General features: G+C 42.3%; 4 protein-coding genes and 1 non-coding gene across 6 annotated transcripts; 2 read left to right on the forward strand and 3 right to left on the reverse strand.

The window, feature by feature from the left end:
• Positions 1-2,801: 2,801 nt before the first annotated feature.
• On the reverse strand, positions 2,802-2,873 carry trnag-ucc. Its single transcript has one exon. It is a non-coding gene; the product is annotated as a tRNA-Gly (tRNA).
• A 65-nt stretch (positions 2,874-2,938) lies between these two features.
• Positions 2,939-15,418, forward strand: LOC108410435 (integrin-linked kinase-associated serine/threonine phosphatase). Its single transcript, XM_017681513.2, has 10 exons — positions 2,939-3,605; positions 5,061-5,186; positions 5,297-5,414; positions 6,203-6,303; positions 7,549-7,642; positions 8,725-8,812; positions 11,301-11,431; positions 12,293-12,412; positions 13,597-13,678; positions 15,094-15,418. The coding sequence occupies exons 1-10, from the start codon at positions 3,566-3,568 to the stop codon at positions 15,214-15,216; spliced, it is 1,023 nt and encodes a 340-aa protein (XP_017537002.1). The 5' UTR covers positions 2,939-3,565; the 3' UTR covers positions 15,217-15,418.
• Positions 15,419-17,133: 1,715 nt separating this feature from the next.
• On the forward strand, positions 17,134-38,729 carry zgc:162872 (BAR_ACAPs and ArfGap_ACAP domain-containing protein). The gene is made up of 22 exons (XM_017681506.2): positions 17,134-17,385; positions 17,491-17,548; positions 17,994-18,110; positions 19,308-19,361; positions 19,860-19,918; positions 20,074-20,257; positions 24,380-24,424; positions 24,521-24,616; positions 25,978-26,052; positions 26,672-26,775; positions 26,863-26,914; positions 27,863-27,963; positions 28,192-28,300; positions 28,586-28,761; positions 29,779-29,848; positions 30,237-30,328; positions 31,236-31,315; positions 31,466-31,620; positions 31,787-31,896; positions 33,247-33,357; positions 33,459-33,520; positions 34,498-38,729. The coding sequence occupies exons 1-22, from the start codon at positions 17,333-17,335 to the stop codon at positions 34,659-34,661; spliced, it is 2,127 nt and encodes a 708-aa protein (XP_017536995.1). The 5' UTR covers positions 17,134-17,332; the 3' UTR covers positions 34,662-38,729.
• Positions 38,730-41,353: 2,624 nt separating this feature from the next.
• On the reverse strand, positions 41,354-51,175 carry LOC108410436 (coagulation factor IX). The gene is made up of 9 exons (XM_017681514.2): positions 51,037-51,175; positions 49,455-49,539; positions 48,951-49,117; positions 47,637-47,661; positions 45,811-45,924; positions 44,553-44,690; positions 44,174-44,382; positions 43,005-43,119; positions 41,354-42,086 (listed from the first exon to the last, which is right to left on the reverse strand). Exons 2-9 carry the CDS (start codon positions 49,522-49,524, stop codon positions 41,488-41,490), a joined length of 1,437 nt encoding a protein of 478 aa, XP_017537003.2. The 5' UTR covers positions 49,525-49,539; positions 51,037-51,175; the 3' UTR covers positions 41,354-41,487.
• A 1,222-nt stretch (positions 51,176-52,397) lies between these two features.
• On the reverse strand, positions 52,398-60,283 carry LOC108410419 (E3 SUMO-protein ligase CBX4-like). 2 transcript variants are annotated; one of them, XM_017681482.2, is made up of 5 exons: positions 60,178-60,283; positions 58,077-58,120; positions 56,601-56,666; positions 55,803-55,869; positions 52,398-53,737 (listed from the first exon to the last, which is right to left on the reverse strand). In XM_017681482.2, the coding sequence occupies exons 1-5, from the start codon at positions 60,244-60,246 to the stop codon at positions 52,532-52,534; spliced, it is 1,452 nt and encodes a 483-aa protein (XP_017536971.2). In that variant the 5' UTR covers positions 60,247-60,283; the 3' UTR covers positions 52,398-52,531. The 2 variants fall into 2 exon arrangements, with proteins under 2 accessions (XP_017536971.2, XP_017536972.2); XM_017681483.2 differs by lacking the exons at positions 55,803-55,869; positions 56,601-56,666; positions 58,077-58,120; positions 60,178-60,283 and adding an exon at positions 54,859-55,016.
• Positions 60,284-70,774: the final 10,491 nt, after the last annotated feature.

Here is a 70,774-nt window from a genome sequence, read left to right on the forward strand (position 1 = left end):
TGTATCTACCATATGGTGTGTTGAAAGTACAGTACTTGGTGCTATCCTCATCTAATTTCACTTGCCAGAAACCTTGTGAGGCATCAGGTTTTGTGAAGTATTTTGCACCTGACATTTCACTTGTGATATCTTCACGTTTAGGAATCTGGTAGTGCTCGCGCTTTATGTTTTCATTGAGATCTTTTGGATCTATGCATACTCTTAAATCTCAGTTTTTCTTTCTGACACAAACCATGGAGTTCACCCAGTCTGTGGGTGGGTTCTTCAGTTTTCTTAATCACTCCAAGCATGGTCATTCTATCCAGTTACTTTTTTAGCCTTGTTCGCAGTGGTGCGGGAACTCTTTGTGCAGGATGCACTACTGGCTGTGCATTTTCTTTCAGCTGAATTTTGTACGTTTGTGGCAGTACACCAAATCCTTTGAAGACATCTGAAAACCCTTGCACAATACCATTTACTTGATCATTGGTTGTGCTCATAACTGGACTATCACTGTTAATGTGGTAGACCCTTTTGACAAGGTTCAGGTCTTCACATGCTTTGTCACCTAATAGTGAATCCAGCCCTTCAGCAACCACAGAGAACAGTACATGATGCACCTTGTATTTCACTGTGCCTAGACAATCAATTTCTTGTCCATTGTAGTTCTTTAGCAGCACTGATTTTTTTTAATTTTTGGTTTTATTTTCATCGCCTTGATGTCAGACGAGGTTTGCTTTCGCTCCTGTGTCCAACTTCAGTGCAACTACTGTTCCATTCACTTCTAATGGCACTACCCATTTGTCTCTGACAACTTGTCTTTTCTTTTCCACATGTTTAGTCTCTGATTTCCGCACGCTATTTGTAGTTTCCGTTTCAGGTGAATTTTCACATGTCAACATGCCGACAAAGAACGTTTCACTCAGATCTGTGTTTTCAATTACATTCACAGATTGTGCTTTCTTTCCATCTTTCCCTCGTGAAAAGCATTGTTTTGCAAAATGGTTCCTGCCATTGCATTTAGAACACTGCTTACCAAATGCTGGACATCGTCTGGGAAGATGTTGAGACCCACAGCGCTTGCAATTGAACAACATTTCTTTTTGTTTTACCCCTTTGGGAAGTGGATGTCCACGCTTTTTCTTGTCCGAAAAGACTGCACCGACGGCAGCGCCATCATTTGCACCAGAAAGTAAGCCAGGTTCATTGAATGTCTTTACATGCTGAACGGCTAGCTCGCTTGCTTGACATATATTAATAGCTCCCTCTAGGGTCAGCTCTGCTTCTCTCAACAGACGTTCTCTCATCTTTTTGTCACTGACACCAAAGACAATTTGGTCGTGAATCATTGGATCCCTTAGCGTATCAAAATTGCATGTCTGTGCTTTGAGCTTGAGGTCAGTCAAGAAGTTGTCAAATGGCTCATGTTGTTGCTGTGTTCGAGAGCGGAAAACATATCTTTCATAGGTTTCATTCTTCTTAGGAGAACAGTGAGCATCAAAGCACATCTTCAAATTTGTCTTTATCCTCACCTTCTCTAAACAGGAATGTGTTGTACACTTCGATGGCTTGTGGGCCTGCAACAGTGAGCAGTACTGCAATCTTTCTTGTGTCTGGCTTCGTGTCCAGTCCATTGGCCGCAACATACAGCAGAAACTGTTGCTTGAAAGTGCGCCAGTTGCTGTCGACATTACCAGTGAATTTTAGGTGCTCCGGAGGCTTTAAAGTATCCATATTGTCCTTCACAGTGTGTAGACTTTAGTAGCTTTTTTACTCCTGGTACCATGTTTTGTTCATTTTCCTTTATTCACAGGATATACATGAACAATATTGCTTAAGAGCAAATTTCTGAACCAGCTCACTTCTCCTGCATCACCATCTTACTTGCTTGTTGTTGTCCATCTTTTTTAATTGGTTTTTGCCTAGCGACCCATAGTGGTTGTTACTAACATTTTCCATATGATAGAATATCATTACAGGGAGGGACGCATCTGTGGTTAATGGAGCACTGACTTTGTTCTTGTGGTCCGCAATTGCTTGGATCCCTTGCCACATCCATCAGGGGTCCGAGTTACTGTTGAAGTGGGCTGCAATTTGTGTGCTGTACTTGTGCTTTGCAGCCCAACATTGTACAATAAATGTGTTGTACTTAATTTTATATAGCACCAAAATATAATATAGATTTCTGTTGTTATGATGTTAAGATTGAAACAATAGAAGAACCATTTTTGGTGCTATGTAGACCCATTTTCAAAGTAGGTTCTATGTAGAACAATATGCGACATATTCTCTGTCAATCTGAAGAACGACTTTACCATGCAAAGAACCATTTAAGCATGACATGGTTCTATATAGGACTCTATATATGGATCCTATAAGAACCGTTCTCTGTAATGAAGAACCCTGGAAGAACCATCTTTTCTAAGTGTGTGAAGCTAGTCTGTGTCCAGGAAACTGATCCTGGACGTTTACCTAATAAGGAGTTGGGCTATTTGGGTGACTACTGATCTCCAGTGTTTGTTAGCAATGTTAGCATCACCAACTAATTTCTAAATGATAGTGTTAAATCACCATTGGCATCACAGTTTAACCCTATTCTAGACCTAATCTGTGTCCAGAAAACTGGCCCTGAGTGTTTACCTAAGTGTTATATTTCTGGCAGTGAATTTTCAGTCAGTCAGCAAGAGTTTATCTGAATATTTATAGTTTACTGAGTGCGTTTGTGTGTATTAAAGCAGTAAATAAGGCTAGATTTGCTTACTTAAGTTTAAACATTTAACACATTGAAACGTGTATAAAGTTTAAAAACGAAGAAAAACAGCTGCGTTGGCCGGGAATCGAACCCGGGTCAACTGCTTGGAAGGCAGCTATGCTAACCACTATACCACCAACGCTTGGCGGGAAAATCTGTGACCGAGAGCCCATAAAACTGAGCACTGTCAAGGCGGTTCACTGCCGTCTTTATTGAATGTTTTTCTGACATTATTCTCACTGTTTTTTTCCACCGTTTTCTCACTAGACACGTTAAAAGGACTCACGAAGCTGGCCAGCGTCTTATATGGCAGCTCCTTGTTCGACGTTTCCCGTTCCACCTTAAATGGTGTTACTGACCTGCTGCACCATTTAAGGTGGAACGGGACAATTCGAATCAGACGCCGTTGGGTCGGATGGGAATTCCGCTTCAGCCTCGTCGCTTTCTCTGCGTTTACTGTCTGTTTCTGGCGTTCTTTGTGCTGGAATCGAGCCTGAATCACTTCGCCGGGCGTCCTTAGTTCCCGCTCGCCGGCTCGTTTGGACATGACCCGCTTTGAGACGTTAGCATTGAACATCTGTAGCGTTACCTCAGTGAAGCTAGCAGCGCTCCGGATGGCGCTGAACTAAACTAAGCCAACTTAACCCATTTGTGGAAGATATATTTGCCGTCGTTGGACGAATTCGCAGAGCTCTTCTGTCAGTTGGTGTGACTTCTGAGTTTGGGTAGCGTTAGTTTAACTAGGTTACCCAAAATCCGCTCCGCTAGCTTAGCTTAAAGTGTAGCATTAGCGCTAACGCTCAGACGAGCTAACGGCTAATTCAGGCGAATAAAATGGATTTATTCGGAGACCTGCCCGCGCCAACTAACACAGGTTAGTGGCTCGTAAATCTCATGTTTTATGAAATAACAGCAACATTAAACCATTTCGGTGAATTACTCCGATAAACTCTCTTTATGAGCTCCACCGTTAGCCTCGATAGCGGTTCTAGCTAAGCTAGCCTCCCACCGTTAGGCTGACAGTGACCGTGTTGGCGCTTAAAAATCAAATATTTAATTTCTATAAAAGCTTTGCCGTTTAAACTGGTTTAACAATTTAAGAGAGCAGGTTTTTTTGCCTATATTGGAATAAAATGCAAGACTGTCTTCACACTGTAAAAGAATAATACACATTTAGCTTAGCTAGCTAAAAGAGATGGTTTCCAAAGGAACCCGGGGTTCTAGCTATGTAGAACCATTTCATGTCTGGTGAATTGGTTCTCTAAGTTAGATTGGTGGAGAATGTGTTCTTTAGCACTAAAAAAGGGTCAAACTTGTAATAAAAGGAGAACCCTTTTTGGTGCTGTAACGTTTAAGGGCCGTTTTCAAGAAGGCTCTGTAAACGGTTCAGAATAGAACCATTATCTTTACTAAAGAACCCTTGAAGCACCATTTTGAGTGTTGTAGCAACAGAATAAACTTGTTTGCTGTTATATAGAACCCCTTTTACTATGCAAAGAACCATTTCTAATGCAAATGGTTCTGTATAAAACTTAGTTGTAAATAGGACCACAGCCTTTACTAAGAGAAATCCTTGAAGAACCATTGAAGTATGTGGAGTTAGGCCCAGTCTGAGTCCAGGAAACTGACCCTGAGAGTTTTAAGGATTGGAGCTATTTGGGTGACTATTGAGTTGTAGTGTTTGTTAGCAATGTTAGCATCACCCCCCCAGTTCAGTATCTTTTTAAAGAGTGTCCTCCTCTTTGTCTAAGAAACTACAGGAAAGCATACAGGTCACTGTGATGGCCAATTCCACTGATTTTCCAACCTTTCCTCCATAACTGAGTGTGTGAGGTGTAAACAGGGTGATTCAGAGATGGTTCGTTGTGAACTGGATAGGAACCAGTGGTCGCCATGACAACACCACAGATATAGAAATTTTATTTACCATCCAGAACCACCAGAGAACCTACACTAGTCTTCTGAGTTTATATGGAATGTTGATGATGGAAAACAGTGGAAAATCTGGAATAATCAGTTTTCTTTGGGGACTATTTTGCCTCACAGCACCCTTCATGTCACGTATCCCTCCACCATGAATGGAGTTTAAGTTCTCCAAACTATCATAAAACAGCGTCTCAGTTATCAGGCAGTGAATTCAGAACCATTTACTGTAGGAAATTTCTGTGAAGGAGCTTCTAGAGGTGGACATCTGTCTCCTATCACCACCACTGTGAACTATTCTGACTAGTTTCTCTGGAACGGAGCGTTTCACACCTAAACACTCTTTAATCCTGAAGTAAAACTGGTCTTAATTCTGCTCTAATTCTGTTATTTGCTGTGTGAGCAGGCGCAGAAGTTAAAAATGAAGCTCCCCAACAAGAGGAGGACCGCGGGGAGAAGAGGAAATGGGACGGTGGCCTGGAGAACAAGCAAGTGGACGAGAAGAATAAGGCGGAAAAGAAAGTTTGTAAAGGTTTTCAGCACGTCCACACCAACTCTGTCTGCAGAGAGAGCGCGGTTGGGTGCATGTTTGACACCAGGTTGATTGATTGTGTTTGTGTTGTTGTTTCTTTGCCATGTCAGGACTGGTTAAGCTGAAGGGCTTTGTGGCGGCGCGGCGCGGAGAACGTGAGGAAATGCAGGATGCTCACGTTCTCTTACCGGACCTCAGCGTGAGCGTGCAGACGCTACCGGAACACGTGTGAGTAAAATTGACAAAATAGGTCCTTTATTGAGAGGTTACGTCCACAATACACGCTTAGTTTCTGCCTTGTACTCCCGTGATGTATTCAGCTGTTTTTAGGGATGATAGGACAAACTTTTCTAAGCAGCTCTGTTTCACCACGGATTCTGAATTAACAGCATCTCTGGCTTTTGCATGCAGATTTACTGATTACAGAATTTGTTTCTGTAGTTTTCATTAAAGGGCTCATATAATTTTTTTCTTCTTCAGGTATTTTATCAGAGAAATTGTAGAGAGGAGAATTGCCGCTCCGCAATGTCTTCCGGTTTTCTCAAACACTAGAGGGTGCTCCTGAGGGAGTCCAGAATGAATGGGTTGATATGAAGCCTTTGAGCAAAATCATAGTTTATAAATGCTTAAACGTTTTTAATGTAAGAGAATGCACGAATTTCCTGAACAGTGAGTATCATAAAACATTTTAACACCGCTTTTATATTTTTAAGAGCTTTTAAACTTGAGAAAAAAAGTTAATATATGGGTGAATGTTTTTGTTTTTTTAGTGAAATACATCCTTCTACTTTTTTAAAATTAAAGAAACATTCTGGGCCAGTGATTAGAAACTATTTTAACTCGTTATTAGCCGTTCAACTCCATTCACTCCCATTCATTTAAGACTCCCTCGCCAGCGCCCTCTGCTAAATAGCAGTCTTGTTTTTGTTATAACGGGGGGTTGATTCATTCTGCTTAAATGGTTCAGGCGATTGTCGGTGAGCATTGTGAGCTTTTGTGTGCGTGTGCGGGTCCAGGTTGGCGTACTTTGCTGTGTTTGATGGCCACGGCGGAGCTCGAGCGTCTCAGTTTGCTGCCGAAAATCTGCATGAGACTCTGATCAGCAAATTCCCTAAAGGTAAAATCAGTAAAGCACTAAAAGCCTCCATAAGCCTACGCTTCTCCAGCTTAACCTCTTAAGCCTGTAGATGTTTTTTTTTTGTATTGTGTCAGCCTTAATATTATAACTGTGCTGTGCTGTGTGACTGATACTGGCTGCTGAATTTCCTTTGGGATCATTAAAATATCTGTCTAAATATTCAGTGGTGGACAGTAACTGAGTAAATGTAATTAGTTTCTGTACTTAAGTATTTTTTTTTGGTGTATCTGGACTGAAGTTTCTCCGTTCTGGGTGACTTTTTCCTTTCACTCCACTACATTTCAGAGTCTAATATCCGACTTTTTCCTCCTACATTTTGAGAAATCTGTGGTTCCTTTTGGTTTCTGTGTGTATAAAAACGTAACATGTCAAAACAAAAGAAGCGCAAAGCCAGAGCACCAATCAGGGCCCAGCGGTCACTTTGTTTAGAGCTGGTTTTGACCTGTTGGTCATACCGACCCAGTGCAGCACGCTGTTCAACGTCAGCGCAGTAGCGTAAAACTTTGGGAGAGTCTGTTCAACATAAACGATGAACTAACCTAACTTTGTGTAAATAGAGCTCAATATAGAAATATGTCCACATATGCAGTCGAGACTGACGCGGCTTTTTTCTGAATTTCTACAAACACCATTTCATTTTATAGTAAATTAGTTTGGGCTGGTTTATGTTTATGAACAGACGCCTACAGATCAACATAGTAAAGGAGCTCATCTGTGATCCTGAGTTTAAAGCCAGTTTTTATTCAACTTAAACTTGGAACTAAGTTGTAAATAAATCTGAAACTGAAACTTTGCTTGTGTGTAAAAAGTGATTTCAGAGCCACTCGGTTCTCCCTGATGGAAACTGTTTACCTTCAGTGTTTTGTGCTTCTGATCATTTTAATAGACGTCAGCGTCACTAATTAATGACGTTCTATTAAAAGACTGGTTTACCAAGAGAGACGCTGGAGGACTTTCACCTGAAATGAGTTCATGAAGCCAGTCTGGTTATAAAAATGATAACAGGACATCAGAGCCAGAATTACTCTTTTAGTACTTTTACTTTATACTTAAGTACATTTGAAGGCAAATACTTTAGTACTTTTACTCAAGTGGAGGTCTAAAAGGAGGAACTTCTACTTTTACTGGAGTAATATTTTACTTTAATTCAAGTAAATGGTTTGTGTACTTCGTTCACTACTGTATCTAACACATGCTGTCGTCTACACTCCACACTCTGTCCAGGTGAAGTGGAGAATCTGGATAAGCTGGTGAAGAAATGTCTGCTAGACTCTTTCCGCCAGACTGACGAGGACTTCCTAAAGAAAGCCTCCAGCCAGTGAGTGCATGTGCTCAAGTGCTGTGTTTTGGTGTTTGCATGTGCTGCACTGTGATTTTTTTATTTTTATTTTTTTAAATGTATCTCTCCGTCCACAGAGACACGGCTTGAAAATGCTCACATGAGCAGGCCAGCCCAGCAGGGGGTGATGAAACATTTTAACACCGCTGTTATATTTTTAAGAGCTTTTAAACTCGAGTTATAGGAGTTTAAAACAGCACCTCGTGCATGTCTGTGACGTCAGTCAATGCATTTTGCAGACATAAGCAGTGTCACAGAGCTAAAGATGCAGTGGAGGTAGGAGAGACTTTGCTAGCACTGGTCTGCTGATGTAAGTAAAGTGACGCATGTAAAAACGTTAAAGTTTGCACCTCATTACATTTCCTTAAGTTTTTCATAGTGTTTTGATCTGCGAAGAAGGATTTTGTGGAACACTGAAGGTCTCAGGATACACCAGCTGCGCCATTTCTCCAAATTTCTTGGCTGTATTTGAAGGAACAGCCTTCAGTGACTTTACTGCCAAGAAGAGCTTAAAACTGAAACAGAGACTTTGTAATAAAGCGATGGCGTCTGATTTAACATGCAGGCCGTCAGTCTGCATCATTCAACATGTCTGATATCTGCCAGAATATAGTTTAATGAATTTAATAAAAAGTTTAATGAAAGCCTGGCACTTCCTGTCATGAGTTTGTTTACAGCACTGCGGCTGTGCCGCTATTTCTAAAACGTCCGCAAAGTCCTGATCAGAGGTTATTTTTTCTCAATTTGAATTTTCAGGTTTTTTTTTTCTTTTTCATTTTTCAAATCTGACTTTGGTTGGCAATCAAGTCGTATATCTCTAGAATCACTGAGGCATTTACATTAGCAGTCGAGGTGATGTCCCATTTAAAGGTTCTCCCAAATCTCCCCCAGACGACTCTCAAATCTCTGAGCACAAAGAAGCAGCCCAGTCCTCGGTCGTGTTTCAGACAGAGTTATACAGTTAATGCTCAGTAAACGAAAATAGCTGAAGATGCGCAAGTTGACGTCAGCGTGTTGAAACAGCTGTCTGAGTGGACTATGACGGACTGTCTGTGTTACAGGAAGCCAGCGTGGAAGGATGGTTCTACAGCTACGTGTCTGCTGGCTGTGGACGATGTTCTATATGTAGCCAACCTAGGAGACAGCAGAGTGAGTACAGAACCTTCAGCCATGATCCCGTCCTTTGTCAGTGGCACTTTGTAGTTCTACAGTTACAGACTGTAGTCCATCTGTTTCTCTGATACTTTATTACCCTGTTCTTCCGTGGTCAGGACCCCCATGGACCCCCACAGAGCAGATACTATTTGGGTGGTGGGTCATTCTCAGCACTGCAGTAACACTGATGTGGTGGTGGTGTGTTAGTGTGTGTTGTACTGGTCTGAGTGGATCAGACACAGCAGTGCTGCTGGAGTTTTTAAACACTGTGTCCACTCACTGTCCACTCTTAGACACTCCTACCTCGTCAGTCCACCTTGTAGATGTAAAGTCAGAGACGACAGCTGTATAGTTTGTGTTGGTCATCTTCTAGTCCTTCATCAGTGCCCACAGGACGCTGCCCACAGGACGCTGCCCACAGGACGCTGCCGGCTGGATATTTTTGGTTCTCAGTCACACACAGTGTTTAAAAACTCCAGCAGCACTGCTGTGTCTGATCCACTCAGACCAGCGCAGCACACACTAACACACCACCACCACGCCAGTGTTACTGCGGTGCTGAGAATGATCCACCACCCAAATAGTACCTGCTCTGTAGGTGTCCTATGGGGGTCCTGACCAAGAACAGGGTAACAGAGTATCAGAGAAACAGATGGACTACAGTCTGAAACTGTAGAACTACAAAGTGCAGCTATACAGTAAGTGGAGCTGATAAGGTGGACAATGAGCGTAGAAACAATGTGGTCATAATGTTATGTCTGACCGGTGTATTATGCATCATTATATGAAACCATCATGAACTTAATGAAGAGCGAGAGACGATGTCATTGCCTCTCTACTCTCTGAGAGTGTAGTTTGTCACTCGTGACCTGATTGGCTAAATGCAAAGCAATTTGAATAGAGGCAGATTTCCCACCCTTCAACACTGAAATGAAAAGGAAGGCGTCAAGTCCGAACTTTACCCGATGCCAACCTCCCACCAAATGACTTTTCAAGCGAAACATGCACTCTTATCTGATCATAATCAGGTTCCTGCAGTTATCTGATAATTCAAATGGTCGTGTAAATTGTAGACTCTGATCTAACAAGTCTGACAAAGAGGCTGGATTTTAGCCCAGTAATCAGATAAACTCTTAGTCTGATTTCTTTTGGATTTCTCAGTATGCACGTGTTTAATACAGACGGCGGTGGCAGAAATAAGCAAGCTGCGTCGCCGCGAGACACAGCAGAACACTTTTGGAGCAACATAGAAACCAAATACACTCTCGACGAAATAAAGGATTTAAATATTCTTCTAGATGATGCATGTTAATATATTCAGGGCCAATGTTTTAAAAAACAGCCGCAGCATGAAGTTTGAGTTTACGTTATATTTACATCACCTCTGATTACTGTCTGACTCATGTAGACCTGGAGTTTCCCCATTCAGTGTAAGACTCATTCTACCGAAATGCACCACAGAGCGCCACAGGAGGTCATTTTTACCTGTAAGCCATCAAACTCTATAACTCAGTCCCTCAGTGTGTGGTGGTTCATCTGTGCAAAACCTCACTACCCAACTGTACTGTTCATATGTGTAATAACAATGTAATTAATTTTTTTAATTATGTGTGCAATAACTCAGAGGTGCAATACTTTGAACTGCTTTATACAGTATGTTTCATATTATCACAGCCACTGCCACTTACTGTACTCGTAAGAATCTAAACGTGTACATATTGAAAATCTCTCTCTTTTGTTTTAAATTATTAAAGTGTTTACTCTTACATAAATGGTTGCAGCTGTAATAACTGCAATTTCCCTCTGGGATCAATGAAGTATTCTGAATCTGAATCTGAATTATTTCATTACCCAAGAGCCTGTAAACGCGTTGATCGGATTACTGACAAAATCGGATTTTCTCCAGTTATCAGATTATTAAGCCCAGACAAATTTACAGTGTTGGAATAAAATCATCGTTTGGTGTGAGGTTGGCAGGACGGCCGTATAATTTCAGTCTTTTCCTCATCTTGATGCTGCGATAAAATCAAACATTTAATATTATCATAAGTTTTAATCTCAGCTCATGCAAATAGTGACATGCTGGGAACGAGAGGGAATGAGAGAGCTAGGGAGAAAGTTCAGCACGAGAGCCTGAAATCTCTTAAAAAAAGGCAGATTTGCTCCACTTCAGAACAACAATCATAGAGAAACTGGCTGTTTCAGTATTTCAGGAATTTTAGAATGACATTATTGAAGAAGCATCTCGGTTCTTTCCATTGTTTTACTGGTGCGTGATGGGAATTCAGAAAAATCTAGTTGCAAAGTGACCCTGCAGGATCCCCAGTCTCTGACATCGTCTTTAGATGTGAGAGAGTGTCGGACTCTTCTAAGGTACAATGAGCATTAAACTCCAGGCTTCCACTGTAACCCTGAACCTGAACCTGGCACTGCCTGTTCATCTTTCACACTGTTACTCTCCTGTGTGCCTGTCTGTGTTCAGGCTGTACTGTGTCGAATGGAGCGGATGGACAGTGGAGAGGAGAACTGTGTAACTCTGGCTCTCAGTAAAGAACACAACCCCACCATCTACGAGGAGCGCATGAGGATACAGCGCGCCGGAGGAACCGTCAGGTCTGTCTGTGTGTGAACGCTGGCGCCAGTGACCTTCCAGATCAGGGGTCACACACAACATACAAAACCTGGAAATGTATAGGTTTTACTGTCATTTGATTTATCAAAATCTGGAAAAAAATTGGGTCACTGAGATACTGAGGTTAAATATTTATCCTATTTTTCAATTACGTTAAATTACCCTTTATGTGTCCCACAACGGGGAAATCCACCTCTGCGTTTTAACCCACCCGTGCATTGAAACACCACATGCACACTTGGGGGCAGTGAGCACACTTGCCCAGAGTGGTGGGCAGCCCTATCCACAGCACCCAGGGAGCAGTTGGGTGTCAGGTGTCTTACTCAAGGGCACTTCAGTCGCGTACTGTCATCTCAGGGGCTCAAACCGGTGACCTTATGTTCACGCTACCACGCTATCCAGACGCCCAGTTTGAGTGCCTTTATATTTTAAGAAGTGAAACAAGACCTGAACTCGTCCTTTAGCTTTCAGTTAACTTTTTTCCCCATATACTGTACGGGGTGAGTCAAAAGTCACAGGACAGGTTTTATTTTATTTTATTTTTTATTTTATTATTGATTTTTTATCTCTGGGGCCATCTACAACAAATTGAGTATGCTGAGAAAATCTGCAACAAACACCACCACCGCAACACACAGCACCGCATCGTTGGGGGCTTGTGACAGCATAAAAAATAAAATAAAACAAAAGTGTCCTGTGACTTTTGACTTACCCTGTAGTTTCCCTCAATAGTACAGAAGCATTACCACGATAAAAGAATAATTGTTATATAAATATGTAGTTGTGGGGAAACTGACCAGTCTTCTCTGTGTGTGTGTGTGTGTGTGTGTGTGTGTGTGTAGAGATGGGCGTGTGCTGGGTGTGTTAGAAGTGTCCCGCTCTATAGGTGATGGCCAGTATAAACGCTGTGGAGTGATATCTACACCCGACGTGCGCCGCTGCCAGCTCAGCCCGAAAGACAGGTGAGTCTCACCTACGTACAGCCTTATGTGAGTGTTTGAACGCCTCCATCATCAGCAGCTTACATGTTGATTGTCTAAAGCCGAGTTTGCGCATGATTTTAGCCCTGATTTTACGCTCACCGACAGTTTTTGGAGATCATAGAGAAAAGGTCCAGATCAGAGGCACGTCAGCATTCGCTGTCGGGTCTCAAATCAGCTCTCGGTTGCTGTGTGTGAACTGTTCAATCATGCCGCCCAAGAGACTCACAGATGCCCGACAGATATCTGATGGCTAAATATCTGGGCCTCTCAGGGAATCCACATCATGTAGTGTGAGCAGTGTTGTGACCTGGTTGTGAGAGCAGCGACGAGCTACAGCCAGTGAGAGGTTGCAAGGGGTGCAGGGAAACCAAGAGAAGGGCTATATGTCAACAGTTGTCCTCTCTTCCACATTCTTTTCCTCTTCCTCCTCGTTTTTCACTGCAGATCAGCTCACAAACAACTTGGATAGTTTACTTCTTGCTCTCTCATGATTGTTATCGAGCCATTCCCCGTGTCACTTCTTGCATGTCTTTTCATGACAAAACGTTTGGAGATCGGTTCCTCCAGTTGTTGATCGGTCAAGTAGTGTGAAAACCACGACCACGTCAAGATTTTCCTAGCCTAATAGTTTAAATTCAGCAAACAATAAGTAATTCTGCATTAAAATTTTCCAGATTTTACTTCACTATAACACCGTTAGCTGCTAGAATTACTGTATCAACCAAATACTGTACACTATGTGTTGCTGCTCTGGTTGCCACCTCACCTCAGTGACTGCTGTGCTCCTATAAGCTAGGCTATCTGTTAAGTCAAGTCTGTTATGTTATCCACACAACTTCACATACACTCAGTACCGTGTGCTGCCTGTGTTCTGTTTTTTATTTATTGTAAGTCTTTCATGTTTATTTATTGTACTGTATTGTCTGAACTGTGTTTATTGTGTTGTCTAGTACTCTTGTTCCTGTGTTCTGCCTGCGCAGAAGCATGTTCTCTGTAGAGTTAACATATTTGCATTTCAGAATCAACAGCAACGTGAAATTTGACCGGCAGTGCCTAAACATTTGCATATGACTGTGTATATACACCCACCCCATTGAACTCATTCCCTAATTATTTTGTTCAGTGTTTAGACTTGTGGTAAAAGTTTGTCATCCCATGTTTAGGTTTGTGATCCTGGCCTGTGACGGACTCTTCAAAGTGTTCTCGGCAGACGAAGCTGTTAAATTTGTCCACAAAATCCTACAGGTGGGTGTTTGTGCACGTTTGAGTGTGTATGCATGAATATATGAATGTGCTATTCATGATTACTTGAATAAACTCAATCAGTTAAAGAAATATATGTAATCATTGATAAGCTGGTGGTCTGAATGATAAGCAGAGTGTCCTCACGCCATTACAAAGCTGCATTTGTCAGACTGAAGGTTCTCTACAAGGGGGAGCTGCTAGAACTCAGGTAGGTCCTCATTGAAAGAGAGGAAACCCACACCAGCAGGATCTTACAGATGTGCGTGTGTTTGCAGTCACAGGTTGCGTTGAAGTGAAAGCAAAAGTAGAGTAAACACACCCGCCTCCCTAGAAACGCAGCTCTGTTTTATAGCCAATTATAAAACAGAGCTCTGAAACACCTCAGTGTTGCTGCTGGACTGAAAACCAAAAATATCCAGCCAACAGCGTCCTGTGGGCAGCGTCCTGTGGGCAGCGTCCTGTGGGCAGCGTCCTGTGGGCAGCGTCCTGTGACCACTGATGAAGGACTAGAAGATGACCAACACAAACTGTGCAGCAGCAGATGAGCTGTCGTCTCTGACTTTACATCTACAAGCTGGACTGACAAGGTCGGAGTGTCTAATAGAGTGGACAGTGAGTGGACACAGTGTTTAAAAACTCCAGCAGCACTGCTGTGTCTGATCCACTCAGACCAGCACAACACACTAACACACCACCCCACCACCACATCAGTGTCACTGCAGTGCTGAGAATGATCCACAACCCAAATAGTACCTGCTCTGTGAGGGTCCATGGGGGTCCTGACCACTGAAGAACAGGGTAACAGAGTATCAGAGAAACAGATGGACTACAGTCTGAAACTGTAGAGCTACAAAGTGCACCTATACAGTAAGTGGAGAAGATAAAGTGGACAATGAGCGTAGAAACAAGGTGGTCATAATGTTATGTCTGACCAGTGTATTATGCATCATTATATGAAACCATCATGAACTTAATGAAGAGCGAGAGACGATGTCATTGCCTCTCTACTCTCTGAGAGCGTAGTTTGTCACTCGTGACCTGATTGGCTAAATGCAAAGCAATTTGAATAGAGGCAGATTTCCCACCCTTCACCACTGAAATGAAAAGGAAGGCGTCAAGTCCAACAAAGTATAAAGGGAAACAAAGTATCAGAGAAACAGATGGACTACAGTCTGTAACTGTAGAACTACAAAGTGCAGCTATACAGTAAGATGTGGACCGCTGTGAGGGAATGATGGGTGGGGTAGAATCAGGGGTGGGTTGTTTCCGTGTATTCTGTATTTTATTGTATCTGAATATGTGGTTTTTCACCAAGTCAGCAGGTTGCTTTAAAAGATAGCCCCCCAGTGTTCGTCACTGAGGACTGAATGAATCTGTTGGCTGATTTTCTCCTGTTTCTCTGTTTCTCCCTGCAGGACGGGAGCGTGGAGGGAAAGGAGGGGTGCTATGAGGCAGCCTGTCAGCGATTGGCCAGTGAGGCAGTGAGGCGGGGCTGTGCAGACAACGTCACTGTTATCCTCATTTCTATTACATTCTGACCAGCTTTACTACATCGACACACCAAGACAGGAGCAGATCTCTGGGCCGGAGTGATGATCAAGCAAATGCAGTCACATCGTCACCTTTTTTATACGTGGGGATTTCTACAGATGTTTTTCAGCGTTTGCATGTGGACAGATTGTGGCTGCTAACACTGAAATAAAAAACACGACATACTGTGCGTGTTTGTGTTGGTATAAATTTGGCCCTCATTTATTAACGTGTGAGGAAAAACGCTTAACTGAAGCAGCACCATGTGGATCATTTCACATCGAAGACGAGCAGCAGCAAAAAGGCACATATTTCAGTACATCACATTTAGTGAGTCATTATAAGGTAAGCGGTGCTGAAGAGCACAGCGACTGCTTTGTTGCTCTGAAATCATTTCATTGCGAAGTTATCCGGCCGTTTATTCAAGTATTTAAAAAGGAGCATGGTATGAATATCAGGATTCATAGGCACCTTGACCTCAAGTAGGCAGGTCAGATCAGGTGTTGGAATCTGGAGGAAAAGTAGCCTCCCTACAGTAAACAGTGAAAATAAGTCTGTATGCGTATCGTTGCTGTCGGAACAAAACCTCGTATCTGCAAAATGGTAACTTTAGAGGAGAGGGACAAAACCTAGTTTACTTTTAATGGAAGTCAATGGAACCAGAATTTTTTCCAGGTCATTTTAAGCCATTTCTTTGGTCCATTCATCATGAAATTTACACACAATGTAAAGGACAATAGATACTTTTAAATCAGGTTAGAAACTGAGAAACGACAATGTTTTGTTCCTACAACAGCGATATGTAAAGCTCTAGGGTCAATATGTCTCTCATTTATTCACATTTTACCTCATCATACACACTTTTTCAGTGTATTGTGGGCATCGTGAGTCAACAACACTGATCAATTGTGTGTTTGATTAAGAAGAGCGTATTTAGTCTGGTTTAATTCGGTTTTTCTGATGATTACTTTTACTTTTGCTCAAGTATATTAGTGAGTACAGTTAGATTTTTCCCTTGGCTCAATTTCAAGCCTGACTATTTAGTTCCTAATCCTCTTCTTTGGGTGTAATTCCACCCTCAGCTCCTGGGCTGCTTTACTGTTGCTCACACTTCTCACTCTGAATATTCAGCAATTTCATTTTAGACCAAAAATTGAGTCTAACAAGCCTAAGCTGATAAATGCTGGATGGACTAAGAAGGTCCACACCAGTTCTGTGACGTAGCACTTTTTTATACAGCACTTTTGTACTCGCTGTACACTTTCACTACTTCTTCGCGTCAACTGCAGACCGTGTTTTGAACTGCAAACCCAGTATGAGTTAGATCTGCTCTACTTGTGGATTTTGGTGAGACTTTTATTTTGTAAAGCGCCACTAACGGTCCATCTAAACCACTTTTCACATCGCTATAAATCTGATCAATAAATGTGTGTCTAGTCATGCTTTTTGTCGGTATTTTATAGCATTTATGAAGTATGTTTATCGCGGTGGGTCTTTTTCCCCTTTTTTTTATTTTTTTATTTTATTTTATTTTGTAGCCGGCCTTTTTTTCGGTACGTCCCGCCCCCTGTATTGAGGAATTGGCTGAAAGCTCTTGCGCTACGATTGGCTGGCAGTTGATACCAACAGCTCTCCGATTGGCTAGTTGAAAAGCGGACGTCACCATAGCAACAGCGGAGCTCATCGGTTAGAAACGTAAACAAGTTTGTGCAAATTCTTCTTTTATATTGAACTAAACTGACACTGCGAGTGTTTTGCGCCTGAATGAGCTCATTATAATAATCAAACGACGCTAAAATAACTCATAAACAAGCCCTCTAATAGGCGGGCTGCAGGCGAGGGCGAACCAACAGCCAATCACAGCGCAGGAGACGGGACGCGACCAGCCAATGACAGCGCCGGAGGGGCGGGTCTTGTGATGCGTTTCCCGCTTTGATGCGTTTCCCGTTTCCCGTTATGCGAGTGGAGTCGGTAAGCAGAGCGATAATTACCGCGGGAATAAACAACCAACGGAAAACAACGACAGCGGGTCAGCGACAGCGGCGGAGAGCGGCCTCGGTCATTACCGCAGGGGGGATGCGGGGCTGTCGCTTCTAGAGCCGAATCCGGGTTTTCAGCCGCAGCATGGACGGGTTCCTGCGGTTTGAGGAGTGTGTGCGGGACTCGCCCTCGTTCAGGTGCTCAGCGACCTGCACAGCCAGTAAACGAACCCGGGCTGCCGATTGTTTATCTGTTTATGCGTCTATTTATTCATTTATTGTTTTTTCCTGACGTCACTGCAGGCAGTCGCTGGAACAGCACGAGAGTGACGTAGAAGAGCTGGAAGGTCGCATAGAAAAGGTAACGTTACTGTATTTAATCGCAAACCCTTACCTCCTCGCGCTGACTGGCCACTTTATTAGAAACGCCCGCCTTGTGCTTCCACTGACTGGCCACTTTATTAGAAACACCCACCCTTTACATCCACTGACTGGCCACTTTATTAGAAACACCCACCCTTTACATCCATTAACTGTCCACTTTATTAGAAACGCCCACCTTGTGTTTCCACTAACTGGCCACTTTATTAGAAACACCCACCCTTTACGTCCAGTAACTGGCCACTTTATTAGAAACGCTCGCCTTGTGCTTCCACTGACTGGCCACTTTATTAGAAACACCCACCCTTTACATCCACTAACTGGCCACTTTATTAGAAACGCCCACCTTGTGCTTCTACTGACTGGCCACTTTATTAGAAACACCTACATTGTGCTCACTGTCTGTCTGTCTGTGTGTCTCTCAGGTGGTGAAGCTGTGCAGTAGGATGGTGGAGGCCGGTCAGGCGTATGCGGAGTGTAATCAGCTCTTCCTGTCTGCGCTGGCCGAGTTCACTCACTACAACAAACACACCGTCATAGCGGTGAGTGAGTGTGATTTGACGAACTTCAAGAAACTGTGAGCTTCGTTCTGCATCGTGTAGTTTTGTGGCCACCATAACTAACTGATTGCCTTAAATAAAATCCTCGGACGAGTCATAGATGGATGGACGGGGGGGATTGGGCCCTGCCTCCCCAACCCCCCCTCCCCCCGAGGTCCCCAGCACATATTTACACCGATCAGCCATAACATCATGACCACCTCCTTGTTTCTACGCTCATCCATCTTATCAGCTCCACTTACTGTATAGCTGCACTCTGTAGTTCTACAGTTTCAGACTGTAGTCCATCTGTTTCTCTGATACTCTGTTACACTGTTCTTCAGTGGTCAGGACCCCCACGGACCCTCACAGAGCAGGTACTATTTGGGTGGTGGATCATTCTCAGCACTGCAGTAACATTGACGTGGTGGTGGTGTGTTAGTGTGTGTTGTGCTGGTCTGAGTGGATCAGACACAGCAGTGCTGCTGGACTGAGAACTAAAAATATCCAGCCAACAGCGTCCTGTGGGCAGCGTCCTGTGGGCAGCGTCCTGTGGGCACTGATGAAGGACTAGAGGATGACCAGCACAAACTGAGCAGCAGCAGATGAGCTGTCGTCTCTGACTTTACATCTACAAGGTGGACTGACGAGGTAGGAGTGTGTAATAGAGTGGACAGTGAGTGGACACAGTGTTTAAAAACTCCAGCAGCACTGCTGTGTCTGATCCACTCAGACCAGCACAACACACACTAACACACCACCACCATGTCAGTGTTACTGCAGTGCTGAGAATGACCCACCACCCAAACAGTACTTGCTCTGTGAGGGTCCATGGGGGTCCTGACCACTGAAGAACAGGGTAACAGCGTATCAGAGAAACAGATGGACTACAGTCTGTAACTGTAGAACTACAAAGACCAGCTATACAGTAAGTGGAGCTGATAAGATGGACAGTGAGAGTAGAAACGAGGCGGTGGACAGACGAGACAGACGTGAGGTGATATTAGTGACTTGCGGCCTCCTGATGTGAACAGTGACTCTGTTGTCTGTAGATCTGTCTTCCGTGTGGATTTCCAGTATGTAGTTCTGCTGAATACCTCTGTGTATGACCGGCCGTTGTGTGTGAGCTGTAGAGTCGCTGCCTCATCACTCGAGTCCAGAACCCGCTGACTCTGTCCCTTAATCTGTGTTTCTGTTCAGAACTGCCTGCGTCAGTTTAACCACGGCCTGCAGGAGATGATCCACTTCCACACAGTGAGTCACTCACGCTAATTACGTTTGGGTTCTAGATGATTTTATCACACTAAAGTCTCATCTTTGGCTCTTTTGTTTTTTTGTTAGGGCTGTTTGAGAACAGAAGTGTTCAGGATTGGTTTTTAATATTCTTACAGTCTTAGATTAATAGATGACTCTAATATTGCTACTTGCTTTTTGTCTGTGTGGTTGCTGTGAACAGTTGAGAGCAGGGTTCAGTTCACTGCTCAGGCAGGAATCAGAGAGTCTGTTATAAAACAGGCTAATAAGACAAGATTCATAACTATGTTCACTAGTTATAATACATTAGTTAAACATTTATAGATAGAATCTGTTCTAAGTGTTTTTACTTCACAAGTAAAAGCATGTGCTAATGTGTGTACGTAACAGTTTATAAGATCTACAGCAGTGTGTTTTATATGTAATATTATTATTATTATTATTATTATTATTATTATTATTATTATGAACACTAATATCTTGTATGCTCCTGTTCAGATGCTGCTGGATCAGAGTCAGAGAGCGATCACCCAGCAGCTCACTCACCTCCTGTCACAGTGCGTCACCACACACACACTAAATCACCGCCTTTTGGCTGAGTGTGTGATGCAGTCTGCAGTGTAACGTGTGTCTGTGTGTGTGTGTGTGTGTGTGTGTGTCTGTGTCTGTGTGTGTGTGTGTGTCTGTGTCTGTGTGTGTGTTTCTGGTGCAGGTTCCTGCCACAGATGCGCGAGGCGCAGCGTGAGTTTGTGAGGATAGGGGGCGATGTGGAGTTGGCTGCAGTGAAAAACGCTCAGATTACCCCGAACAAACCTGCAGAGGCAGAAAGAGCCAGTCACCTGCTGATCGCCACGCGCAAGTGCTTCCAGCACTTCGCCCTGGACTACTGCCTGCAGGTATACAACTACACAACACACCACTACACACCGCTACACAACACAACACACCACTACACAACACACCACTACACACCACAACACACCGCTACACAACACACCACTACACAACACACCGCAACACACGGCTACACACCGCTACACACCACTACACAACACACCACTACACACCACACCACTACACACAACTACACAACACAACACACCGCTACACAACACACCGCAACACACGGCTACACACCACAGCACACCGCTACACAACACACCGCTACACAACACAACACACCACTACACAACACACCACTACACACCGCTACACACCACACCACTACACACAACTACACAACACAACTATACTACACACTGCTGCGCAACACGCTACTGCACAACACACCGCTACATACCACACCACTACACCTCTGCACAACTACGCACCACTACACACCACACCACACAACTGCTAAACACACAAAACACAACTATATAAGACATAACACACCACTACTCAACACCACTGCACAACACACCACTGCACACAGTTTCGCCCCAGCTCAGATTAACGTTAACCCAGGTTTCGCCCAGCTCAGATTAATAGTAACCCAGATTTAGCCCCAGCTCAGATTAACATTAACCCAGATTTAGCCCCAGCTCAGATTAACGTTAACCCAGATTTAGCCCCAGCTCAGATTAACGTTAACCCAGGTTTAGCCCCAGCTCAGATTAACATTAACCCAGATTTAGCCCCAGCTCAGATTAACGTTAACCCAGATTTAGCCCCAGCTCAGATTAACGTTAACCCAGGTTTAGCCCCAGCTCAGATTAACATTAACCCAGATTTAGCCCCAGCTCAGATTAACGTTAACCCAGGTTTAGCCCTAGCTCAGATTAATAGTAACCCAGATTTAGCCCCAGCTCAGATTAACATTAACCCAGATTTAACCCCAGCTCAGATTAACGTTAACCCAGATTTAGCCCCAGCTCAGATTAACGTTAACCCAGGTTTAGCCCCAGCTCAGATTAACATTAACCCAGATTTAGCCCCAGCTCAGATTAACATTAACCCAGATTTAGCCCCAGCTCAGATTAACTTTAACCCAGGTTTAGCCCTAGCTCAGATTAACGTTAACCCAGATTTAGCCCCAGCTCAGATTAACGTTAACCCAGATTTAGCCCCAGCTCAGATTAACGTTAACCCAGATTTAGCCCCAGCTCAGATTAACGTTAACCCAGATTTAGCCCCAGCTCAGATTAACGTTAACCCAGATTTAGCCCCAGCTCAGATTAACGTTAACCCAGGTTTAGCCCTAGCTCAGATTAACGTTAACCCAGATTTAGCCCCAGCTCAGATTAACGTTAACCCAGATTTAGCCCCAGCTCAGATTAACGTTAACCCAGGTTTAGCCCCAGCTCAGATTATCTGTATGTTATGAATGATCTGAATGGTCTTTGTTGTCAGTGAGGGCTTCTGGGTCTCTGCTGCAGTGCTGTTGTAAATGAAGGGCACATTATTTAAAGCCGTTCCAGAATATCCTGATAACGCGGTGTTGAGGCTGACGGTGTTGGCTGGGTGGTCTTCTGTCTCTGCACTGTGAGACACATTATCAGTGAAAGCGTGAGGTGTTTGTGTGAGGTGGGGAACCTGTATTGGGGGTGGCTGAACGCTGTAATCTCATTGGCTGTGTGTGTTTGCTGCGGACGCGTCAGTCCCGGATTTGCCTCGGCGTGTGTTTACTCTGCACAGTGTTTACTCTGGATTACCTCAGAACTCCGCCTGGAACCGTGCCCTGCTGTATTATCAGTGAAGGTTAGAACACTGTACAGTTCCCGTGATGTGAACACATTTAAGCGAGAGACACCTTTCAGGATTTCACTGCTCGGTGCTTCGTTTGGTCAGACGCACAAATTATACAGTCACATCTGGGCTGATCAGTACGACAGTGTTCATCATTATCATGAATGTGTCACTGAATGCTTTTCCGGGCGTGTGATGCTTCCCGACTGCATGTTTGAAAACAGGTGCCGTAATTAGTCCTGTTTGTTGGATTTGGTGCAGGACAGGGTGTGAAATGTGGAGTGTGAATCACTATATTCATAAATTTTAGTGTTCTCTTTTTAAACGTGGCATTTCTTTGCCTGTTCCAGCGTATCACCGGTCAGAAAAACCAAAATTTCTCGAATATTGTGTATCAGGAAACTGCTCAATGAATCGTGATGTTACATGTTTATTATATATTATACGGTTAGGTTAGATTAAGTGAGCCTTATTAGTCCCACAACGGGGAAATTTCACCTCCACATTTGACCCATCCGTGCAGTGAAACACCACATACACGCTAGTGAACACACACACACACACACACACACACACACACACACACACACACACACACACACACACACACACACTAGCGGCCAGTGAGCAGCCCTATCCACGACACCCAGGGATCAGTAGGGGGTCAGGTGTCTTGCTCAAGGGCGCTTCAGTCACATACTGTCGGCTCAGGGGATCAAACCAGTGACCTTCCAGTCAGAGGGCCGGTTCCCTAACCTCCAGCCCACGACTGTATAAAATATATATTTCTGTCATACTGACCAGCTCTGGGTACAAGGCTTTAATGTCCTTTATACAGGGCATTAATCTCTGAACCCAAGTGGTTTTACAACTAAGAAGTTTGTAAGAATGTTCTCAGAAGTTCTCAGATATTCTCTTAAGATAATCTTAAGAGACCCTTATTAGTCCCACAACGGGGAAATTTCACCTCCACATCTGACTCATCCGTACAGTGAAGCACCACATACACACTAGTGAGCACACACACACTAGGGGGCAGTGAGCACACTTGCCCGGAGCGGTGGGCAGCCCTATCCACAGCGCCTGGGGAGCAGTTGGGGGTTGGGTGTCTTGCTCAAGGGCACCTCAGTCGCATACTGTCGGCTGTGGGGATCGAACCGGCGACCTTCCGGTGACAGGGTCAGTTCCCTAACCTCCAGCTCATAACGTAAGACTTTGTTGAGGAATGGTTTATGTACCGTAAAGCATTATTTAATCAGATAATAAGAGAATATAAATAAGACATAAGAAAATTCTTAAGAAGTTTGAAATGTAACAATTTCTTGTAATTTTTTTTTCTGAAGAATGAAGTTAAGAAAAAAGACTCATTTAAGAAGATTTTCTTTCTTGAGACACTTTCGTGAATCAGGCCCCTGGCTGGAGGTTAGGTTGCCGGTTTGATCCCCTGAGCTGACTGTATGTGACTGAAGAGCCCTTGAATAAGACACCTGACCCCCAACTGCTCCCCGGGTGTTGTGGCTAGGGCTGCCGACCACTCCGGGCGAGTGTGCTCACTGCCCCCTAGTGTGTGTCTTCACTAGTGTGTATGTGGTGTTTCACTGCACAGATTAGTCCCTGTTGTAGGACCAAGAAGGGTCACTTAATCTTAATATTGACAGCACTCAGGTCACTGAGCGCCTTCTTGTTTCATTGTTTAATTATTAATGATTTATTGCTGTGCAGCTTGTAAAACATTGAATAAAAACACTATTATTATTATTATTATTACTATTTCTACAGTATTTTATGTGGCTGTACAGGTTTTGCCCGTTTCAGAAAATCTGATTGTGATGCATGTAGTGTACAGTGAAAATAATAATAATAATAATGATAATAATGATAATAATAATATTGTATTTTTAATTATATATATATATATATATATATATATATATATATATATATATATATATATATATATATATATATACATTTACAAGCACCTATTAAGATACTCAAGAACACTGTAAACAGAAGATATAAATGAGATAAAAATAAAAACTAATAAAATAATACCAAAAATAGTACAAAGATAATAAACTATTGGGTGCAGCTTAAAGAAATTTCCGTCTGTGTCATGAGAGACTAAATATGATCGAAGGCAGACGTTTTGAAGTATCGTGATTGTCATATTTTCACCATATCGCCCACCCCTGATTTTCTCTATAGTACAGATTTGAATACGGGACAGTAAAGACCCTGAATGGTTGATTTTATCCTGAATTCTTAGGGAGAAAATGAACAGAACTGGGATGGACGCTTATCCTGTTTCCCTTGTCTTTCTTTTCCAGCTGAATAATTTCAAGGTTCAGCAGAAGCTGGACATCCTGAACTCAGTAAGTGTCCTGAGAAAAGGGGCTTTAATGTAAACCAGTAGAGACAGTGAGGTGTTGCGTCTGTCTTACGTGAGATTCTTTGTGTTTGTTTTTTAGGTATTCTCTTACTTCCACGCACAGTATACGTTTTTCCATCAGGGGTTCGACCTGCTGAGAGACCTGGAGCCCACCATGAAGACCATGGCATCTGAGGTATGATTCTAACCCCAGTATAGCCGTAATTATTAAACCGTTAGTTCTGGTCCTAAAATCTGATCCCTTGAATGGATTGAACCATTTGTCACTGTGTCTGCACACTGTGAAATTAGACCCCTGCATTTAACCCATCCGTGCAGTGAAACATCCACATACATGCGCACTAGTGAACACACACACTAGGGGGCAGTGAGCACACTTGCCCAGCGCAGTGGGCAGCCCTATCCACGGCGCCCAGGAAGCAGTTGGGGGTTAGGTGTCTTGCTCAAGGGAGCTTCAGTTATGGACTGTCGGCCGAGGAGATCGAACCGGCGACCTTCCGGTCACAGGGCTGGTTCCCTAACCTCCAGGCCACGACTTCCTCACCTGCTTTATAAGGCGAAAGCTTTTCCATTAAACTGTGCTGCGTTATTATATCGCTGTTGTCTTAAGAAAACCTCGTATCTTCAAAGACCTCGTATCTCCAAAATGGTAACTTTACAGGAGAAGGAAAAAACCTACTTTACTCTTAATGAAGGTCAATGGAACCAGACGTCTTTCCAACTCATTTTCGGCCGTTTCTTTTGGTCCATTTTTCATGAAATTTACACACAATATAAAGGGCAACAGGCATTTTTTGAACTTATGATGAAAACTGAAAAATGACAAAAATGGAGATATGAGGTTCCAACTACAATATGCTCCTTGTTCTACAAGAAAAAGTTGAAAAACATTAATGAAATGACCTCAATTAACAGCGATGGGCGACCAGGCGTTCTCCTCATTCGGTGGTCCATGGTCGCTTGGCAACGATAATGAACTCTAAAGGAACTGCATTTCTTGGCGGAGCACTTGTTTATGTTGATTATTATTAACAACTTAAAGTATTTTCTGAAAATGTTTGTATTTTATCAGATTTTATGTTGGCCACTGTTTTATAAAAGCAGTTGAGGCCGTACGTTACAGTGATTTTATCATAGGGAAGGAAGTTTTTCTCCGCTTTGTGTCGTGCCTAATAACACCCTTCTCCGTGGTCAAATCACAGCAACACACAGCCTCTCATTGCCTATTGCTTTAAAGTAACCTTCACTGTGGTCTCAGACGTACATCACAGGACCATCATTGATCATTTCAGGTCATGTAAGGCAAAACCAGTCATTGCCATTCAACATAATAGTGGTGGTGTTCTTATGACACTCGCTTAGAGTTTCTGTTCACCACTGCAGTCCCTGACATGAGTCCCTGACTGGTGTCTCAGTGTTGGTGGCACTAGAATTAAAGCTGTAGTAGATGTTGCTCCACCGAGCTGCTTCTTTCTCAGCTGTGGTTGTATTTAGTGAAATTTTAAACATGGACTGGACTGTATTTTTTTCCTACAGCTGGCCCAGCTGTCCACTGAGTGTACGGCTAAGAGGAAAGATCTGGAAAACCAGCACCTGGTCGTCCAGCAGAGGGTGAGTACCAGGAATGACCAGAAAAAGCCACTTTGCGTTTTAGTGTGTTAGTGTGGTGGTGGTGTGTTAGTGTATGTTGTGCTGGTACGAGTGGATCAGACACAGCAGTGCTGCTGGAGTTTTTAATCACTATGTCCACTCACTGTCCACTCTATTAGACACTCCTACCTTGTTGGTCCACCTTGTAGATATAAAGTCAGAGACGACAGCTCATCTGCTGCTGCACAGTTTGTGCTGGTCATTTTCTAGTCCTTCATCAGTGGTCACCATCAGTGGTCACACAGGACGCTGCTGGCTGGATATTTGTGGTTGGTGGACTATTCTCAGTCCAGCAGTGACACTGAGGTGTTTAAGAACTCCAGCAGCACTGCTGTGTCTGATCCGCTCATGTTCAGTATTTGTTTTTCTTGCAGTATTTGAAGCGTTGTTGTTTTGCAGTAGTGGGTGTTTGTTTGTTTGTTTGTTTGCAGGATGCCTGTGGTGTGTTTTGAAGTGTTTGTTGTTTTTAAAGTATTTGGTCTTTGTTGTTTTGTTTGTCTTGCAGTATTTGGAGATTTGTTGTTCTGCGCTCTTTGGTGTTGGTTGTTTCTGTGGTGATTGGTGTTTGTTGATTTCGCAGGATGCCTGTGGTGAGTCTGTGGTGGTGTTGAGTCCATCCACTGCAGGCGTTATTCAGGGCTACCTCTTCAAACGCTCTCGCAGGAAGAATAAGACGTGGAAGAGGTGAGAGAGAGAGAGAGAGAGACAGATAGATTCCACTTTCTGGTTCTCTGTTTATCACTGCTGATCATTCTTTTTTTTCTAATTCAGGTGCTGGTTTTCCACCAATAATAACCAGCTGCTGTACACAAAAACACACAAGGTAATCATACACTGATTATAAAGAGTTTATCACGTGTGTGTTAGATGTAGGAGATACAGCAGGTCTATAGAATGGTGGAGAGAACAGGTATGTGGAGTGGAGGATAAAACAAGTCTATGGAGTGGAGGAGAGAGCAAGTCTATGGGTTGGAGGAGAGGAGAGAGCAGGTCTATGGAGGGGAGGGGAGACCAGGTTTATGAAGTGGAGGAGAAAGCAGGTCTATGGAGTGGAGGAGAGAGCAGGTCTATGAAGTGGAGGAGAGAGCAGGTCTATGGAGTGGAGGAGAGAGCTGGTCTATGGAGTGGAGGAGAGAGCAGGTCTATGAAGTGGAGGAGAGAGCAGGTCTATGGAGTGGAGGAGAGAGCAGGTCTATGGAGTGGAGGAGAGAGCAGGTCTATGAAGTGGAGGAGAGAGCAGGTCTATGGAGTGGAGGAGAGAGCAGGTCTATGAAGTGGAGGAGAAAGCAGGTCTATGAAGTGGAGGAGAGAGCAGGTCTATGGAGTGGAGGAGAGAGCAGGTCTATGAAGTGGAGGAGAGAGCAGGTCTATGGAGTGGAGGAGAGAGCAGGTCTATGAAGTGGAGGAGAAAGCAGGTCTATGAAGTGGAGGAGAGAGCAGGTCTATGGAATGGAGGAGAGAGCAGGTCTATGGAGTGGAGGAGAGAGCAGGTCTATGGAGTGAAGGAGAGAGCAGGTGTATGGAGTGGAGGAGAGAGCAGGTCTATGAAGTGAAGGAGAGAGCAGGTCTATGAAGTGAAGGAGAGAGCAGGTCTATGGAGTGGAGAATAAAGCAGGTCTGTGGGAGCGAGGTCAATGCATGTGTACAGATGAAGCATAGAGGAGGTCTGTAGAGAGGATAACCTATTGAAAGTTTTGTTTTCTAGATAAAATGTCATACTGTTCAGATCTAATCTGCGCTGGTGTTTGATTGTATATGTTTTTGTGTGCAGGAGCAGCCGGTGGTGCTGTTCGATGACTTGCGGCTGTGTGCGGTGAAGTCTCTGGATTCGATTGATCGGCGTTTTTGTTTCGAGCTCCTGAGTGTACAGAAGTAAGTGGAGCGCACGCTGTGGACACTCTGAATGAACGTTCTTCTGCCTTCAGAGCTTTAAATTTGCCGCTTATGATCAACACTAGCCTGCTCTCGCCTGATTGGCTGAACTCCGTGTGACCGCTGTATTCTTTTACATAAAGTAGAAAGCAGCTGATGTTGCAGGTGGACCTGTAGAATTCTGAATGTGTTAATGTTAGTTGTGTGTGTGTGTGTGTGTGTGTGTAGGTGTTGTGTGTTACAGGCGGACTCGGAGGAGTTAAAGATGGCCTGGATTAATGCAGTGCAGAGCTGTATTGACATCGCTTACCGAGAGAAAGAGTCTGAACACACTCAGGTACCGACAGCATACATGCAGTGTTCGTGGTCGGTCTAACAAAACCACCTCAAACCACGTCCATAAATGTTTAACTGTCAGTCATCATGCAGATGTTCAAATGACAATTTGTTCTCATTAAAAGTCCAGTTTAAAAGGATTAAATAGTTCAGGTTTGTGTTACGTAATTAACCCTGGCTGCATTGTTTGTAAATCCAACGTTGTGTTAATATTATAATAATAATAGTTAATAATATTAACAGCCCTCTTGGTGTCCAGTGTGTTTTAATTGTTGTCTGTGATCAGGTGAAACCGTCACCCCCCGTCCCGGTCCCTGACCCCCCCTCCTTGCCGGCTGCACTGGGCGTGGCTGTCCGTGGCCATGGTAACCATCGCTGCTGTGACTGTGGGGAGGCGGAGCCTCGCTGGGCAAGTGTGAACCTTGGCATCACCGTCTGCATCGAGTGCTCCGGGATACACAGGTTCATTAATAACTCATATTCATGTTGTCCTGAGTGACAGACTGACAGAGCCAAAAACATGATAACATTTATGTATTATATAATACACTCACTGGCCACTTTATTAGGTACAATTGTTTGTATAGCTAATCAGCCAATCACACGGCCGCAACTCAACGCATTTAGGCATGTAGAGGTGGTCAAGACAACTTGCTGAAGTGCAGACCGAGCATCAGAACGGGGAAGAAAGGGGATTTAAGGAACTTTGAACGTGGCGTGGTTGTTGGTGCCAGACGGGCTGGTCTGAGTATTTCAGAAACTGCTGATCTACTGGGATTTTCATGCACAACCATCTCTAGGGTTTACAGAGAACGGTCCGAAAAAGAGGAAATATCCAGTGAGCGGTCAGTTGTGTGGACGAAAATGCCTTGTTGATGTGAGAGGTCAGAGGAGAATGGGCAGACTGGTTCCAGATGATAGAAAGGCAACAGGAACTCAAATAACCAACCAAAATCTCTGAGGAACGTTTCCAACACCTTGTTGAAAGTATGACGAGAAGAATTAAGGCAGTTCTGAAGGCAAAAGGGGGTCCGACCTTTTACTAGCAAGGTGTTCCTACTAAAGTGCCCGCTGAGTGTATATACTGTAGTTATATCTTAACCTTTTTTATATTTGATCTCTGAAGTATGGTGAATTCTGGATAGTTACTATTTTTAAAATGATTTTATCTGCCATTTCAGAATCTTCTACAACTATAGTCATCATTCTGGACACTGATATATTCATAATTTAAAATATAAATTCATATGTAGTCAGTAGTTTTGTTTGGAACACCCAGTGTAGATGTTAAAGACCGACTCTGATAACTGTCCCACTGGTTTGTGGTGTTGTGAGTGAATGGCTAGACTTCTTCACCTTCTCTGTGTAGACAGTAAAAGGCACACGGCGCCACCTACTGAACAGAACATCATAAACATGGTATCAAATACACATCAAATGATGACATTAGTGTGAAAACCTTGTTGTGATGTGGTTTAGGAGTCTGGGTGTTCACCTGTCTAAGGTGCGTTCGCTCACTCTGGATTCCTGGGACCCAGAACAGCTGAAGGTAAACGAGCCGCCTCCTCAGACCCACGAATGGTGGCCCATATTTATCTCACAGTAAGGATACTGATCTGAGGTCAGCTTACAGCTTTTAAGTAATACTGAATAGAGTTCCGTGAACTGATAGAACCTGACCTCGGGTCAGTGTTCTTACTTTGAAATGCTTGATAAATAAGGGGCATCAAATCAAAGTCATTACTGAGTTTTATTAGCTGGACGTTTTTCTGTCCTGCTGGCTGAAGGGACAGTTTTACTGTCTGTAGCATTTAGTATGTTCTAACATAGATAATAGCTCCGTTTATAAAAGATTTATGGAAATGTGTTCTATTCTGTTGTTGTGATTGAGGTCAGTAACAGAGTTTCTCTGATTTCTTTAATTCTGCTCCCTGTAGCTGCTGTGCGTTCTGGGTAATGATGTCATTAACAGCATTTATGAATGTAGTCCATCTGACGGACTGACAAAGCCTGATCCTCAGAGCTCTCGGTAAGGACGCAACAGTACAAACACAATAAATCTTTATATAAAATAATGAACAGCTTAATCTAGACTTGGATCACTTGTCGCATGACGGTGCATCACATTATACCAGAAACTTATTCCGCACTCCCAACTTGCTCCAAGGCAACCATTTTTCAAAATTTCTGCATAATTAAGTGGTTTAGATGTAAACAGAGCTGCTCAGAGCGATTTGGTGTGAAACTCTCTGTCCTAGATAAACTTAAAGTCAGAACTGTTCACAGTGGTGATGATAGGAACCAGACGTCCACCTCTAAAAGCTCCTCACAGAAAGTTCCTACAGTAAATGGTTCTGAATTCACTGCCTGATGACTGAGACGCTGTTTTATGATAGTTTAGAGTTAAACTCCATTCATGGTGGAGGGAGACATGCAGGGAGCTGTGAGGCAAAATAGTCCCCAAAGAAAACTGATTATTCCAGATTTTCCACTATTTTCCATCATCAACATTCCATATAAACTCAGAAGACTCGTGTAGGTTGTCTGGTGGGTCTGGATGGTAAATAAAATGTCTATATTTTTGTTGTTGTCATGGCGACCCCTGGTTCCTCTCACCACCACCAAGGAGTTCCTCTTACAGATTATAACAGTTGACCAGATTATATATTATTTGGAAGTCATGGAGCCTCACTGGTAACATTATGTGCAAATTACTGTATAACATAGGAAGAACAAATAAAGTGTTGCATAGATGTTGTTAGGGACCCTGACGGAGAAGCAGCTTGGAAAATGGATGGATGGTTGGATCTACTGCTGTATGAAGCTGAAGGATCCCAGACTTAGTTAAATGCGCTTCGCTCCAGCTCTAACACCTCTGTATCTCTCTCTCTCTCTCTCTCTCTCTCTCTCTCACTTTCTCTCTCTCTCTCTGTCAGTCAGGTGAAGGAGGTGTGGATTAGGAGGAAGTATGTGGAGCGGAGTTTTGTGAAGAAGGACTGTGAATCTGCTGATGCTGGTCAGCTCATTTTTATTGATATTTGACATGGACATTCATATTTATTGATATTCTTGTTGATTGACATTAATATTGTTCCTTTTACTACATTTCAGAAATACCTATGGACACATTGTGATGTTTGTGTGTCCATCCACTCTTTTTCCATAGAGAACCTGAAGATGCGGGTAGGACAGAAGCTGTACCAGGCGGTGCTGGACGGGGAACTGGTCACCATGGCGACAGCTCTGGCCCAGGGAGCGGATGTGAACTGGAGCAACCCAGAGGAGGCGGGCCGGACTGCCCTGATTGGTGCTGCTATTGGGGTAAGCTCCACCTCTTTTTCATCATTTTTTGTCCTGAGAGTGAGTGTGATTATAGTTGGTCACTGTGTGTGTGTGTGTGTGTGTGTGTGTGTGTGTGTGTGTGTGTGTGTGTGTGTGTTTGTGTGTGTGTGTGTGTGTGTGTGCGTGTGCGTGCGTGTGCGTGCAGGGTTCTTTACTGGCATGTGAGTTTTTGCTGCAGAATGGAGCCAATGTGAACTACAGAGACCAGCATGGACAAGCTGCACTACATGCTGCAGCCACACGGGGGCACACCGGGTAACACAGCATGCACATTATACTGTATATGGCTACTTTTAGTTCCACCTACTTTTGTTTCTACGCTGTTTGTCCAGTTTATCAGGTCCACTTACCACATACACCATATTGCCAAAAGTATTCACTCGTCTTGCTTCACACACATATGAACTTGAGTGACATCCCGTTCTTAATCCATAGGGTTTAATATGATGTCGGCCCACCCTTTGCAGCTATAACAGCTTGAACTCTTCTGGGAAGGCTTTCCACAAGGGTTAGGAGTGTGTTTCTTGGTGCTGAAGCATTAAGAGTTCCTTTCACTGGAACTAAGGGTCCGAGCCCAACTCCTGAAAAACAACCCCACACCATAATCCCCCCTCCACCAAACTTTACACTTGGCACAATGCAGTCAGACAAGTACCGTTCTGACAACCACCCAACCCAGACTCGTCGATCGGATTGCCGGCTGGAGAAACATGATTCGTCACTCCAGAGAACACGTCTCCACTTCTCTAGAGTCCAGTGGCGTTCCATTCCATGCTTTGCATTGCGCTTGGTGATGTAAGGCTTGGATGCAGCTGCTCGGCCATGGAAACCCATTCCATGAAGCTCTCTACGCTGTTCTTGAGCTGATCTGAAGGCCACATGAAGTTCGGAGGTCTGTAGTGATTGATTCTGCAGAAAGTTGGTGACCTCTGCGCTCTATGCCCCTCAGCATCCACTGACCCTGCTCTGTCATTTTATGTGGTTGACCACTTCATGGCTGAGTTGCTGTTGTTCCCAATCGCTTCCACTTTGATATAATCCCACTGACAGTTGACTGTGGAATATTTAGCAGCGAGAAAATTTCTTGACTGGACTTGTTGCCCAGGTGGCATCATATCACAGTACCACGCTGGAATTCACTGAGCTGCTGAGAGCGACCCATTCTTTCACTAATGTCTGTAGAAGCAGTCTGCAGGCCTAGGGGCTTTATACACCTGTAGCCATGGAAGTGACTGGAACACCTGAATTCAATGATTATGGATGGGTGAGTGAATACTTTTGGAAATATAGTGTAGGTGCACCTAATAATACCTGCTCTGTGGTGGTCCTGTGACGGTCCTGCCCATTAATGAACTGGGTAAAGAGGGGCCTAACAAATTACAGAATGGTAGAGCTACAATTTGACCCTGTATGGACCTGATAAAATGGACAGTGAGTGGAGGTGTACCTAAAATGGCCATTTGATTTGACATATATAATATATGGCATGTTTATTATATAAAGTATGCTGTGTGTTTATATATTATTACACTGTATGTTTATTATATGTGTTGTAGTATAAGTATATACTGTGAGAAATGGACATGCTGTGCTGTGATTGGTCAGGCAGGTGTGTCTGCTGTTAAAGAGAGGAGCCAATCAGTACGCAGCAGATGAAAAAGGAAAGGATCCGCTCAGTATCGCCATAGAAACAGCTCACGCTGACATTGTCACCCTGTGAGTTAAGCGGTGTGTCTGTGTGTGTACATGTTCTACAGGTGTCTATTGATTTTAAATAACTGTGTGTGTGTCTGTGTCTCTGTGTGTGTGTACTGCAGTTTGAGAATGGCACGGATGAATGAGGAAATGAGGGACTCTGAGGGGTTCTTTGGATCCATAGGTAAGATTTTCCCATAATGCACTCAGTTGGCTGTACCGTCAGCTCAATCATCCACCCAAAGAGCTGCAGTGAAATCTAAGAAGATTAGATGCTTAGAAGATTAGAAGGTTAGATGCAGGTTGGCACTAAACTCTGCAGGATAGTAGATTTCCAGGAGGAGGGCTGGTGACCTTTGCATTATAGGTTTTGACTATATGGAGCCGTTATGGGTAATGACTGTAGGGATCCATTATGGATTATGACTGTAGGGATCTTCATGGATTATGACTGTAGGGATCTATTATGGATTATGGCTGTAGGGATCTATTATGGATTATGACCGTAGGGATCTTCATGGATTATGACTGTAGGGATCTATTATGGATTATGACTCAAGGGATCTATTATGGATTATGACTGTAGGGATCTTCATGGATTATGACTGTAGGGATCTATTATGGATTATGGCTGTAGGGATCTATTATGGATTATGACTGTAGGGATCTGTTATACATTATGACTGTAGGGACCCATTATGGATTATGGCTGTAGGGACCCATTATGGATTATGGCTGCAGGGATCCATTATGGATTATGGCTTCAGGGATCCATTATGGATTATGGCTGTAGGGACCCATTATGGATTATAGCTGCAGGGATCCATTATGGATTATGGCTTCAGGGATCCATTATGGATTATGGCTTCAGGGATCCATTATGGATTATGGCTGCAGGGATCCATTATGGGTTATGGTTGTCAAGGATACATTATACATTATAATTATAGCACTATAGAAATCTGTTATGCAGTATTAGTGTAATGATCTGTTTTGAGTTGTGACTAATAGAGATCCATTAAGGGTTATGAGTGTAGGGATCCATCATGAGTTAGTACAATAGAGATCCGTTATGGGTTTATGACAATAGGGATCCAGCATGGATGTGCATTGCAGTCGTATTCCTCTTCATCTGTTTCTCTCTCTCTCTTCCTTTCTCAGGCGATGATGAAACATTCCAGGATATTTTCCGTGATTTCAGCGACATGGCGTCCCATGATCCTGAGCGCCTCTCCCGCAGGCAGTTCAGCCGCAATACAGAGGAGGAGGGGGTGGACGAAACAGCTGGGGGGGCAGAGAGGATAGCGGGAGGAATGGAGGGATGAGCAGCTGGAGCACCTGAGCTGAGGGGGCTGTTCAGGCGGTTCTGTCCAGAGTGGATTTAGCTGGGTCCCCGTTTGAGTCCTTTCAGCGTTCCGCTTGTAGGGAGTGTCCCGACCCTGCTGCCCTCGGCTTGTTTATTCGGGGCTGGAATTCTATAAAGCTGCTCTGTGACGACGGCTGCTGTAAAAAGCAATGCATACATATGTTGAATTGACCTGAATCGGTCTGAGGGCAGCTTAGCGTTGGGGTTGGGGTTGGGGTTGGGTTTAGGGTTGGAGTGGAGATTTGAGTTAAAGCTCATTGGATAGTGAGTTAAGTCAGTTGGGTGGGCAGTTCAGCGGCCTGACTGGAGCTACTCTGTCATTCCACATTAACTCACCAAGCATCTGGCAGGTCCCGCCATGGATTCCAATGAAAAGAAAAAAAAAGATAAATATATTAAGTTAAATACCATTTATAAACCAGCCCATTTACAGTAAAATATTTGTATTAGTGTTGTATTTAAATCTGGTTGATATTTCAGCCCAGTCCATTCTCAATATTGAGTATATCAAACTTGAGAACTCGATGGGGCAAATAATTCACAACATAAAACTATTTGGAGCACAACTGTGATGTTGTTTGGTTGGAACAATTAAATAGTATATAATATAAGAATAAATAATAATATAGTGGAATAAGAGTTTTTTTCTCTTGCATTTCATCACTGCAGACCACAACGTGACCTTCCAGGCCCTGTGTGAGTTAATATGGAATGAAACTAAGACTGAAGAGGCTGTTTATATATGAAGCTACCTATACACCTAACAGGCTGCTGTTTACAGGAGAACAGGGCACAACCTAACATGGGGTTAAATGTAACACTGAGATTTTATGTAGTCAAACCAGTTCTATTAGAACGTGCTTCTGGTCACGTGTTCCCATAGCAACGTCATCATCAAGTTTTCATAGTAATCAAATTGATATTGATCCAGATTCACCCTGAAGACTGTTTTTCTTACCATAAAGTAACTTTTTCCATCATAAGTGCTTGTGATTAGTGAGCTGTACAGAATTCACTCCTATATTGTTTTAATCTGCTCTTGGTATTTGTCGTATTGCAGCGTTGAGAAGCAGATAAGCAGCTCACAGTGAGAGCCAGACAGGCTGAAGTACAGCCTCCACACGGGGGGGTTAGTTTAACACACTGTAACAGCTCAGACCACCAAAGCAAACAATCAGAGAAGTCTGTTTACCAGTCATGTACATTTAAAACAGCTGAAAGTTTGTATACTCAAATTCATAAAAAACGATTCTAATTTACATCAGAAATACATTTGCTGATGCTTAGAGCTCCTTTTCATCAGTCATATTTGCTTTGATGCAGATATGTTTATGTATTAAGATTGGAAACCTCATAAAAAAAATGTGTATGATGAGATTTTCATCATTTTACCAGACATTTTATTGCCTGTTAAATCTCGGCCCTCAGTCTATTACAGTTATAACCTAAGAATAGCTCAGCCAGTTTGCATTGGAGTAACGATAGCTGCTGAATAATAAGCCTTATTGTGTAATAAGCCTGAGATTTTAAGGGGTTAACTTAGTTTTTACTTAGAAAATCAACAAAAACTTTATTTCACTGTCAGTCTATTACAGTTAGCCATGCTTGTGGGGTAAGTTGGCACATTTGCACTCGCTCTGCTAGCAGCTGAGGTGTTTGTAAACAGCAGGTGCTGGAAAGAAACACGTTTAGGTCGTTAACATTATTCATTTTGCACAAAAACGTTTAAATTCAATTATCAAGAACTAAAATAGGTTGTGCCCCGCTCCGCCCTACTAAATACTTTCGTTGAACGGCAGCATCTGTGAGGTGAACCTGAACAACAGTTTAACTGTTTAAGTTTGTAAGTCTGTCAGTCAGCCGATCGTTCTTAACACATTCAGTGCAGTAATAAACCTGCAATTTAAAAACAAAGGGATTTCTGTAAGAAGGGACGTGTGCCAGCTAATTAATCTTAATTTAGCTAAAAACTCCCGTTCGTTTTACACGTTGCTTTACTTACAGTGGAAGTTTATGTCTGTGTAAGTATTTCGAATATTCATAAGTGTGTAGTAAATATGTATGTATGCTTTTTTTACGTTATGGTCACTTTTTGAACCCTAAAATTGTGGTTACAGTTGATGCTACTGGGCTCATTTTTCATTTGGGCCGTCGACGCTATCAGTTTACAGCTGTGTGCAAAAGTTTGTGCACCCCCGGGCAAATGTTTTGATTTTTGGCGCATTTTAACACACACACACACACTGTTTATTTACTGAGTCTAAGGCCTGGGCCCACCAGCTGGCCCAAAGTTTTATTATACACCTCTATAACCTGAGAATAGCTCAGACGTTTCCCTGTAGTTACTAATAAGCCTTATTGTGTAATAAGGGCCTTTAACGTGTATTTTTTGCTTAGAAAATTGACAAAATGTGGAATTTGACTGTCAATGTTTTGCGTACTGCTTATACTGTTGGGACTGAGCTACATGTGACTTATGGTTAAGTAAGTGAACAGCGGAACTGTCTTTTGACACTGGCTGAGTTTCTGAAGGAACTGTTGACGAGGGGTTGGTGCTGGAGAGTGTGTGAACGTTTGGTTGCGCATTCCAGGCCCTCCTGTTGGAGTGGCAGATCCCTGACCTTTGCCCTTTCCTTTAAAGTCACTCTGCCTGCTGTCTTTTCAGAAAGTGTTCTTAGCAGAGAAGTTCTAGCAGGGAGAAGTGCATTGGACACTAGAGGGTGCTCACAAGTCCAGACTGAATGGGATCCTGTGGAGCTTCAGGGCAAAACGACAGTTTGTAAATGGTTAATTTATTGATTCTCTCAACAGCCAGTGCTGGTTGGAATAAGCCTTTATGAATGTCTATAACGGTTCAAGTCAGTTGTCATGACAGGCTTATGTATAACACAGTATAGCATATTTTAACGCTGCTGTTATGTATTATAACGCTTTCCCACTCCAGTTACAGGACTTTCTAACTGTGTCTTATGTATGTTCATGAGGTTAGTGAGCATGAACCACTTTACTCAGCCAATGGGCTCATCATCTCGCCAACCAGTCAGCCCACAGCAGGATTAATGCCAACCAGTCAGCACTCAGTAGCAGTAATGCTGAAGGGTATTTACTAAAGGATAGTATTCACAAGGCTACACAACACCTACGTAAGCCTTTCGTGACAACTGACTTAAACCTTTAAAGACATTCATAAAGGCTTATTCCATCAAGCATCTAGAAGTTCTAGTTATATCAGATTAATGTCTGAAACCCCTCCTCCCAATCTAACACCTTATCATCTCACATCCTCACCCTCCGTTATCATGGCAAAGTGTTCACAACCGCCCCACCGTTCTTCAGTCCTACTACAGCTATGAGAGGGTCCGGCCTTCTAGCAACAGGCAGAATCTGCCCGGAACCCCAGCCCGAGTTCTCAGAGTTTTTCCCCTCCCTCAGTCAGTCTTCCCTCATACTACCACCGCCATGTTGAAGGCATAATCCGAACCTGTAAAGCTTTTAAAAAGGCTTATTCTACCGAGTGTCATAAAGACTGCTTTTGTCCATTTTGTGTATTTATATACACGTTTATAAAGGTTTATTTCAGTTATGTAGGAGTCATGGAGCCTTACGAATGTTTTTGCTTTTCCAAAATTAAAGGAAGCTCCTTGATGAATGGCTAGAAAACATTTTAATCCCTTTAGCTCCATTCACTTCTGTTCATTTAGGACTCTCTCTGGCGCCCTCTAGTGTGTAACACTCATGCATGTGATGTGATATCGCTGCACTTAAACTCGCTCTGGTTCTTACTTTGCTCTAACTGTGGTTGCTGATGTCACACGTCCTGAATGATGTTACATTAAACCGCACTGAAATACTCTGACCTGCTTTTAGACGTAACTTATCCTGCTGGTCGACCCTGAGGATGACCACTAATGGGCCAGGACTCACCCGGGTTTAAACGTTTGCTATAATGTTGACTGAAATCATGTAGTGATGTCTTAAAAAGCTATGAAGTCTTTTAATATTAATACAATAAAATATATTTAATGCATTTGTGGTGTGATCATGAGGTTCTTGGCTTGGATGTGTGGGAAAACTGTTGTATATTCACTGGTCATTAAGATCCACCGCCTTGTTTCTACACTTACTGTCCACTTTATCAGCTCCACTGACCGTATACTTTCACTCTGTAGTTCTACAGTTACAGACCGTAGTCCATCTGTTTCTCTGCGTACATTGGTCCCCTGCTCTTCAATGGTCAGGACCCCCAGAGAGCAGGTGTTATTTGAGTGGGCTAAAAACAGTTAATCTCTCTTTTCACCCTAAATAATATAGACTAAAAATGCAAAATAGTCTTAAGCTGGTTTATACTGGTTTATGTTGGTCTGATGCTGGTTTAGCTAGTCACCCATCATGGTCATGCTGTTTGACCAGAATACCAGCATCAAAATCACATCTTTTGTGTTTTTGCTGGTTTTTCTAGCAGGGGAAGCAGCAGAGGTGCTAATAATTCTGATTGGAGTTAAAGTTAAATCCAGTAGTTGATGGAGAAAAAAATATTTTGAACTGTTTGAAAAGAATCAAAGTCCTCGAGATTAGTTCAGTTTGTGCACGCAAGGTAGGTAAAGTTTCTGAAAAGCGCCCCCTATGCACCCTTACTGTCTTCGGCAAGGACCCTATCGATGTGCACTCTAACCTGAAATTCCATGAACGCACCGGTTGGCCAGCATACCAACATCCAAAAAACACAGTATATACGTTTAGTGTTGCTGCTGATTAGCTAAGTTTGTCTACACTGTTTGTACCAGAGGTGGACGAAGTACACAAATCATGTACTTGAGTTAAAGTAGAGACACCTAAGGTAAAATATTACTCCAGTAAAAGTAGAAGTCCTTACTCTAGACCTGAAGTAAAAGTACTAAAGTATTTGCCTTCAAATGTACTTAAGTATAAAGTAAAAGTACTAAAAGAGTAATTCTGGCTCTGATGTCCTGTTATCATTTTTATAACCAGACTGGCTTCATGAACTCATTTCAGGTGAAAGTCCTCCAGCGTCTCTCTTGGTAAACCAGTCTTTTAATAGAACGTCATTAATTAGTGACGCTGACGTCTATTAAAATGATCAGAAGCACAAAACACTGAAGGTAAACAGTTTCCATCAGGGAGAACCGAGTGGCTCTGAAATCACTTTTTACACACAAGCAAAGTTTCAGTTTCAGATTTATTTACAACTTAGTTCCAAGTTTAAGTTTAATAAAAACTGGCTTTAAACTCAGGATCACAGATGAGCTCCTTTACTATGTTGATCTGTAGGCGTCTGTTCATAAACATAAACCAGCCCAAACTAATTTACTATAAAATGAAATGGTGTTTGTAGAAATTCAGAAAAAAGCCGCGTCAGTCTCGACTGCATATGTGGACATATTTCTATATTGAGCTCTATTTACACAAAGTTAGGTTAGTTCATCATTTATGTTGAACAGACTCTCCCAAAGTTTTACGCTGCTGCGCTGACGTTGAACCGTGTGCTGCACTGGGTCGGTATGACCAACAGGTCAAAACCAGCTCTAAACAAGGTGACCGCTGGGCCCTGATTGGTGCTCTGGCTTTGCGCTTCTTTCGTTTTGACATGTTACGTTTTTATACACACAGAAACCAAAAGGAACAACAGATTTCTCAAAATGTAGGAGGAAAAAGTCGGATATTAGACTCTGAAATGTAGTGGAGTGAAAGGAAAAAGACGCCCATAATGGAGAAAGTAAAGTACAGATATATGAAAAAAAAACTACTTAAGTACAGTAACAAATTACTTAGTTACTGTCCACCACTGGTTTTTACAGACTTACACTGGGAAGAAAGAAACCCCCTAAGGTTTGGAGAAAGAAGAATAGAGTGCAGTAATAGAGAAAAGCAAGACTGTGGCAAAGAGTTCGAAGTTTGGAAGCAGCAGCACTGAAAGACCGTGTGGCATTGGGGCTGTAGAAGTGCTGCTGTAAGTAGGCTAACTAGCTAGAACCAAAGACAAAGACGACGAAACGCTTTTCTGAATCATTACCATCTACTCCTGCACTGGTTACCTTCAGTGTTAGCTTCTGCTCACTGGTGCATTCAAAGCAGCCTCTGGTAGTCGAGCGCAGCGACAAAAAGATTTTCTTTCTCTATTTTTGAATAATAAAACATTTTCAAGTTTTGTGAGGTGCTAAATTTTGCATAATTGTTTTAGCGTGCTAGCACCAGTTTACCGTTAGATATTATGGTATTATTTCAGATGAAATGTCAGTTTTTTTCTTACCTGTGATGAACTAAATATCCACTCTTTAGCTTCTGCCAAAATTAGCCAGGACGCACATCCCTAAACCATCAAACCTGGCTGTAATGTTGAAGAACTCGTAGAGGACAGCATGAGGGTGAACATCTCAAATTTACATCTACGGCATTTGGCTGACGCTCTTATCCAGAGTGACTAACAATTTGATGATTTTACACAGGTAGGCGCAGGCAGTGTTAGGAGTCTTGCCCAAGGACTCATCAGTATAGTGTAAGGTGCTTACCCAGGTGAGGATTGAACCCCAGTCTCCTGCATAGAAGACAGAGGTGTTGTCCACTACACTAACCACAAATTCATAAATGGTAAGTTTCTCAAGAACAGAGCATTTCGCATAAACCCACTGTGAATGACTTTGTTTATGTCTTAGCCTTTTATTTCTGCAGACAATTGGTGGGAATTTCTGTTAACACATGAAATATCAAAACATCTAATCTGAGGATATGCATATAGCTTTAATTCCTTCATTATATATGATCAGGAATCACTGCCGGGTTTTTGGACTGTTGGTGGCTGTTGTGTTTTGTCTGGCGATCTCTTCCTGCTGCTTCATCTCGTCGTCTATCCACTGCAGAAAGTTGCTGATTCGCGTATAAACGCCATATTTTCCTTCCGCCGCGCACTTCTCTCCCCAGCTGACGATCCCTGTGAGGAACCAGGTGCCCCTGTAGTTGACCACGAACGGCCCCCCGCTGTCCCCGGTGCACGCATCCATCTCCGCCTGGAGGAACCCGGCGCAGAACATGTTGTCGGTGATGACCTGCTCGGTGGACCTCATACACTCCTCCTGGCCAATCACCGGCAGCATCACCTTCCGCAGGAAGCGCGAGGAGCTGCCCAGGAAACTTGTGGCGCCCCAGCCGGTCACCAGGCCGCGCTGATTCTCCGTCATCAGCACCTGGGCCAGGTGAGCATTGGGCATGCAGGCAGGTGAGACCACGGCGCTGAACTCCACAGGCTGGGACAGGTACAGCAGTGCTATGTCACTGTCGAATGTGTACTCGTGGAAATGAGGATGGACCAGGACTTTCTCCACTCTAATCTGCTGCTCACCTTCATCTGGACGCAACTTGTCATAATCACCTACAAATATGCACAAGGATTAGTGAAAATTGTTCTAATGTCCTGCATACACAGAATAAATCATATAATAAGTCTTGCTATAATCCAGAGAATGCATAGAGAAGAGAATTACTACTAAATAATGACTTTCAGGTTTGTCAAACACTAGAGGGCGCTCCTGAGTGAGAGCAGTAATGCCAGCCAATCAGCACTCAGTAGCAGTAATGCTAACCAATCAGCACTCAGTAGCAGTCATGCTAACCAATCAGCACTCAGTAGCAATAACGCTAACCAATCAGCTCTCAGTAGCAGTAACGCTAACCAATCAGCTCTCAGTAGCAGTAACGCTAACCAATCAGCTCTCAGTAGCAGTAACGCTAATCAATCAGCTCTCAGTAGCAGTAACGCTAATCAATCAGCTCTCAGTAGCAATAACGCTTACCAATCAGCTCTCAGTAACAGTAACGCTAACCAATCAGCTCTCAGTAGCAGTAACGCTAAACAATCAGCTCTCAGTAGCAGTAACGCTAATCAATCAGCTCTCAGTAGCAGTAACGCTGACCAATCAGCTCTCAGTAGCAGTAACGCTGACCAATCAGCTCTCAGTAGCAGTAACGCTGACCAATCAGCTCTCAGTAGCAGTAACGCTAACCAATCAGCTCTCAGTTGCAGTAACGCTAACCAATCAGCTCTCAGTAGCAGTAACGCTAATCAATCAGCTCTCAGTAGCAGTAACGCTAATCAATCAGCTCTCAGTAGGAGTAACGCTAATCAATCAGCTCTCAGTAGGAGTAACGCTAACCAATCAGCTCTCAGTAGATTCACTTCAGTAGTTTTAAACAGTAGTTTTTAAGTAGTAACAAACACTGGGAGCGTTTGTTAAAGTCTCTTTTGTTGATTTGTATTGTAAAGGAGTTCTAAAGGGAACTACTTGCTGACCAATGGTCACATGGTCAGGTGTTTCCTGTAGACAGTGAGCGGCTGTGATGACCCAGCGTGGGCTGATCAGGGTTCCTCCACAGAAGCCATTTTCATCCTTCCTGCGTAGCAGAACCTACAGAACACACAGACTGACACATGGAGTGTTACTGCAGGAGCGATCCAATTACACCGCTTCACTTCTTATCAGCACGATAGCGTCGGCTGGGTAGGTCACTGAGACTCCGCCCACCTGTCATGGACTGTTACACCTGTCGTCTTCAGACCCCTCCCACCTGTTATGGTTCAGCATACCTATCATTTTATTAGATACAGTGTCTGACACTGTGCCCATCTGCTGAGGAGAAGCTGTTTTATCTGTTAATTATTAAATGTATGAGAGACTCCACCCACTTACAATGAGCTGTTGCACCCATCACTTATATAAAAATAATTGAGACTCCACCCACCTTTTATACCTATCATATCCACCCACCTGATATGGACTATTATACCTATTATTTTATTAAATGTTTTATTAGTTGACTGAGACTCCGCCCACCTACTAGGGGCAATTATACCCGTTTTTTTTTAGATGGCTAAGACTCCACCCACCTGCCATTGTCTGTTATATTTATCATGCTATTAAATAAATGAGAGACTCCGCCCACCTGCTCTGAACTGTCATACCCATCTTTCTTTTACATGACTGAGACTCCACCGACTGATATGGACTAGCTATTATACCTGTTAATTAAATGCATGAGAGGCCCCACCCACCTGCCATGGACTATTATACCTATAGTTTTTTAGTTGACTGAGACTCCTCCCACCTATTATAACCCATTATACCCAACCTATCAGTTTGTTAGATATCTGAGACTCCACCCACCTGCTGTGGGCAGTTATCCCTGTTGTTTTATTAGATGACTGAGACTCCGCCCATCTGCCATTGTCTATTATACCATGTTATTAAATGAATGAGTGACTCCGCCCACCTGCTATGGACTATTATACCTATTGTTTAATTCAATCACTGAGACTCGGTCCACCTGATATGGAAAATTATGACTGTTTTAATAGATGACTGAGACTCCGCCCACTCACCACAGATTACTGTATGTACAATTTTATCAGTATTATAATTATTTATGCCCATCTTTTCATTAGTTAACTGAGACTCCACCCACCTGCCAGGGACTCCCACCCTGTGGTTGCAGCTGACCTCCTACAATCCGTGTGTCCGAGTCATTGAGTCCAGAGTGAGAAACATTCTCCAGGTGGGTGTGGATTGAGAGCAGGTGGGTGTGGTTTGAGGATGAGTGGGTGTGGTCAACATAGTCCGGTAAGGAGCGGAGCATTGAGCCCCGAGTCCACTGCTTTCCACAGGGATACTTTGCTAAAAGGTAGACACAAAGACAGCACGGTAAAAGCATGTACTGTAAATGTGGGAATGTTGTGATTTTCTTTTACAGTGACTGGGATTATTGGAGTTTTACGCTGTATGTGTTTTATAGATGTTATTGTTTTGAATCCTTGTTCATTACAAAGTTCATTTGTTTGTTATACCTGTCTCTTGGCAGCTCTTTCCGTTGGGCTCCAGTTCATATCCCTTGGCACAGCTGCAGGTGACACTCGTACGAGTGGGGGAGGAATTACTGCAGTAGTGTAAACACCCTCCGTTCTTATACTCACACTCAAACACCTCTGTAACGAATAAACCATATTTAAAGAATATTTGATATTTTTAGGTTCTCAGAAAACCTCACTGCTATAGCAACACCAGTAAAACCAGTTATACACTATTACAATAGCTGAGCAGGGAGCATTGTTTCTTTGTCACAATGCTATTTTCTGGTACAGCAAAGGAAGGTGTTGTCACTCTCATGATGGGGATGGTTGTCACATGTGCTAATGGACTCAGTTTAGGCAGGGGCAGATTTACGGCCCATTTACACCTAGTCACTAGTCAGGTAGACACACATCTGATCACTCAGAACGCTCGAGGAGGTGGACTGAGACGTAATGTTATAGCAACATCTTCCACCAGTAGAACTGAAATTCTTCCCAGTACAACCAAAGGTACTCCCAGTACAACTGAACTTCCTCCCAGTACAATGGAACCCCTCCCAATACAACCAAAATCCCTCAAAGTACAACTGAAACCCCTCCCAGTACAACTGAACTTCCTCCCAGTACAACCAAAACCCCTCCCAGTAGAACTGAAACTCTTCTCAGTACAACCGAAACTCTTCCTAGTTGCACTGAAGCCCCTCTAAAACACCTCCCAGTACATCCAAAGGTACTCCCAGTACAACTGAACTTCCTACCAGTACCATGGAACCCCTCCCAATACAACAGAAATCTCAACAAGTACAACTGAAACGCCTCCCAGTACAACCAGATCTCCTTCCAGTACAACCAAACCTCCTCCCAGTACAACTGAAACTCTTCCCAGTACAACCAAAGTCTGAAATTATCTTAATTGACAGCAAAAATAAAACGTCTTAAAAATAAAATATTAATAATTTAATATAGATTATAATTTTATTTATAGAGCACATTTCATTCAAAGTTATTTAGGTCAATTAGTGGACCGTTAGAAAGACAATATTCCATGTTCCAAATTAAATATCAGTAATGTTCTACTCGTTTTGTGCCTGAGATTTTGTTATCATGACGTTTGGCTGATTTCAGTTATTTGTTTGGTGAGTTAACAGAGCCAAAGAAAGTGCGACAACCAGCCCCATATCCCTGCCCTAAGTTTACAGTGTAGTATTTAGAGTGGTGAATGTGGTGGGAGTGAGTTGAGGGTTAGTAAATGAACCTGTTTCACAGTGTGGTCCGGTGTAGCGTGGCGGACAAAGACAAACAGAACCGCTCTGATCCAAACTGCAGACCCCACCATTTAAACAGGGGTTACCTCTGCACCGCTCCGACCCTGCAAACATACAGACAGTCTCAGTATTTTTCGGTTAAAACAGCAAAATCTCAAAGTTCTTACCAGCGATTAGTTGACTGTATGTAGTTTATATGTCAATTAGCATAAAAAACGTGCTGATAATTAAACTACTTGCAATGTAAATTACTATTGAAATATGAGTCAGGTGTATAAAAAAAGGTAATGCTTTACAGTACAGTAACAACTCATTACAATTACATAATCATTTTGAAACATTCATTATACAAAATAAAACAACATGCTCATGAATCAAATTCTCTTTCTCTATATCCGTTCGTGTGTCTTTGTGATGATCCAGCTCAGAAATCCAGTTCAAACACTTCCTGAATCTGTAGAGTCGCCCTTTCCATTCCATCTTATCACAAGATCCTACGTGACTCACATCCAGGGTTATAAGCCTATGAAGAGGGGCTGAGATACATGTCATCTGCTTCTCACTGTTTGGAAGTGGTGGATTTGTGTGTCCGTCTTGAGTCTCTGAGATTTAAGTCCGAGTCGAGTCTCTCGTCTCTCAGGTGTGAGTCCAGGTTGAGGCTTTGAGATGAGAGTCCGAGTCAAGTCTCGAGTCTCTGAGGCGAGAGTCTGAGTTGAGTCTTGAATCCCTGAGGTGAGATTCCGAGTTGAGTGTCAAATCTCTGAGGTGTGAGTCTGAGTTGAGCCTCGAATCTCTGAGGTGTGAGTCTGAGACGAGTTTCAAATCTCTAAGGTGAGAGTCTGAGTTGAGTCTCGAATCTCTGAGGTTGACTCTGAGTCAAGTCTCAAATCTCTGAGGTGAGAGCCCGAGTTGAGTCTTGAATCTCTGAGGTGAGAGTCCGAGTTGAGTCTCTGAGGTTCAAGTCTGTAGTTATGAGCTAATGAAGAGGGGCTAAAATACACGTCATCTGCCTCTCATTGTGTGGAACTGGTGGATTCATGTGTTCTACATTCTGTGTGAAACTGACCGATGGACACTCAGGAAATAACTAAGGGCTGACCCGTCACACCGGAAACCCTTCATTCTTCATTCAGTCCACATCGGAGACATGTGTGAATTGGAGTGCAGAGACTTTACAGCTGCTGAAGCTGCTGCAGCAGGTTTGGAAAATAGTGAAGAAGATAACGGAGCATTTTGATATGAAACATACGAGGACGATATTACAAGAAGAGCCTTTAAAGGAGAGTTTAAGAAGATATAAACAAATTGAGAGAATGACCTCAAAGACCACAGAGGGTTAATGAGAAACAAACAAACAATTAATAATCTGAAAACACACTCAGTGATGAAACAATGAGAGCTTGTTTGGCTGTGTCTATGACGATACCATGGAAAAAACAAATATTTTTCCAGGTTCAAATTTGAAACCTTTTCTTTTTAGTCGAATCTTACTGAAAAGAGAGTATTACTAAAATACAAGTACAATGATTCTGTTACATAAACATTTATTTTCAGGGTTCCCCTCAGGAATCCATTGTGTTTGCTCTATTCTAAGAATATATAATTGTGCAGTTAATGGTGCTTGGCCCCCTGTATTGCTAGTTTCATATACCTTCTCATATCACACTGGCTTGGTTCAGTATCTTCAGTATTGAATGCAATTGTATTGTGTTGATTGTATTATATGAAAATTAGTCAAATCTGGTTTTAGTCATTTATATTTTCATGCAGTGTGATGCATATATTTCACAGGAAGCATTTAGAAAAGTGTACTTACTTTGGTATCGATACCAAAACTCCAGCTGTAAGGAAAAATGACACGACAAGAAAATGGCAGTGTTGACAGAAGTTAAAACAGTCGAATTTAATTAAAACAGTGATATTTGAGCCTGTAGTGGTGTGGATGGCCCTAATCTAAAGTCACTATAATCCACTGCCATATCAGACTGTTGTTGCTTTGTTGTTCAACAGAAACATAGATATTTTACTTTTGTCCAGTTTAGCATAGTTCCCCATGGCCTCTAAAAGACAGCTGTGAAGAGTACAAAGAATGACACCTTGCTTTTGTATTCTTTTATGCTTTTTGTCAAGAAAAAGTGGGTGTTAACTTTGTATGATAATGACTACCACTCTGATTGGCTGATTTGGGGGGTAGGCAGTGTGGTCATTGTGCTGTGGTGGCTGCAGCAGAGCACCAGTGATGTGTTCAGACAAATTATAGAGGGGGTCGCCAGTGGGTCCATACCCAACCCTATCCAGCACTGACAATCTAATAACCAAGTAATAGTCAACTTGGTTCAATCAATCAACTTCAATTCACGGCTTCGGTGTGGGCCCACCCAGTTAGCACTGTTACTGTTAATGCCTGCTATTAGGTCTGTGGGATTGTCTATAGGCCCTTTTCACAAGAAACATAAGTGCCTAAAACGGGTTAAAACAAATTCTGTTATTACCTTACAGACAATTATTAATCTCAGAAATACTGGTGTTTGAGTCGTGTCAGCTCACCATGGAAAGGTGCACCATATTATCTTTGTCATAGTCGCAAGATTGAAATTTGAGGATGTGTCCAGAATTGCTGGAGGACACTAAACACACAACAATGTGGGATTCCAAGCTGAATAAATGATATAAATTCTTTATGGAAAAAATTCCTGCACAGCTATATGAGAATGATAACACCACCTAACATCTACCAAATGATAAAACGATGGATAGGTGAAAATAACTTTAAACAAAAAGCTAGATTAGCCATGTTAGATGGAGATATCGAAATAGCTTGCTAACAAGAAACTAGCAAAAAGGTAAACACATCCCAGCAGGGGGGCATACTGTGTCATCATGTTCGGTAGCAAAACTGTAGGTGTTTTCCACAACCAGTGAACGAACATCTACTCCCCAACGAGGACTCACTTTTTCAGATGCCGACAGTTTTTGAGGGTGAATAAAATTGTTCCACTGAAAGCGGCTGCAGTACCAACTTTAAAGCATGAACTGCCTTCGGTATCAGTGTAACGTTAGTCTGCAGTCTCTTTTATGGCTCTTTGACATTCTATGTATGGATTACATGTATATTTTTGTGTTTGTGTACCGTTTTCTCTTTGCTCTGAAAGATCTCTGCAGCCTCCTCCTGAGAGCACAGCTCCTCATAGCATTCCCGCTCCAGATCCCCCGGCTTAATCTCCTCCAGAAAGTAATTTGCCCTGCGATTTCGGACATTCCGTAACAGCTGGAATGCATCTCTCCGCTCCACAACCACTGTTAGTGAAATGCCACATAAAAACACAGTTATGTTACAGGGTTTCATACTTTAATGATCTCAAATCTCTGAGGTGTGAGTCCAAGTCAAGTGTTGAGTCTCTGAGACACCAAGTCTCGACTTGAGTGTGAATGGATGCGACTCTGTACATGAACCCATCACAGTAAGAGGTAATATTTGTTCTGGAATGTATCTCCCATTGTTAACAGGGAACTTCCTCTGGATACCATTGATTACAGTGTCCAGAAAGAGACTTCCCTACTGTTCTCTGTCAATTCGAATCTTATTCAAACAAACAGCAGAGTGACCCTTAAAAGAGACATTTTAAGGACTAACCTGCTGATTGCAGACCTTGTATAAGTATCCCAAGGAAAAGAACCTCAAACCAGTATGTAGATTCAGACATCAGGATTCAGCTCCTCTGTAAGGAAGACACAATTTTTACCGGACAGTCAGTATCTTTGCTGTCCTGTGGCAAAAAGAGTGGATGTATTATTAAATGGCTAGTGCGACCTCCAAAGTGGCGCAACCATCTAAGCATTGACTGTGTCATCAGGAGATCACGAGTTCGATCCCTGGTGATGCTACAGCCACCCGTAGCCGGGGGTCTAAGAAAGCTCTCTCTGGGTGGGTAGGATGGCTGCCCTTCTCCCCATCACTCAATGAGATACTAGTCAGTGAAGGTGTCTGTTAGCTGATGTAACAGATCTGGCGGTTTGCGCTTTCCTCCGATTATGTTTGGCTGTCCAGTGACGCTGCATGAGCGGCAGTTCGAAAAGAAGCGGTGGCTGGTTTCTCAGGTCTTGGAGGAAGTCTGTGCTGCCTTCACCCTCCTAACGCTGATGGCATCGTGTGATTGGGGGAGTCCTAACTAGCGGGTGGATTTGGAAACGGTGAAATTGGGGCGAAAAATAGGGTAAAAATCCCCCCAAAAAATGGCTAGAGCAAAAAGGACTTACGTGCAGCAATAGCGGTAGTAAACAGTGTCTGTTAGAGAAGGATGTCCAGTCAAGCATTACTCAAGCACCTGTGAAAACACTGTGAAATGCTGTATGCATGGAATAAAATACGAGCATAAGAGAAAGTCCCGTGATGAATGAAGCTTAATCTGAGCGACAGATGCAGTCATAAAAGTGAGTATATTGGTTTTATAAGTAGCCTTGGTTTGTCCATTCAACATCACCAAATTTGTCCCTATGGGATTTGTAATGTTATATTCATAGTCCACAGCAATAGTTTATGGTAGTTGTAATACTGACATTTGAAACTTGTAAAAGACAAGATTTACAGATTTTCGGTAAAAAATATTTTACTTTGTTGTAAAAGTGCTTGTACAAGTGACTCCTTCAGTGAAGACCTCTGGCTAGAATGGCAGCTGCCACTTTTGATTTCTAACATTCAGAAACCTAATTGTTAGGCTAGTGTTCCCTGTGAGTGATGTATCTAGAACTTCCCGAACGCCTTGAGTGACACTTTACTCATTAAATTAGTTCCACCCAGTGGAAATCAAAACATGATTCCTCCATCAATTCCTAATTATACTGGTAGTTGATCTAACGTGTAAGGCATTCAGTCCAGCTGCTGAAGTCCTAACCAATGGAAGCGATTGCTTTGCTGTATCTACCTAGATACCACAGAGAAAAACAATCCTATTTGGTCCATTTACAAGACTGTAACCCTTTCAGTTCTGACCAAAATTTAATGGTCAAATAAGCACTACTACAGTACTTGCAGAATTGAAAGAGAACCAGCCAGATTCTATAAAAATAAAAATGAACTAAAATTATTGCCATGGATTCTGAGTTTGACGAAATCCTTAGGTGCTCTCTGAATGTCCCTTCTGACCAGGTGTAAGCTACAGTTCATTTAAGCATTTCTTCTCAATTTCAATTCCCCATGTGAACTTTCGTATACTCACTTTCTTTTATCACAGATCCAGGTGAGACTCCTATCTGCTCAAAGGCCAAAAGTATGAAATTAGGTGTGCAAAAAATAAATAATGAGGAGAAATAGTCCCATCAGCTGAGTATCTTTGATTAATCTGTCTTTGTACTGTGCTCAACACTTGACCTTTAGACAGCCAGCATATTTACTTTTACTCACACACAGTTTGTAAAAATTTAACAGAGGTGGGCCACAGGGGGTGGCTTACACTTTTAAATCTAAGCTTTTTAGATGCTCCTATAAATATGAATGGAATTGTGCATCTTCCTTCAACTGGGGATAATCTGCAAGCTCAGAATGGATCACATTCAGACTGAATTGTATTAGGACCAGAGATGTTAGGACTGGATTATTTTCAGACTGGTTTGGGCCAACTGATCCTTTGCTAAGCGAACAGTTGCCGAGTTTTGGGTACTGTTGCTATGTCTAATGTTTTTAGAGTACTACGTGCAGAATATCATAAAAGAGTAGAAAGATAGGTCTCACATTTACATATGAAAATGTAAAGGTGGTCTAATGCCCATGATGCTCTATAGTCCACCTTAATACCCTATGGTGTCCCAGGATGTGCTATGATGCTCAGTAGTGCTCTGCACTGCCTTATGGTGTTCTATGGCCTGTGATGCATTATTCTCTCCATGCCTATGGCATTCTATGGTGCTCTGTGGTCCCCTATGGTGCCCTGTGTTGCTCTGTACTGTCCTGTGATGCCCTATGGCATTCTGTAGAGCTCCATGAGCCATAAGGTGTCCTATGATGCCCTGCATTGCTTTATGGTGTCCTGTGATGCCCTATTTTGTCCTTTGGTGCAATGTAGTGCCTTGTTTAACCCTGTGATACCCATTGAGACTCTGAAGTGTTTTGTGGCTTCTTTGTGGTGACCTGTTTTGCTCTGTGCTGTCCTACAATGTCCTTTGACATTCTGTGGTGCTCTGTGATGCCCTGTGATGCTTTATGGTGCCCTGCAGTGCCTTATAGTGTTATTTGGTGTCCTGTAATGCCTTCTTTGTCTCTGTAGTACCTATAAAGATTCTAAAGTGTTTTGTGGGTCCCTGTGGTGTCCTGTGATGCCTTATTGTGCCATATAGTGCCCTGTTTGTCTCTGTGGTATTCAGTGAGATTCTAAGGTGTTTTATGGATCCCTAGGTGTTTTATGTGATACCCAGGTCTCTAATGTGTCCTTTCTTGGCCTGTAGTGCTCTGTGGCTGTCCTGTCTTGCCCTGCCAAGCCCTGTCATGCTCTGTGGTGCCCTGTGGTGTCTCTGGTACACTATGGTGTCATGTGATGCCCACTCAGTCAAATTCTTAATAAGGAATAGCTAAAATGATCAAAACTTGCACTTTACAGCTTTATTCTGGATCATTGTGAAAACAATTAAAGTAATCTTCAAGTGTGAAGACCAAGTCCACTTTGCATGTGTACAAGTTAACAGTTATAATGTCAGTTGTTTTTATTGTTGCCATCATTTCTAGATATATTCCTTAAATGTTACTGTAAGGCAGTGTGCTGTTACATCTGTAATTATTATATTACCAAAAAAAGGCATAAAGGTTGGAAACGGTTCACATTCTGGTTGTTTTTCTGTCCATTCTGGTTGAGGTCCCTCTTCTTTCTCAGAGTTCCACTTCACTTGACTATCTGTGATTGATTTGCCTTCCTTTCTTAATTGTGAACAGCTGAGATCCATAGGCTTGTCCTGCAATTCAAGCCTGTGTCTATTTGAGTGCTGGTGACCAATTATGTTGCTTTGAAACTGACTTGGTCCAGAGTTTGGTGCACTGTTGGCCTCAGTGTCCCTCTCATTGTCTGGCTCTGAGTATTGCCGCTTGTGCGCTCCATGGGGACTCCTTTGGTGTGAATAGGCAATGACATCTTTTTCGGAAGGCTTTGCAGTCAGGCTGGACTTAAAATGTCCATTAAATGTTGAACTGCTTAACTCTTCTGGTTTGTCCGTCTCAGCAGCCAATAGACTTGAAGTAATGTAGTCATTTGCAACAGGATGGAATGGTCCGTTTGTGAGTCCACTTGGAGGAGGCTTGGCCTTGTCTTTGCTGTCCTTTTCACAGCCATTCTCAAAGTTGGGATTCATAGAGTGCCTCAGTTTTTCAGCAACTTTGGACTCATTATCCAGCAGCTGCTTCACCCCCAAGTCTGCTTCACTATGTATCATCTTGGGATCCTGGGTGGCATTTTCCATATATTTGCTCATGACGATGACGATTCGTCCGTTTATGTTCTTGTTCTGTACAATCTTCAGCTTGGTGCTTATTCCACTGGCATGAGCCTCCTTAGCAATGAGACTGGAGCCAAGTTCTGACTTACCACCACATCTCACATTAGTTGGAAGCTCCTCAAGCTCTATGGTGATGTCCTTCAGTTTTGCTGGGACATTCTGAACCCATTTCTGCTGCAAGACCTGAGGAATGCTCCATCCATCTTTAGCTGCCTCAGTCTCCTTCACCTTCTGGTATATTTTACGGTTAGGCTGGTGTTTCTTGCTGTTCAGCTGCGGTTTTCCATCAGCCAGAGGCTCCACCAGGCTTTTCTTGCAGATACGCTGGTATGGGTGGTGCGTTTTGCTGCTCCGCTGTGTCTGTATGGCTGTTTTGAGACAGCCACTTTTGACCTCATCCAAGCCTGAGAGTGTGCTGGATCTCCGAGCAAATGATTGGGCCTGAAACATGAAGGCAAATGTAATCAGTAATCTGTATAGGGCAGAAACTGATGTATATATGAGTCGCAGTGCAAAACATGCCTTGATGCAGGTGCAGTATCTGCTCACAATATATCTGAAAATAACACCTGATTTACTTGCATGATGTGTTCTATACCTACTTGAGAGAAGAATATCCCAGGCCAGAATTGTGTATTCTTTTGTATACTACAGCGACATTCTCTCGAAAGAGACCCCCGGATATTCTGCTGTAACTCCCGTTAGGATGAAGCAATCCAAACCAAAAAATACACTACATACCTTGATGTATGTGTAATCAATTGCATTACATGTGATGCTGGTAGCGATCTCCATTTTCTGCCAGACACGTGAAGGTGTACGGGGGTATGCACCCAGGTGTTGCAAATGGAGGTTAAACATGCTGATAGGTCTCTGGCGCCTACCTCATCACTCCGACACAGGGGCATCCCAGCCTGTTCAAAGCTCCATATACTGAGGAGCTTCCTGCATGTTGCTTCGTTCAGATTGATTTGTCCTAGCAAGAGTTATTACAGAATATTTGGGGCCTCTTTCGAGAGAATCTCCCTGTAGTACATGAACATAGCATACTTTAAATATACTAATTATGCCAGTATACTTTGCTCATATAGGAAACAAAAACACATACTGGGAGAGCATATAGTGGTCCCCATTTTTGGCACATTTTACATTTTTCACATACATGCCCCTTATTAAAAGAGTTGATATAATGTTATTCTGATGGTAAATGTTCTTTAATCTCATGTTCAAGGCTTGTGTCTCTGAATATTGAGATATTGTCACAAATCTCTGCCTGGTTTTAAAAACAGAAGGAAAATCTTCAAAACTGGCCACTGCAAGTTGCTCAAACTTTCAAAATTAAGTAAATTGGAATAAGTAACCATCCACATTTATAGCCAAAATATCCACACATTTTGTACATGATCCACCCACATTTTGTTCAGGTGCATATTCATAAGGAGGAGAAATGTTTAGCTTGAGGAGAACTGTCTAGAGAAGTTTAAGAGTCATTTTTTTACTGTTTTTCCAAAAATGTTTAATTCCACCCATTAGCTATTTTTCTCACTGTCATATGATGTTACCTGTCTAAGAGAGTGATAGCTGGCAAATGTTCCTCCAAGAACCTCCACCACCATGTTTAGACCAGAGCTGGCTCATGAGGAGCCTGGCCACTTCCTATTTCCCCTGTTATATCAAAAACAGGACTGCAAAACAGCAGAGGGCACCCACAAGTGAGTCCTCAGTAAACAGGAATAAATGGGGCTAAACACGAGAAGTTAAAATAGTTTCTAATCATTTGTCCACAACTAAGAAATTTTAGAAAGTAGAAGGATGAATTTCACTAAACAAAGCAAAAAAACTCACCTCTAATTTCCCTTTTTTCCACAGCAAGCAGGTTTGGGCAGCAGGACGCTAACATTACTGCTACTGAGTGCTGATTGGACGTAAATGTGGTGTTGTTTAAACCTCCTATAACTCCAGTTTAAAAGCTCTTAAAATATGACAGCAGTGTTAAAATGTTTTATGCTGTTCTGTGCTCAGGAAATTCATGTATTCTTTTACATTAAAATGTTTTAGTATTTATGAACTACGATTTTACTCAAATGCTCCATATTAACCTATTTATTTTGGACTCACTTGGGAGCGCCCTCTAGTGTTTGAGAAACCCAGAAGACATTACAGAGTAGAAATTCTCCTCCCTACAAATTCTCTGATTAGACAGCTCAACATGCTCATAGGAGACGCTATGGACACTGTGTTTTGCCAGCTAACAGATGCTCACATTGGCAAGCGTCATGATGGGTGAGGAGGAGGACCACCCTGCTCACCCATAGAGAGAACAGCAATAATAAACTCTTGGACCACAGATGGCTGTGGCACCACTGGAAACCTAACTCACGATATCCTGGTGTTAGAACCACCAATTAGACACTAATCTATTTACTCAAAACCAGCTTTAACTGCAAAGACCTGGGGGGACATATTTGGCCACAAAAGAGAAGAAAATGCTGTGTTCGTTCCTCACTTGCATGAGAAGATGTTTAGGTTTTGGGCCTCGTTTGCGATATCCCATCACCTGCTCCTGACGCTCCCTACAAAAAGAGAAGAAAGTCTAGATCGTCTACGTGACCTACATGGAATTTTGTTGTTGAGGCATCATTTGCTTAAAAAGCACATCTGGTGTCATGTTGTTACACTTAACAAAGCAAGACCTACAAAATGGAGAACATGGCGCAAAATATGCAGAGCAAAGGAAGCGTTTCACAGGAACACAACGATATTGCACAAATGAAGCTGAAGCACCTGAGTTCCAACACATTTTCTTCTCCTGATGGTAGTTAACTGACTAGCTAAAGTGACTAATGTCAGCTGAGTATAGGTAACAACAGACAGTATGTTGGAAAACAATATGTCCAATGGAAGAGAGAAATATTTTAGTGTTTAATGCTAGAAATTAAGGTGGGGGGTAGCGCTGTTGCCTCACTGCAAGGAGCGTCTGGGTTCGAATCCCTGGACAGGCGACCACAGTCCTCTCTGTGTGGAGTTTTCATGTTCTCCCCGTATCTGGGTGGGTTTCCTCCGGGTTCTCCGGTTTCCTCCCACAGTCCAAAGACATGCAGTCAGGCCAATTGGACATGCTGAATTGCCCCTGTGTGTGAGTGAATCTGTCTGTCTGCCCTGCGATGGACTGGCAACCTGTCCAGGGTTTCGCCCAATGTCAGCTGGGACAGGCTCCAGCGATCCAGAAGGAGAAGCGGCTTAGAAGATGTGTGTGTTAGAAATTAATCATAAATTTAAAGCCTCCACTTCTCCATCAGTTCACCTTTTTTGGAAGTCGACCAGCAGGTGTGGGTCCAAGATGTTTTCCTCAGGCTCCCATGTGTTATACCTACAAAGCAAAAGACAACAGGCTTTGATCATACCTGGTATTAGCGCACCTGGCGGGATCACAGGTCGCAGGTCATCATCTACCACAGCAACAGTTAGCTCTAGTGTTAGCATTAGTTCATTAGTTCATTCAAAGCAGCCTCTGTTTCTGGAGCGCAGTAACCAAAAGTAACCTATTTTTCTAATGTTTTTAAACATTTCTGTAAGCTGCTAAATTTCCCGTGTGCTGCTGTTTGTTTTGGCCTGACAGCAATAGTTTGCCATTATGGATTATTACACATTACGGTCAAGTGAAAATCCAGGCTTTCCTTACCTTTGATTAAGCAAACATTTGCTCATTAACTCTTGTGAGTCAAAAATGATAGATCGGGGTCACAACACAAAAAATCAAGCCACTTTAGCTACCACAAAGTTATCTGCCCAGTTTATTGAAGTAATTTTTTTGTACATGTCTCAGTATGTGCTGATGTGATAGTGTTGACCAAATTGAAACAAGAACGCAGATTTACTTTGCTCTGCTTTAAGCATTAGGTTACATAGGGCTACTTTTCTCGCATCTCCAGCAGGAAACTTTTTTGCAAAAGTAGAACAGTTTCTTGTAAAATGTCTCTCACCATTCTACTTCTTACGAGGCTGAAGCCGCTTCTCATTCGCCAGCCTCTGGTTCAAATTTTCCTGTTGACCTTAAATGGTGCTTGAGGTGCCAGAATGTAACTCCTGCACCATTTAAGGTGGAACGGGAGACTTCAAACGAGAAGCTGGTGAATAAGAAACTGACTTCACGACTTTTTAATGTTTGACAGTTTCTCATTGCAGATCAAACGTATCAGGAAACCAGCTGGAATGATTATACATGCCAATAATTCCATTTGTCTCTAAATTATCGATGTTTGTCTTAAATCTCTCTCTTTGCCTTTTCGTTAGCTGCTAGCTAGGTGAGATTGTTGTCTGCATTGCTATGGTGACCAGCAGTCTGCGCTGATCTTCAGGGTTAAAGGGTGAATTAGCAGTTCTACATTAAACTGTGTTGAACGATCAGCAGAACTTTATTTTATTCTAAAGGTGGATCATTTTATTTTCACATACAAATCTGTTTCAGCTGGGGAGCCGCAACAGGGCAGTAACCTCCTGTTGCTGACCCCTGTGATAGATAGAAAAAGAGTCAGAATGTACACCCCTAAACCAAAGCTCATCAAGGCAGTCATCTTCAACACCTCACAGAGAACATGTATGTAGTAATATAGAAAATACCTTGTAGTACAGTATAGTAAGCAAAGGCATTGGATGAGAGTTGTAAGTGCAGTTTTTATGGCTGAAACAAGCTTGTGCATCAGAATCAGCAGCAGCAATGCAGTGCATACTTGGGTTTGACCTCTTTTCCTCACTCACACTATCAGTCTAGAGCACTCACTTGGGTGACCAGTCTCTCCACTTGACCAGATACTCAATCCTCCCCTGTAGACAAAAATGAGCAAATGTTAGAGAGAGGAGCTTTTCCTGAACACTAGATCTAACTCACAGTAGTAAAGTGATTATGGATACAATATCATGCTAAAATCACATTCCTGCAACTAATAATACGTTTTATTTGTGGATCCAGATGATGTTGTTGTTTATTGTGATATCTGTCAATATTACGTCCTGTAGTCCAAGTCCTGTGGTCCTCCTTAAAGTCTGTAGAGGCCAATAGAGCTTGAGGGCGCTAGGCTAAGTGTGTGTTTTGGGACACGTGCAATACACATACATAACCCAGAGAAATTATAATATGGGTCATATTGTTTCTCTTTAATGAGCTAAATTGCATATCTACAGTAGCACAATGGTTTTAGTGGCCTGGAAACTCACAGACCAATCGCATGCATTGTAAATAACACAGTGATGCTACTCAGCCAATCAGATCTGTGCATCACTCACTGAGACTCGAGTGAGTGACATGACACAGGGGAGGGACGAAGTGTCAGAGAAGAAAGTGAGTCAGAGGGAAGTTATTTCATATGTCCTGCTCTAAAAAGAGAAAACTGACAGTAAATATTGTTGAAATGTGACTGAACTGGGCTTCATTTGATTTGATATTCAGTTGTCGACTGTATAAGCTGTTGATGTTCCTACTAGGATACATGGCACTGAATCACAGTACTGGTTAGACATTATGATGTTCCGGACCTTCGCTTGAGGAAACTTTCTGTAAATGGACCTTATTGAATTTTTATGAAATACCCCTGATATAGATTATCACCATGATGTGGCTCAATGAGAAGTTCTCACATCTGAATATCTTTTTCCTGTATCGCAAGGAATTTGCATAAGAAGCTGCTACTGAAAGTGCATTAATATAATCTGCATCGTTCCGGTCGTGAGCTTACAAAGAGTTCTTCTGAACCATAAACAGAAAAATGAGACACCCTACTGGCACATGTTCCTCGCAGGTACACTTGAGGACTGCGGGGGGTTCCTCAATGCAGTCCTGCTCTATCCAACACACCTGAGTCAGGTATTGAGTGTTCTTAACAGCTTCAGGTGCCGAGTTAGGAAAGAGGAAATATGTTGACCATCTGGGACCGGACTAAGTTAAGAACCACTGCTCTAAACCTCTCTCACTTTCTAGCTGACCCCTTCAGAGTGACCAAACTGTGAAGAAATTCACAGTCAAGTTGAGTCAAGTCAAAGTTTACTTATATAGAGCTTTTCACAACAGGCGCTGTCTCAAAGCAGCTTTACGGATAAAAATCAGGGTCTGAGCCTTCAGTGAGCAAACCAATGGTCCAGTTAGTCCACAGGCTCATATAGGCCACAAGTTGGGGAAGTGAAGGAAACTAGTACATAGATATTTCTTCTTTCTGTTTCATGCATTACGGGCACTTAGATGCCACTCTACTTATTAACTCATGCAAAAGATGTGAAAAATGTAACTGTTTTTCTACTAAGTGTGTAACTTTTTGTTGAATGCAGATTCAGAAGGCATAATTGTAAACAGCTAGACCTTGTCGTCATCTGTCCAAGCCACTGGGCAAGCTGTGACAAGATCCCGATCAGTTTCAAAAGGTCTCTGAGGGACCTGTGAGGACAATATGCCCAAATGATATACTCCAGGTCTAAGCTGTAATGTTTTGTCCTTCATATATTTACCACCAAATGTCACTGGGTCCTCAGAGTTACTGTATAATACACAAATTAAAGTGCTCAGGAAATAATTTTGCCCTAGTAGCTGTCAGTGTACATGAGTAGCCAGTTAATTGGCAACTACTGATTAAGAGTAATACTAAGCAGTTGATAAAGCTCTGAAGTGCATTAAAGTGGAAGACATCATCTGAATAAAAAATGACTAATAAAACATTAGTTGAAAGTGTAAGCTACTGCATTACAGCCTATTTCAGAATCCTGAATTGAAATTATTGATTATTCCCAGTTCTGCATGAAGGGTAGCTGCACGGACCAATACAGACAATCACTCTCATGCATAACATTTCACAACAAAAACGCTAAAAGCTAATAAAAAAAAACTTCTCCCAAACCTTCCGGATCCGTTTCTTTTCAATGTGCTCCACAGCGTAGATGTGCTGTCCTGCGGCGGGCAGCTCCATCGCTCTGCTGCTCGGTTACTGGAACTTCAGTATTGAATGAATGTGTGAGTTGAATGAATGTGACCGCTGCAAGTGCCACTTCACACAGGACACCTTCATGCAAAACAGCTGTCAGTGTGACACCACGTACAAAAGTGACGCCCACGCCCACCACCTTCACTCTCTGGGCCAAGATTTGTGGCAAAACGAGCTGCTGATGCTATCAAATGCGTAGAATTCTGACCATGTTCTAAAACACCTCGGCTCATGCCATCAGAAAATCCACCAGGATCTAAAGGGAGAACGCAAGCTACCTGTTCTCATTCTTTCTTCAACTTGAATTTGTTCCTCAGAACTTCCAACCTCCATCGAGGAAAAACAAAAAACAATTGGCCCATTTAATGAATAGTGTTTGGTCCTATTGGGAAACTTATTGCAGTGTTCCACAAGGTTCCATTTTAGGGTATTTCCACTTTTTTTCTTTTCTCATTGTTTCTCTTTCGCTTTGTTACTTCTAAGTAAAGTCATCAGAGAAGTCATGAGGTCAGTTTTCATAGCTATGTTGATGAAGCTGATTTGAAACACTAAATTCTTTCATTTTTCAGTGCAAAGCAATTCGAGCTTGCTCTACAAATAACTGGGAATTCTGTCTCGGAAATTCAGGAAGGTGATCTCAATTCCGAGTTCTGCATTAGATGTCATGTGAGCTTGTCTGTTGCAGTGTCAACTGTAATAAAGCCCCATTTCTGTACTACTGAATGAGATTATAGTTACAGTAGTGTTCAACCAATGTACAGACACAGTAGTTGGTCAAACCATCACTGATGATAACATTTGCAGGTTTTGAGATGCTAAATTCGTCGTAGACGTTAAAACTGTTATCGCGTATCAATAACGTTAGCTGGCTAGCTTGTTTCTATCAATACTCACTTTCATAGAGACGACCATGTTTTTCCACTCTTTGTAGCGGAAATTGGAACTTGCCACCTCCCATGTTAGAACATTATGAGTTCTAATCTGAAGCCCAGTGAACGCTGATGACTCTCCAACAAACAGCGATGTTCTGACGTTGGAATTGGGCTTAATACAGTCTCAGAATAGGCCCTGATCGTCCAACTGATTCAGTGTGAAATTTGCCCTCCTGGAAAAATAAATGACGTTGATAGGATTTTTACTGTACTGTGTAAGTAGGAGGGAGTGTGCATGCTCTCCTTGTGTCTGCATGGGTTTCCTCCCACAGTCCAAAGCCAACTGGACATGCTAAATGGCCCCTAGGTGTGAGTCTGTGTGTGAATGTGTATGTCGGTCCGTCTGTCTGCCCTGCAGTGGACTGGCGACCTGTCCAAGATGTATCCTGCCTTCCGCACGATGACAGCTGGGATAGGCTCCAGCACCCCACCGCGACCCAGAAGGATAAGCAGTGTAGGAGGGAGTTTGGATGTTCTCCCTTTGTCTGTGTGGTTGTCCTCTGGGTGTTCTGGTTTCCTTCCACAGTCCAAAGACATGCAGACAGGCCAGTTGGACACACCAAATTGCGCCTAGGTGTGAGTGTGTGTGTGTCTTTCTGTCTATCTGTGATGGACTGGCGGCTTGTCCAGGGTGCGTCCTGCCTTCCACCCAGTGACCGCTGTGATAGGCTCTGTGACCCAGAAGGATGAGTGGCTTAGAACGTGTGTGTCTGTGTGTGTGTGTGTGTGTGTATGTGTGTGTGTGTGTGTGTATACAGGTGCTTTCCTCACTCTGATCTTTGATCTGAAACTCCAGTCCTGGTTTTCCTTCATTTAGACAAACGGCAGTAAGATGCCATGTAAGTGTCACGCTGACATGCTGACACAGTATTTTTCCTTCTCATTGATGGTGTAATGTTATTGTGTTTATACTATTATATTATGTTATAATTGTCCTTTCCCCACCTGAAAATCTCCAAAACCTGGACTCAGTGCAAGTCTTTGGCTTTGTCGCCCCCTCTGGTGAAAATGGAAACTGTCAAAACTATATTTAATACTGCTGTATAATATTCATATTATATATATAATGATATGAATAATAATATAATATTATATACATAATATTACATAATGAAAAATATCTATCTATATATGTACATACACTCACTGAACACTTCATTATGACCACCTCCTTGTCCATCAGCTCCACTTACTGTATAGCTGCACTCTGTAGTTCTACAGTTACAGACTGTAGTCCATCTGTTTCTCTGATACTCTGTTGCCATGTTCTTCAGTGGTCAGGACCCCCATGGACCCTCACAGAGCAGGTACTATTTGGGTGGTGGATCATTCTCAGCACTGCAGTAAAACTGACGTGATGGTGGTGTGTTGTGCTGGTGCAAGTGGATCAGACACAGCAGTGCTGCTGGAGTTTTTAAACAGCTCAGCGTCACTGCTGGACTGAGAACCAAAAATATCCAACCAACCAACAGCGTCCAGCCGGCAGCGTCCTGTGGGCAGCGTCCTGTGGGCAGCGTCCAGCCGGCAGCGTCCTGTGGGCAGCGTCCTGTGACCACTGATGAAGGACTAGAGGATGACCAACACAAACTGTGCAGCAGCAGATGAGCTGTCGTCTCTGACTTTACATCTACAAGGTGGACTGACAAGGTAGGTGTGTTTAATAGAGTGGACAGTGAGTGAACACGGTGTTTAATATGTGGTCAGATGTGGGCCTGATGTTTGTCCTGGCTTGTTCAGCTCATATGATCACAGTGTATCACATTAGAAAGCACTTCCAACACCAGGCTGCTTACAGAGTACAATGATTCCCTCGTAGGATCCTGCTGGACCTCTTTGCAGGCTGACATGTCTGTAGTGCTACCTCCACATGGCTATTTTCCATTTTTTAGTGGGGACTGGATGCAGAAACAAGGCCAAAGGGTGCCCCAGTCCTAATTTTGGTGGCTCATGAGCGCCCTCTATGCGGCCTTTGTTGAGGGCCGTGTCAATGCACTTACCCACAATCCCTAGGACCAGTCAAAGTGGAGGGGTTTCTTTACAGTTGTCAGACCAGCATGTTGGAGAATATATTCAGATTATGTACCAAACACTGTACCATAAAAATTGAAAATAGCCTAAAAATAATGGGAAAACTAAGAGTTTGATGTTGTATGTAAACATTGTGAAAGTTTTAAAATTCATTCCCAGTCCATATCCGGAAACTAAGCCCCCCAAAATAGCCCGTTTTTTGATGTCACAAAAACCAACACATTCACAAAGATCTGCCTTTTCAGTTTACTGCTAGTTCAAGTTACAAATTACGCTAAAACTTGCAAATTCATTTTTGATTGCTGTTAAAGTGAAGTTGAAATATTTGGATTTGAGTTTTATTTTTTAAATAAAAAAAAGAGTAACGCTTTACTGTAGGGTGCTGTTCATAAGGCAACATGACGCCTACATAAATGCTTCTTCCAATAATTGTCATCCGCTATAAATGTTACGTTTGCCAATTTTGGTCAAAGTCAGCTAAAGTAGCCTTTATGACAGATGACATCTGTTGTAATAAGCATTTATAAACAGTTATGTATGGTTATGTCAGTCATAATGACAAGCTTATGTAAGTGTCATGGAGCCTTATGAACAGCACCCTACAGTAAAGTGCAACCAAAAAAAAAGTTATTAAAAACTACTGTTCCACATTGTCATGTCATCACCGAAACACAAAACATTTGACTCCATAGACGGAGCCTTATTTTAGCCACGCCCCTGCATTTCAGAACAGGGCGTGAGGCTGCATCCCTGTCCCTCATGGCCACATGGTGAGCAGTTAGATCGTATTGTTTGAAAACGTGTCCCAAAGTCTGAAAATCAGTGTGGAGCATTAAAAATCGTCACTAATGAAACACAGATTTTCTTAACTTTTTAGTGTTTTAATGTAAAATATGCTGATTTTCTGTCTGAACAGCTGTTCAGAGCTGCGTTTGCTGGTCATGTACTGTAAAATGTACCTTTTGAGGTCAAAATGAGCTAAAATTGTCTGAAACAGTTACTGATACAGTCACTACTAACACATGTAGTAAAGTTTGGGTAGAGCTATGACTGTTTTGGTAGAGATCGAATGGAAAGTTCAATCGTCTCAATAATAAAATAAACATTATTAAGGTTTCGAGTCACTCAGAGCAAAAGGATTTTAGTCATACGTCCAAGATTAGTTGCCCAAGTCCCAAATCGGTTTCAGCTTACAGAACCTTACAATGAGACCGCCCCCATAAAGGGTTTATGACTGTTTCTCAATGATCATTAATAATCAGTTCTAACATAAATAAAAAGGGCAACAGCGACTGGCCACTTGCCAAATAGTGAGCTCGTGAACATCACCACTGTTGGATGTCGCTGGTGATTGATCTTAGTCCATCTTCTCCATCAGTCAGCATTGAACCTCACATTCATGAGGTTTACCAGGTCACTGTTGAGCCTGTTATTAATGTGTTATAACTGCTAAAACACTCTCATGGAGCAAGACAATGACCCTAAGCACACAAGTCGTCCTACCAAGGAACAGTTAGAGAAGAATAAAGCTAGTGTTTTGGAAAGGCCAAGTCAAGGTCCTGACCTTAATCCTATAGAAATGTTGTGGAAGGGCATAAAGCAGCAGGTTGGTGGGGAGGAAACCAGCGTAACAGAGCTGAAGCTGTTTAGTATGAGGGGCTAAAACTCCACCAAGCCAATGTGCAGGACTGATCAACAGCTGCCAGAAACGTTTAGTTATTGCTGCACAAGCTGGTCACACCAGATACTGAAAGCAAAGGGTCGCATACTTTTGCCACTCACAGATTAAAAATACTGGATCATTTTAATCAATATTAAAATGTTAGTTCTTAGTTCTTTCTTTCTTTCTTTCTTTCTTTCTTTCTTTCTTTCTTTCTTTCTTTCTTTCTTTCTTTCTTTCTTTCTTTTTCTCTCGTTTTATTTTTAATAGTTTTGTATCATTACTTTCTAAATTGTATTATTGTATTATTACTTTATTAATATCTTATCCTCTTTTGATCTTAATCTCATCATTTAAACCTCACGTTTTATTTTTCATCTATTTTTATCTTTTATTCGGTTATTTTTAAATTTTCTTTTAATTTAAAATGATTAAATTCTTTTCTTCGTCATGTCAATCCCTGTTTTTGTAAACGCTCGGCTACATTGAAAATGAGGGTTGGCCTCAGTGTACTTCTGAGTAAATAAAGGTTGATTGATTGATTGAATATGTAAATCACCAAGTCTAATATTTCAGTCTTAGTTGTTTAATTTGGTTCTATTTATCAGCTTTTAGGATGTGTGTGAAAATCTGAAGAAGTTGTAGGTCAGATCTATTCAGAACACGTTTATACACACGTCGGTCCCACTTTATATTAAGTGTCCCTAATAACTGTGTAGTTACACGTGAACAACATATGCAACAACAGTGTAACTACTAATGTTTTAGTCATTGTTATAGATGGAGTGCAGTAATACACTTCACGTCATTACACATGTGTAGCAACTTCAGTTGTTGTATAGGTACAGTGCAATTACAGAGTGGTAATTATAGAATGGCAATTAATGTGATGTGATTAGTTACCTTGTTACAACACAGTTATTCTACAGTAGTTATGTAAACCAAATGTAATGTGTAAAAAAGACTTCTCATCTATAGTTTATATAAGCTTGTGTAATTACAAGAGGCAAAACAGAAGTAATATATATTACTGTACTGCTGTAATCTATTGGTAACGTTGATTAAATCATCAGTAGTTACAGCGTTGTTAAATATGTTATTGATGGATAACTACACAGTTATTAGAGAGAATTAATATAAAGTGGAACCCACATATCATATATATGACATTTAATTCAGTATTTGAATGAGACTATTTTATAATACGAGACATACATTTGGCCATATATTAATATACACAAGTCTACACGTCATAATTCTAACAGCAAACATTCTTCTAACAGCAGCTATATGACAAAGTGTAAGCACTATATATATATATATATATATATATATATATATATATACAGTGGTGGACAGTAACTGAGTAAATGTAATTAGTTTCTGTACTTAAGTATTTTTTGGTGTATCTGTACTGAAGTTTCTCCGTTCTGTGTGACTTTTTCCTTTCACTCCACTACATTTCAGAGTCTAATATCCGACTTTTTCCTCCTACATTTTGAGAAATCTGTCGTTCCTTTTGGTTTCTGTGTGTATAAAAATGTAACATGTCAAAACGAAAGAAGTGCAAAGCCAGAGCACCAATCAGGGCCCAGCGGTCACTTTGTTTAGAGCTGGTTTTGACCTGTTGGTCAGACCGACCCAGTGCAGCACACGGTTCAACGTCAGCACAGCAGCGTAAAACTTTGGGAGAGTCTGTTCAACATAAATGAACAGTATCGTATTACAGTGTAACTCACCTGCCAGGAGGAGGAGGAGGAGGGACTGAAAGAGCCAAGCTGTTTTCTTTCAACTCACCTGACCTTATCAGTGTCTCCAACGCTCATGCAAAGCTCTGCTTCAGCTGCCGTTAGTGAGATCTTTTTACCTGCTGCAGCTGATAAAGCTCACTAGAAATACTGTACCAGTCTTTACTGCTTATCAATCAGCTGCTTAGTAGAAATACCACTGAGGTGAACATCGTTATCTATACATTTCGGCTATAAACATTTAAAAACGTTCAGCGTAAATGAACAGAGAAAGGCAGCAGAGACACATAAAGCACACATACATTAATACAAGCATGCATGTCATCTTCTACAGTAGCGCCAATGACTTCACCAAACGCTCATGCAAAGCTTCACTTCGGCTGTAGGCGATAATGACAGCGTCTTACCTGATAAAGTACACGAGAAATACAGCAGAAGACAACGGAGCGCATGGTTTAACGGTCACTAAGAGAGCAGACAGTAAAATGTTTCTAAATTTCTGCATCGTTAATGATCTCTTCACAGTGGTGGTGATGGAAACCAGGAGTCGCCATGACAACAACACAAATACAGACATTTTATTTACCATGCAGAACCACCAGAGAACCTACACAAGTCTTCTGAGCTTATATGGAATGTTGACGATGGAAAATAGCGGAAAATCTGGAATAATCAGTTTTCTTTGGGGACTATTTTGCCTCACAGCTCCCTGCATGTCTCCCTCCACCATGAATGGAGTTTAAGTTCTCCAAACTATCATAAAACAGCGTCTCAGTCATCAGGCAGTGAATTCAGAACCATTTACTGTAGGAACTTTCTGTGAGGAGCTTTTAGAGGTGGACGTCTGGTTCCTATCACCACCACTGTGAACTATTCTGACTCTAGTTTCTCTAGAACAGAGAGTTTCACACCAGACCGCTCTGAGTGACTGGTTTTGTTTGGAAAATCATGGAATTACACATAAGACTGTAGTTAAAAAATTCATTATTATTTGGTAGCTTTTCACACTAGAGCATTCCAGCTCCGCTCATTGTTCCCATCACCTGTTTCTTGTTTTTCTCTTTCTTTTTGGTATTCATGTCATTTTTGGCACAGCATAGAGCCAAATCTAGCCAGATCAGGGATTGTTTTGTCTTGTTCCTCTCACGGCAGCATCTTGAGAGTTTCATGTGAGTCCCCCTGTAAAGCCTGAAATAGTCATTTAAAAGTCAGAGGCATTATTTCAAAAAGTTTTCACAAGGCATCATACATTTTTACATATTATAGTCACACGACAGGCTCAAAACGAAGGTCTGGCTCAATGTTTAGACCTCAAATGATCTCAGAATCAACATCATACTGATAAAAATATGATGGCAATCGTAAATAGTTGACCTACATCCTCAGAAGACCTTCACTGAGTTTACACCGAATTCTCTTTCAATATTCAGATTCATCCACACGGGAAAGGGGGCCGAAGCACAACCCGTGATACAAAATGTTGTTCCACATGTTGCATGAAATGATGTTTCCACCAGAGGTCTCCAAATCCTCAAAAGGTTTGAATGAGAAGGTACACCAAAGTTTTATTGGAAGAAAAAATTTCAATAATGCAGAGCTAGGTGGTTGCCATGGTATTCAAGTGGTTGTTAATGTGTTGCTACATGATTGATATGGTTTTCTAAGTGGTTGCTTGGGTGCTAGATGGTTGCTATAGTATCCCAGGTGGCTGTTAGGGTCTTGCAAGGAGGTGTGTTGCTAGGTGGACGGCTGTTTACAAGTACACCGTTCCCAATCAGGCCAAACACTACGAACTTGAAGCAGTGTCGATATCTAGAGACTATGGGACGAGTTAGTTTTCAATGATCTGGCAGAATAATAATAATAATAATTAAAATGCGCAATCACAAGTTGAATGAAAGATAATATCACTAACTGGCTGTTGTGCTGCTAAATTCCTTTTGGACCCAAAAGAATAGACTCTTCTTGGTAAGCTGATTCGGCTGATCTAACTCAGTGAAAAGAGCCAGAATGGCTCTGGGGAAACTGCCAGACTGCTCCAACCGCTCACCTGAAATGTAAACAGATTGACAGACATGCTTAAACCACAAGAATCAATCTTTGTGGAGAGACAGTGTCAAAATTCCCCCTTCAGTCCTGTTTCTACCTGTGACATTAACACTTGCATGTCATAAAATTGTAAAAAGTAAGAAAAAAGAGGTTTTACATACACTCACCGGCCACTTTATTAGGTACAGTTCAGTTGCTTGTTAACACAAATAGCTAGTCAGCCAATCACACGGCCACAGCTCAGTGCATTTAAGCATGTAGAGGTGGTCAAGACAACTTGCTGAAGTGCAGGCCGAGCATCAGAACGGGGAAGAAAGGGGATTTAAGTGACTTTGAACATGACGTGGTTGTTGGTGTCAGACGGGCTGGTCTGAGTATTTCAGAAACTGCTGATCTACTGGGATTTTCACACACAACCATCTCTAGGGTTTACAGAGAACGGTCCGAAAAAGAGGAAATATCCAGTGAGCGGTCAGTTGTGTGGACGAAAATGCCTTGTTGATGTGAGAGGTCAGAGGAGAACGGGCAGACTGGTTCCAGATGATAGAAAGACAACAGGAACTCAAATAACCAACCAAAATCTCTGAGGAACGTATCCAACACCTTGTTGAACATCTGCCACGAAGAATTAAGGCAGTTCTTTTCTTTTTTGTATAGATATATTTATTGAAAATGTACAAAACTTCAACAGGTTAACAGTTAGTGAACATAACAACAGTACATTTCTTTTTTAGAAAGGAAAAGATAAAAAAAAAAACACCCCACCCCTCTCTCTAAACCACAGTGTATAGTTAAATTAAATTTGACATTTGCATTTGACATAAATGGCCATTAAAAATAAAATATAAGAACTACAAGCAGACCAGTAAAGAGTGATGCAAATCAGTCTCGCAAGTCCAGTCATGTTAGAATGTTTAAAAAGGGAGTCCATGTCCGATCAAACTCTGTTAGAGTCCCCCGTACTGAGTCGAGGATCTTTTCAGGAGTACAGTATGATAGCAGTTCGTTAATCCAATTTTTCTGGCTTGGAGGTTCTGTAGATTTCCAGTTTTTAAGTATACTTTTTTTGCCGCAGTGGATGCCAGCAGAATAAAGTGTTTCTTGCAAGGAAGTAGTTCCAGGGATGTAACATCTCCCAAGATCCAGATCTTAGGATCAGAGTCCAGACATAGTCCACACACCTCTGAGGTTATTGTAATCACACTATTCCAGTAGGTCTGCAACTGCATACAATTCCAAAACATATGAACAAGATCCCCAACAAATATTTTACACCTTTGGCACTGGTCAGAGATATCATTATTGAGTTTATTCAACCTATATGGAGTATAATATGTACGATGGAAAATGTTAAATTGAATTTGATTCCCATTTTGATTTTTTTGAACACTTCTCATAAGCTGGTAAGTTATCAATAACAGTCTTATAGACACAAGAAGTAAGACGTTTAGTGGAAATACGTTTGGGATCCAACAGACACGTTTCGAGTAAGGTTTCCTCTGGTTTACATGGGAATATCTCTAATGACTGACTTCTGACCCAATGCCTGACCTGTAGATATTTAAAGAGATTATGTCTGTGTAACCCATAGAACCATGAACTTAGTTCACCAAAGTTGGCAAATACATTATTAGTATAAAGGTCACCAATCGATCTAATGCCTTTCCTAACCCAAGTTTGTAATATACCATCTGCTACAGCTGCAGGGATGTTAGGGTTGCCTTTAAGAGGTGTGTTAACCAACAATTGTATATCTAAGCCCAGAACAGAATGTAACTGTTGCCATGCATCAAAAGTAGCCAAAATCAGCGTGTTTGTTGTGATTGTAGAAAGCTGCTTTTTTGAGCCCAGAAAAGGGATAACTGCTAATGACGTGGATTTTAATTCCTGTTGTTCTATCGAGGTCCACCTTACATCATTACCCTTTGAAAAAATCCACATCCACAGCACGCGGAGTTGGGAGGCCAAATAATAGATTCTGAAATTTGGAAGATTTAAACCACCCTTAGAATAGGGAGCCTGCAAAGTAAGAAGTTTGACCCTTGGGACCTTTTTACGCCATAAAAATAAAGATATTGCTCTGTCTAGTTCTTTAA

This window comes from Pygocentrus nattereri, chromosome 17 (assembly GCF_015220715.1).
Source record: "Pygocentrus nattereri isolate fPygNat1 chromosome 17, fPygNat1.pri, whole genome shotgun sequence".
Taxonomy (NCBI): Eukaryota; Metazoa; Chordata; class Actinopteri; order Characiformes; family Serrasalmidae; genus Pygocentrus; species Pygocentrus nattereri.

Excerpts from the sequence above, each read along its gene's own strand:
- LOC108410435 (XM_017681513.2), top strand. The coding sequence starts at position 3,566 with ATGGATTTATTCGGAGACCTGCCCGCGCCAACTAACACAG. Across the intron at positions 8,813-11,300 it reads CCAACCTAGGAGACAGCAGA|GCTGTACTGTGTCGAATGGA; the intron begins GTGAGTACAGAA and ends GTCTGTGTTCAG. Across the intron at positions 12,413-13,596 it reads CAGCTCAGCCCGAAAGACAG|GTTTGTGATCCTGGCCTGTG; the intron begins GTGAGTCTCACC and ends TCCCATGTTTAG.
- zgc:162872 (XM_017681506.2), top strand. The coding sequence starts at position 17,333 with ATGGACGGGTTCCTGCGGTTTGAGGAGTGTGTGCGGGACTCGCCCTCG. Across the intron at positions 30,329-31,235 it reads CCTGATCCTCAGAGCTCTCG|TCAGGTGAAGGAGGTGTGGA; the intron begins GTAAGGACGCAA and ends TCTCTCTGTCAG. Across the intron at positions 31,621-31,786 it reads TGATTGGTGCTGCTATTGGG|GGTTCTTTACTGGCATGTGA; the intron begins GTAAGCTCCACC and ends GTGTGCGTGCAG.
- LOC108410436 (XM_017681514.2), bottom strand. The coding sequence starts at position 49,524 with ATGTCTGAATCTACATACTGGTTTGAGGTTCTTTTCCTTGGGATACTT. Across the intron at positions 47,662-48,950 it reads TTCAGAGCAAAGAGAAAACG|CTGGAGTTTTGGTATCGATA; the intron begins GTACACAAACAC and ends TTTTCCTTACAG. Across the intron at positions 44,691-45,810 it reads CGGACCACACTGTGAAACAG|AGGTGTTTGAGTGTGAGTAT; the intron begins GTTCATTTACTA and ends TATTCGTTACAG.
- LOC108410419 (XM_017681482.2), bottom strand. The coding sequence starts at position 60,246 with ATGGAGCTGCCCGCCGCAGGACAGCACATCTACGCTGTGGAGCACATT. Across the intron at positions 56,667-58,076 it reads TGGAGAGACTGGTCACCCAA|GTATAACACATGGGAGCCTG; the intron begins GTGAGTGCTCTA and ends TTTGCTTTGTAG. Across the intron at positions 53,738-55,802 it reads CTAAACATCTTCTCATGCAA|GCCCAATCATTTGCTCGGAG; the intron begins GTGAGGAACGAA and ends TTCATGTTTCAG.